Below are 72089 nucleotides of genomic sequence, written 5' to 3'. Positions count from 1 at the left end.
GACCAAAATTATCTGGTTGCGAATATAAAAAGAGGAGACTTTTGAAGGAGAAAGCACACCAACAACAGAGGGGTTCGTTGTTAAAATATATTGATCCAGGGAGTATTTGCAAGGATGACAAGCCTTCAAGTCCACCACAGAACCAAGAGATCGCTAGCACAGCTAACGTTACCACAATTTCTACAGAAGAAGAAACAGCAGGTGCTAGCAGCATCCCGAGAGCAGATGCTAACATTAGCCTGCCTTCAAATCTACCGTCAAGTCCACCATCACCAGGTCAGGAGATTGCTTACTCAGCCAGTGACATTGCTCCACAAGAAACAGCAAATATCAGCAGTATTATCGGACCTCAGACAGCTGAACAAATAAGTGTACACAGTGAGGAATATACTTTTAATGATCCCAGTAATTGGCCAACAACAGTAACCCAAGGACTTAGAGACATTTTAATTGAGAGAGGACCATATCAAGTGAAAGGAATTGATTTTCCCAGAGACAGTGCACACAGAAAGTTTTCTGTGTGTCATTATAGACGGACATTGACAAATGGAGAAAGGCTGGAAATGCCCTGGCTAGTTTATTCAGTGAGTAAGGATGTTACATTTTGCTTCTGCTGTAAACTTTTTTGTGGAAGCGAGAGAAAATCAGCTCTTGAGAGAGATGGGAATTTGTCAAGCATCCTTAGCAACCATGAAAAATCAACTGAACATATTGAAAGTTTTCATAAATGGAAAGAGTTGGCGCGAGCGGCGACGTCTCCTACTTGTATTTGTTTGTTTGTTTTGTTTTAATGTATGTTTTCAGACGCCGTAACTTTGCGGATTAATTAAGCCATAAACCAATAACGTGTTGGCCCTCACTATGAGGCCGAACCAAGTAATTTTTCTGCTGATCCTCACTTTATTGGCCAACCTTATCCAACATGTCGTAGGCCACAACATTAAGACACACACCGGCCAGACGGCTCGGATCACCTACACCCAGGACTTTCTGTTAAATATCGGACTCCCTTCAACCCGTCTTTGCTTCAAAGACACGTCACTGTTACCACCCGAATGTGTCAGAGGCAACAACGCCAAAACAAGGAAACGCGGGAGGAAAGGAGAAATCCGGGAGCAGATTAAAAGGCAACCCTATAGACAATCTCTTCCAACTGTCATGCTCGGTAATGTCCAAAGCCTACGGAACAAAGTGGATGAGTTGCGGGCCTGCACTCACTACCTCTCGGACTACCGGCATTCTTGCCTTATCTGCCTGACAGAGAGTTGGCTTACGGGGCGGACCCTGATTCTGCAGCCGACCTGGAGGGTTTCACGCTGGTGAGGATGGACCGCAACCAAAATTCTGGAAAAAGCAAGGGTGGAGGTGTGTGTGTATATATTAATAGTAAGAACTGTTACCCTGCTCATATTACAATGAAACACCAAGTTTGCACGAAGGACATTGAACTACTAGTGCTCAGCTTAAGGCCCTATCACCTGCCTAGAGAGATACACCAAATCAGACTTTTTGTTGTGTATATCGCACCCTCTGCCGATATACAAGTTGCTACTTCTACTATCCATGAACTTGTAGCTCAGTCGGGGTCAGAGGCTCCAGATTCTGCTAACTTTGTGATGGGAGACTTTAATTAATGTAGCCTAAAGGAGCACTTACCCACATACCAGCAATATGTCACTTGTCCCACCCACGACACAGCCTGCCAAGACCAGTGCTATGGAATTATCCAGGATGCCTTTTACTCTAAAGCACTGCCCGGCTTAGGGAACTCGGATCACAACATGGTCAAACTGATGCCCGCCTATGTGTCTAGGCTGCGTCATGAGAAAGTCAGAAAGGTGGAGGTTAAGAGCTGGACTGCTGCCGCATCCGAGGCACTGCGAGATTGCCTAGAGCGTACGGATTGGAACATAGTGACCGACGGAACCGAAAACGTCAACGACGCAGCGCTTGCTATCTCGGGGTACATAACATTCTGCGAGGAAGCAAACATTCCCAAAAAGACTGGGTAACTCCAGAATTAAAACAACTTCTTAACCAAAAAAAGCGACTGTTCAAATTGGGAGGAAATAGAGAAGAGAAAAGGACTGTGCAGAAAAACATTAAAGGTATGATCATGGACTGTAAAGCAGCATATAAACTTAAATTAGAGAACTTTTTTAGAAATGATGCTAGGAGAGCTTGGCAGGGGGTCCAGGCAATCACAGGATACAAGCCTAAGAGGCATCTCATGGCAGTGGAAAATGAACTTGAAATGGCAAATGACTTGAATGATTTTTATTGCAGATCTGATATTCATGATTTTACAGCTGAACAGGAACTGGTTTATAAAGAAATCAGTAGTATGAAGTGTGTGGATATAGACATTTCTATAGACGATGTTAAGTCTTACTTTAGACATGTGAATCCCCGTAAAGCTAGTGGGCCTGATGGTATTAGCAGCAGGACATTAAGGGTGTGCGCAGATCAGCTGGCACAGCCCTTTCAAAGGCTGTTCCAGCTGTCAATAGACACTGGTGTAGTTCCTTGTCTATGGAAAAAATCTTTGATCTTACCCAAAAATAATAAACCTAGGGAACTAAACGACCTGCGCCCTGTTGCCCTAACATCTACGGCAATGAAATGTTTTGAAAAAATAATTCTGAAACAGCTTTTATGTGAGGTCACACCATCCTTAGACCAAAACCAATTTGCATATCGTGTGGAAAGAGGGGTTGAAGATGCACTGCTGACTCTGACAAATAACATATATGAGCACCTTGAACAGGCAAAGAGTCTTGTCAAGATTATGTTCATAGATTTCAGCAGTGCCTTCAACACAATCCAACCCCACCTGATGGTAAAAAAATTGGTTCACCTTGGGGTTAAGTTTTGTGGATTTTTGACTTTCTGACGAACCGTAGTCAACAAGTCAAATTCAACTCATGTGTCTCATCGTTAAAAGCCATAAACACAGGGGCACCACAAGGGTGCGTTCTGTCTCCTATTCCATACACCTTATACACCAACAACTGCCAAGCAACCATCTCAAACCACACCTTTTTTAAATATGCTGATGATACAGCATTAGTGGGTTTTGTACAGTCCAATACTGCATCCCTAGAGGGCTTTGAGAGGGAGGTGCAGGGTTTTATTAATTGATGTACAGATAATTTCCTTGTGGTTAATGCGAAGAAAACAAAGGAGATGACCATAGATTTTAATAAAAAGGGAATTATAGTTCCACCCTCAAATATAAATGGTGTAGTGGTAGAGCGGGTCACTACATATACATATTTGGGTGTTGAAATAGATAATAAACTGACTTTTAATGAATGTGCACAAAATAAGTCCAAAAGGTTGCAGAAGAGGATGTTTTTTCTAAGGAAACTTAACCATTTTAGAATAGACAGCTGTATTCTTCAGATGTTTTACAAAGCTCTCTTGCAGAGTGTCTTATCATTTGGCCTTATTTGTGCCTTTGGTAACATGTATATTAAAAAACAATAATAAATAATTTAATGAGAAGTCTTATATTGACCTATTAAGATTTTTTACATCTACCTTGTAAATATTTTTTTTTGCTATTTTATTAAAAAGTGTTCACAAAAATCAACAACAATTACAATTTTAACAATATTTCAAGTGTAATCTTTCTTTTTTTAAAGTATACATTTTATCATACTTATTTCAAAGTTAAGGATTCATTAGTTTGATATAGCCTACATTGGAACAAACACTGTAATAACACCTTAGTTGATGAGTTTATTTTTGACAAAACATACTATATATTTAACATATGAGCAGAACCTGGCTAACAAAAGCTTATTGTAGTCTATTTTACAGTAAAAACTATATTCTATCAAAACTAGTCAACGAAATGTTGTCTTTCATATTTCGTCTGTAACATAAGTAAACAACTGCGCGCACTGAAAATTTAAACAGCTTTTTTGCGGTTTACAGACACTATTCCATATCGCGATTAGAACAAAGCACTTAAGAATAAAAAACGTATATCCACAATCCTCAGCTGGATCTGTTGCTCCTCGAAGTTCAGTAATGAGCTGAAATGAGAACGACTGACATCTCTCTCTTTTCATATAGATTACATAAACAGAGAATATTTGTTTTCGTTTTGAATTAGATCATTTAAAAGTACACACTTTAATGATTATAAAGATACATAGCTCATGCCTGGGTGAGTAGTATTCGCTGAGTTTTGTTTAAGTTTAGAGACGTGCACCAGAAAAAAAGTTCACGGAGATGGAGAGGCAAAAAAGCACACCGTTTATTTTACAAAAGAACAATGTTTTATTTCGATTGTAAGTGGACACATAAAAAAAGTAGACATTTAACAGTTTATTTTTTCATATTTCTTAAGTCTGTATGATCAAAAATGATGGAGTATTTTAAGTCTATTTTGCTACTATGTGAAAAAAATCGAGCAAAACGCGCCGGCACGTTTACCGACCCCAGAGGGTTAATCAATGATAAAAGTAAAAAGAAATGGCATCTCAGAGGTGGTTAAATGTAACGTGTGGAAAATGTTGTCTTTTATGCACAGACAAACTACACCCGGCACATGTGGCTACTGATAATAATAATGCTCTGAAAATTACCATAGTCCTTGGCTTGTGCCAGCGTTGCTCTGTCTCGGTGCAGCTAAGGACTGAGGATACAGCAAGGAGGCGGAACTGAGGGTAGGTCGCCGTATGAAAAAGGAGAGCCACGGTATGATTGTAAAGTGCCTTGCCAGCAGCACACGAGCACACCGTCTCATACAGCTGCACTGGGGAGGAGTCTTCGAGGACAATCTAGGAAGAAAACAGTACAAAAAGTTACTACTCACGCATAACAAACCATAATCCTAGGCAGTGCAGTATAATGTGATGTGGACTCTTCAGGGACCTGTGGCACAGCTTGCACACTGACTCTCCCTGTGCCTGACTTTTTGTTTGACGGCAAGTTAGGGATAACATCACATTGATTATCATTTAATTGATGCATCAAGATCATTTAGGAATAATTACATGGTTCAATCACTCAAAAGTGATATGGCAAGATTTGCTCCAACATGGTGTTAAAGTATAGCCACTTACAGCTATGCACGTCACAGGCAAAATGGCTTTTTAATGCAGACAAGAGGTAGCGTTTATTTTTTATTTATTTTTACAGAATAGCCTCATTTACATAACACCTTTTCACTTTTAACCCAATTATAATGGGGTCCGATCAAACATCCATTTCTCAACCCGATTGATAGAGGTAGTGTGTGTATGTACACATCTATTTGATACGCTATTCCAATAAAGCGGAAAATTAGTTACGTTAGGATCTTGTGAACGGATTGACTTTCAATCAGACTAAAAAGAGGAGTAAATGTAAACGAAAGTCACAGGGTAAAACTATCTACTATAATCATGTGAGAGGAATCAACCCTAGAGGAAAATCTGTAATTCCCATAGATGATTTAGTTGGCTGAGGTCACTTAACATCAAGCAACTGCTAGCCCTCCCTAGTTCTAGTCAGCGGTAGTCTGCTAACTCTGCCATGAAGATTTGACACAGTAAAAAAAAAAAAAGTACCTTCATAGTTGTTGATGAATTGTGAAATGTATATTTTGAACCCCTTCTCTCTCTCACTCCTCGGAGCAGATGAAAAAGGAGTTAGTAATCCGGTGCAAGTCACTGATGGTAAACTTAGGTAGATCTTGCAGGCTCTCGTATAAAACAACAACATCTTCATGAATGAGGCGAGCGGAAGTGGGACGGCTTACTGGAATCAAACGGAAGTCGGCAACATTCTATTTATGCAACTAGCAAATGCAGACTTGAGAGAATCGAACCGTTAGAAATCCCAGAAGACGCTGCAGGGGTCGACGTACAGAAGCCTGTAAGCTTTAAACTTCTCGTTTTCACTTAAGAGATTCTCGCTGCAAGCTCAAAATACATGACAGCTGGTGAAAGTAAATGTTTGTCCGTCTCTTTTCTTTAATTTTAATAAAGTGATAAAGACCTTATGAAAGCGGCAGTATTTTTATTGGCATATTATAAAGAATCTTAAAGGGATAGTTCACCCAAAAATGAAAATTCTGTCAGTAATTACTCACCCTCATGTTGTTCCAACCCCGTAAGACCTTCGTTCATCTTCGGAACACAAATTAAGATATATTTGATTAAATCTGAGAGTTGTCTAACTCCTCCATAGGCTTCTAAGGGACTGAAAGTTGCTGGCCCAGAAAATGTACTAAAGAGATCGTTAATATAGTCCAAGTGACTATAGTGGCTCAATCTGATACAGAACCAAAACTTGTCTACGATCTGCACTGCTGCACTCTAATTTTCTTTAAGTTAGTACTGAGGTAGTTTTGACACTGTGGAATGTTTTATCAGTGCTTCCCCTACCATTGTTTTAGTGGGGCGGCCCAGACTCTAGACCCGCTGTGAAAGTCACTTGAGCAACCGCTTCATTTGAGAAAAACTATCGTCGTGTCATAAACACAAAGGTCATTATGGCAACCCGTCAAACTTTTAACTTGACAGAAATACATTACAGTTGTAAAGTAGAATTTAGATACATTCTAATGTAATATTAATACTAACACTAATATAAATAAATTATTATCAAAACATTATTTTTTAAGGAATAATCACAGTTTTTCTTCCATGTTTTAATTTTATCAGTAAAGCTCATTGTGTTTTTGTTGTTTGACAAAAATTTTGTTTAATTGATATGATATGATATTGAAATGATTAAAATAAATTAAATGAATGTTTTATGTCTTCAAAAAACACAACACTGAATATGTGTGAAATTTTTTATGTATATTCTATGGGATTGCAGAGGTTTATTTTTCATATTATATCAAGTGTACTGTCAAGGTTAGTTCAGATGAAGATGATGAAAAGGGGTCAAACAACTTTCTACAAACAAGTTCTTTAATAAAACAAACTCAGGTAATCCAAAGGCAAGCATGTGACGTAACAGAGTGTCAACACAAACAATACCAGACCACAACTGAATGAAAAGGAGGAACTTAAATACATAGGGTGATTGAACTCAAATGATGAACAGGTGGTGACTTGTTAATTAGAAACCATAGTTACAAATGAAGAGCGGGAAACTGATTATTTTCAGTAAAGCCCCCTTCCAACTGTATGGGACATATGGATAATCAATTGTCTGGAGAAGAAAAGGTGAATGCTACCATGAGTCCTGTGTCGTGTGAAGCATCCTGAGGCCATCTATGTGTAGAGTTGTTTTTCATTCAAGGGTTTTCTCTCAATTGACCATTCGCAAAGACCCGCCCCTTTAGTTACTGTTGTTATGTCCGACAAGCCATGCCGCTCTGACGCTACATAATGTTATCACGCAGTAAAAAAATACATAGTGGAGCAGAGAGCACAACGCGCTGACAGACAGGACAGACCAGGTTACTCAACTGTCAAATTTTGTCATTTTTAAAAGAAATTTAACAATAAATACCGTTTTGTGGCTCTTTAATGTGTCTGACAGATCACTGTAGAGCCTCAGTTAAAGCTGCTCGTGAACCGATCATCTCTTCCTTCTAGTTCATTTATAGCATCAAATAAACATGAATGAACATCAGAAGGAATGTTGTTTTAACTGCGGAAAGATGTCAGTACACTCCATTTTTCAAGTTCAAATCCTCCAACGTTAATCTACTAACTCTCCTGACTGCTTTGTCGGACAAAAATGGCGTATTCGGCAGATTATTATTGGTCAGATTGCCTATCAATTAAACTCCCTGAGAAGAGTTAATTCTGCCCAGGAGCAATTTGATGATGATCCTTGCATTTTCCAGCATGATGGACCACCATGTCACAAGGCAAGAGTGATAATTGGGGCAATCGTGAGCAGCAAATGGCTGAGTGCTCCAGGTGTGTGTGTTCACTACTCATTACTCCTAATGTGTGTGGAATAACTTGTATGGTTTAAAGGCAGAGAACAAATTCCGAGTATGGGCTACCATACTTGGCCTTCATGTCAAGTCACATCATTATGAAGTGGCTCGGTGTTCACTTCATTGACATTTTGGATCTGTGGCCAAGCAACTCCCCGGATCTTAAAGATAAACTGAACTGAAAGAATCAACGTTGATAACGTGTTGTACTCTCATTCCTGCTTAATAATCAAGAAACTTTGCTGCCGTACCATGAGTCCAGCAGGCGTAATGATATGATGCAGCGCCTGAAAATAGGTCTAATAGGTTAGACAAACTTAGTCCTGGTCACGTTGGCAGTTACCGAACTGGGGACTATTTTCAGGCGCTGCGTCATATCATTACGCCTGCTGCACTCATGGTACGGCAGCAAAGTTCCTTGATTATTACGCAGGAATGAGAGTATAGTTCCTAGCCATGTCAGCCTAGAAAATCGCAACTTTACATTTTCCGTCGGTCTTAGTACACGATGTAACTACAGAAGAGTCAAGTTTTAAATAGGAAAAATATCAAAACTCTTTGGTAATTTTTTTGAGAGAGATGCTAATGGTCTTGTCCGATTCAATGATCTATGCTAAGCTATGCTAAAAGTGGTACCGCCAGACCTGGAGATCGGCTGAATGGATTCGAAAATGGTAAAACTCAACTGTTTAACTCTGGGGGAGTTGTAAAATGAGCTTATTTCCCCAAAAAAGTGGAGTATCCCTTTAAGCAACACAAAAAAGTGTTTGTTAGTATAAGAACGCTGGCAATTCCGATGACGTCACTGGCATGGTAGGACCTGCGAAGAATATATAGGCAGCTGCAGCTCCTATATACAGACGAAAATGAGTAATTTTAATGGCATGGGTATCTGACTACCACCACACGCCCGGCCCGACACATTAACTGTAATTATGAACCCGAGCCCAATTTAAACCCGACCATTTTTTAATATGTGGGCCGTTATAACCAGGGGCGGCGCCAGATAATTTTTTAACGCAGGTGCTGAGGGGGGTGCTAGATATATTATATATAAATAGTATTAATAAATGAGCAAACATAGGCCATTTAATATTTAATATTGTTATTTTAATTATCACAATTAAAGTATTAATTTTATTCAATTGAACAAGCACAACATTCAGCATTCAATCAAATATTCTTATAGATTTATTATTAATAATGAATTATTTCAACATAATCTCGTTATTTCGTAATATGTACATAATATGTGTGCGTGCAACAAGCAAGATGTGCATTTGTAAATCCGGTGACGCGCGTGCATTGATTTTTATTAATAAACAGTGTCGGCTGCAAAGATGAAGTTGATGATCGCCATATCCGTAGTGAACGCGCCTATAGAGAGAAATGCACATCATGGATTACATAATCAGAGAGTAGCCAATAGGCTCTATGCACGATCTCTTCCGCGTTTTGTCTTAGCCCGCCCAGTTACATCCGGTGCTGCGTCGGAAGCCGTTTTTGCATTAGGTGGAGATAATGGCAAATTACACTCGCTGTTTACAAGAACTTCCAGCGGTTAACGTGAATGATGTTAACAATATTGTGAGGCAGTTAACTGTCACACATATGAGTAAGAAAGAGAAGTTCTTTAAATTATAAATTTCGAGCTACATCGACAACTTTGAGGGTGAGTATTCTCTCATATCGCGCGAAATCCGACTAGCGAATCAGTTTCTAAAATCGTTGTCTCCGTTTCTGAGAAAATGAATTTTTTTTAAGTTTTGCCGCTATACACTTCGCTATAGAACGCGCTATGCGGAAGTAAAGACGCCGGCTGAGATCCTACCGGAAATACGTCAGCAGCGTTCGTGCATAGAGCCTATAGGCCTATTAGTAGGGTAGCGATACTTCTGGTCGCGCCGCCGCCCGCTACGATCGCCATTCATTCTCAAAATGGACTGTGAACAGCTTGTTTTCTCTGTCATTAATATATCTGACAAAAGTAAGAATAGCAGATGTTGTCCGTTTTGTTGATGGTTTTCATGGAGCTGTGACAAGATTGAAATTGGACAAAGGTTACAAATTATTCTCGACGTTTGCTTACATAAAAAAAGTTCCATTAATTTAAATGGCATGGCACTTGATGACTAATGGGCCTTTCACACAGGACGCGGTATGCGCGGCGCTTGCCGCTGGGTTCAGCGTTGCCCTTCAGATACAACGCGATTTGCTTGCGCTACTATAGCTAAACAAAATAAATAAATAAATTGAAATGATGTCTGATTGTAGGCTATGTTTGAAATCTAGTGGATTTTGTGAAAATGTCATGTTGTTAAGTGTTAGTTTGTCTCGGAGATTGCAGCTCTTTTTTGCAGATTGCAGATTGAGATCTTCCACTAGTGACTAGATTATGTCTCATTTTTCATGTTACCACCATGAATGAAACTAAGAATTGTACATCTTTACAGTGAATTTGACCTAACGTTGCTGGTAAGTCTAATAATGAAATTAAGGCAAATAATAAAAAAATGGTTAGACTAAAAACATGAATGGAGTGATATTACATGTTTTAAAAAATCATGATGTTACAAAATCACATTTTACTGTCGGGTCCCCTTATGAAAAGAAAATATATTTCCCTATATATGAATGATCAATATATTAAATGGTTTAACAGTATATTTGAAAATATACAGAATAATATATAGTGTTAATATTACAATATATTGAATAATAAAGAATTTTCATATATTTAAAAATGTGAGACAATATATTTACTAATATATCATAATGTATGTAATTTTATATTCAGTAATACACTTCATAATATATACAGGGATTAAAGTTCTCAGTCGCTACGAGAGTACACGACGGATTTCCGTCAATATCAGGGTTACCCCCTGTCCTTATGTCTTAAATTCACTTTCCGCTCACGGAAAAACTGCTCCGTGTTCACTCATTTTTAAAAGTTATTCTAATATGTTAATTTTTTTATATCATGAACGTCTACATTTATAATACTATATGTAACGGTTTGGAAAGTATTCTACACGTTTAATAAATGTTCCAGCAGCCCTTGCTTGTACAAGTAAACAGCAGGCCTGACAAAGACCCCGCACCCAGGTAACATTAAAAAGAAAACAGGGAAAGAAAGTTACAGAAAACAACTTCTACAAACAATTTTAATTTGCCAACAGTTAATAATAATAAATAAAAGTGCATGACGTGCAAATCAGATAACAATCAAGTGCAATATAAACATGTTTTGTCAGGGCATCACTCCAGAACCGGCATCAACACTCCATTTTCAACATCTGCTTACTCCTTCACACCACAGACACGTCTTTTTGCCGTCTGTGTCTGGCGTGATTTAACTTCTCCCCAGTTGTTCCATGAAAACCTACAAAGCACGGCCTGCGGTGTAAGATATCTACGACCGACTCTCGTAGACTCGTAAGTTACACAGACTTCATCCTCCGTGAAGTGCTTAACACACAAAAAAAGTGCCCTTCTTCTCTCGGTATAGCCCAAATCCAACGCTTTTTCAACATTTCGTCACAAGGAAAGCTGTGAAATTATAAATAGGGTTATTTATTCTTTAAGTTGAAACATAAAAAGGTACGCAACAGGACTGGCTGCTTTTAGTCTCCGAATTTGTCCTCCGACTGCTACTGCTAGCGCTTTCACCGGAAAAGAGTTTACCCTACTTCCGGTCTCGGCGGCCATTTTTGTGAAATAGGCCTATTTCTTTTCATTTTGAATTGTTTCGTTTAAAGACATTTCAAGCTTTCTATATTTCTGAGTATATTCTGAGTTTCGGTTAAGTTAGGATGAGATACGCTCCAGTTCACGTGCAATGCAAGTGACCGCGGCGCACCGGCCCCTCCATGATTATAATGTCTGCTATATTTGCTTCTTATTTATTAAATACAGGCAATCCGTTGATGAATACATATTAAAATTAAGATACAATTTATACAAAACGAAATTCACTTTAAAGAAAGGTTTTCTACAAAACAAAACTTAATGAAGTGGCCAAAATCATGTCTGACCCACTCCATATCTCTCGATATATTGCACATCCTATCTTACTCATGCTGTTCACTTTTTTATATTCAACATAGATGAAAAAAACGAACATAATATTTTAACAAATATGAAACTAAATGCGCTTATTTAATGGCTACAACACATATAGTAGGCCTACAGACTCTCTATTTGTACAAATTTCTGCACATTCCTATACTTCTGAATTTTGCACACATAAGTTGAAAGGCATTTGTTTGTGCATAGTAAAACATATCTGCAACATTTATCAAGTTAATGGATAATTGTGCGTGCATTCATTAATTATTATCTTAATGAATAATGCAACAAGGATGACGCATGTAAACTGCGTTGTTTCAGAATGGAATGGATCGCAATGAAGAAACGTTTAAAAAAAAAAAAAAACGTGAACTCCCTCTGCATCAACAATGTGCCCTGAGACGATGAACATCAGCTAGCTTCAGGGTGAGTAGAGAGGGACATTGGAAGTGGTTTAATTAGCAGCTAGTAAACACATTATTATCGATCTGTGATATCGTCGGAGACGAGTCATGATTTATACAGTTTATATGGTCGGAGTGGTGGCTAGCTTGTGGAGTTTGACAAAAGTGCTTCCAACGTGTTTAGCTGCTAGCTCTTTCCCTAGGTTGGATCGTTTGGTATCTAGCTTGATTTTGTGACTCAATTTCAATGAATGCTGAGTGTGTCAGTCTCAGTTTTGTTGAACGCTATAAAGCCTAACGTTACACGTAATATGTGCGTGTAAGTGAATATGTACATGTTTTGTGTATGTGACAACGTTACATCCAGCCCTTTGCTTAGTAACTTGCAAGCATGATAACAGTTAACACACTTCTCTGTCCTCTGCCTGACGTGAGCGTTTCAGTGCCCTGTCTCTGCGGTAACATAGACAGCATCGGTGGTGTTAGTACTGGTCTGCCCTGTACTATAGCCTGAAAAGTTTAACATTGACGGAATGGCCTCAGGTTTAGCCTAACCCTCACCAGTGAACCTGTTGTATTTAAAGTACAACTCTCTAAATAGTCTGTCGCTAAAAAATGCTCACTACAGACTCGAAATCTAGGGGCTGCATGCTATGGCTGCTCTGCTAGTGTTGGTTAGCAACGGAGTAGCTTACCATGCCAGTGACGTAGCCGAATGTTGAAATCCAACATGGCGACGCCCGTGTAACAACAGCAACATTTTCAATGTACCATTTTATCCTTTTTAACAAATTCTGCCACTTTAATAATTGTACCAATGAGAATAAATAAAATACATCTGTTATATCACCTTTACTCAAAATTCCAGTTCAGTTCATCTATAATGAACATGAAAATCCAGATAAATACACTGGAAGTTTCAAATTGGTCATGAAGAGTCTTTCTTTTGTCTTACTCTTTCAGTTTTATAGGGTAATACAATTGAGAGACCAGATGCTGACTGTGCTGATGCTGTGTGTCTGTGCTGGGGTGATATAGTGTCTGTGATGGAGGGATAAAGGGAAATAGGTGAGCTTGAAAACTCTGCTAAGTGTGAGTGACGTATAGCTGAGAGCGTCAGGAGTGTGTAATCTTGACAATAGTGTTCTTTGACGCACAGTGGGATACAGTGAAGTTGAATAACATGAAGAACAAGCTTCTGCATCCCTTTCACAAGATTAAGTCAAGTCAAGTCACCTTTATTTATATAGCGCTTGGGAGAACCCAGGCTCAGTCGGGGGCCAGTTCTCCTCTGGCCAACGAGCGAACATTGTATGATTATGATCCAGGCAGCATTACAGGTCAGAAGTATAAACAGAGAGACTAATATTAGCATAGACGCCTATTTTCTTATGATGTAACGAGTACATCAGGATTTATGGGAAGTGTTCCCGGAATTATAGAAGTCTATAATGTGTTATGTGTATGCTAGGTCAAAGAGATGTGTTTTTAGCCTAGCTTTGAACTGACAGAGTGTGTCTGCTTCCCGGACAATGTTAGGAAGACTGTTCCAGAGTTTTGGTGCTAATAGGAGAAGGATCTCCCGCCAGCAGTCGATTTAGATATTCTAGGTATTATCAACTGGACGGAATTTTGAGATTGCAATAGACGTGAAGGACTATAATGCTTAAGAGCTCGCTCAAGTACTGCAGAGCTAAACCATTTAGTGCTTTGTAAGTAATCAGCAATATTTTACAATTTATACGATGTTTAATAGGGAGCCAATGCAGTGTTGACAGAACCGGGCTAATATGCTCATACTTCCTGGTTCTGGTAAGAACTCGAGCTGCTGCGTTTTGGACCAGCTGTAGTTTGTTTATTAAGCGTGCAGGGCAACCACCCAGTAGAGCATTACAGTAATCTAGCCTTGATGTCATGAACGCATGAACTAATTGTTCCACATTTGTCAATGAGAGCATATGACGTAATTTAGATATATTTTTAAGATGGTAAAATGCGGTTTTACAGATACTAGACACGTGACTTTCAAATGAAAGACTGGTATCAAAGAGCACACCCAGGTTCCTAACCGACGACGAAGACTTAACAGAGCAGCCATCAAGTGTTAGACAGTATTCTAGGTTATTACGTGAGGAAGTTTTTTGTCCAATAATTAGAATCTCTGTTTTTTCAGAACTAAGTAGTAGGAAATTACTAGTCATCCAATTTTTTATATCAGCTATTCATTCCGTTAATTTTGTGAATTGGTAAGTTTCGTCTGGGCGTGAAGAAATATAGAGCTGAGTATCATCAGCATAACAGTGAAAACTAATGCCATGCTTCCTAATGATATCTCCTAAGGGTAGCATGTACAGAGTGAACTGCAACGGTCCTAATACTGAGCCTTGTGGTACGCCATACTGAACTTGTGATCGATAAGACATCTCTTCATTAATCAATCATTCATAAATAATGATTAAAACAGAAAGATACAAAGCTTACAGACGCAAACCAATGCAACGCAGCAGCAGCAGAGAGCAAACATAGCGTTTATCATCTCTTTGCTCTCTGGATGCAGTTTGCAATGGGTAAACACTATCTGGAAGTAGTCCCCGTCACGCAATTAGCAGTGAGTCAGGATCAGTGGTGAGGCATTTGCAGCTCTAACAAACTTCCAGATGTCACCAGATGAGCCCCAACAGTAGCCATATTCAAGTCCAGATTGAAGACATTACCAATGCATTCTCTCACTAAAAATGAAGCAAAGAATGCTGTTTAATGTGCTTTCATTCAGTTTTTTTTATTTCAGTTACATTATGCCATTTCATAGAAAGACAGCATTTTCAAAATGTGACCCGCTTCTCTCCTGTGCAAGTACTTGTGTGAGCCTTAAGATTTCCTTTTTGTGAAAAACTCTTGCCACACAGTTTACAGATAAAAGGCTTCTCTCCAGTGTGAAGTCTCATGTGAGTTTTGAGGCTACTTTTATGACTGAAATTCTTTCCACACTGATCACATGTGAAAGTTTTTCTTCTTCCAATAAACTGTTTCTCTCCACTGTGAATGATAATGTGGGAATTAAGGGTGCTTCTACGTGCAAAACTCTGTCCACAATGAGAGCAAGTATAAGGCTTTTCTCCAGTGTGAATTCTCATGTGGTCTTTAAGGTTTTGTTTTTTATTGAAACTCTGTTCACAGTGAGAGCAAGTATAAGGCTTTTCTCCAGTGTGAATTCTCATGTGGGAATTAAGGGTTTGTTTTTGAGCAAAACTCTTTTCACAATGAGAGCAAGTATAAGGCTTGTCTCCAGTGTGAATTCTCATGTGGGAATTAAGGCTGCTTTTAAGTGCAAAACTCTGTCCACACTGTTGGCAGGTGAAAGGACTCTCTCCAGTGTGAAGTCTCATGTGGGCTTTAAGGTTTTGTTTTTGATTGAAACTCTGACCACAATGAGAGCAAGTATAAGGCTTTTCTCCAGTGTGAATTCTCATGTGGGAATTAAGGGTTTGTTTTTGAGCAAAACTCTTTTCACAATTAGAGCAAGTATAAGGCCTTTCTCCAGTGTGAATTCTCATGTGGTCTTTAAGGGTTTGTTTTTGAGCAAAACCCTGTTCACAATGAGAGCAAGTATAAGGCTTTTCTCCAGTGTGAAGTCTCATGTGGACATTAAGATTTCGTTTTTGATTGAAACTCTGTTCACAATGAGAGCAAGTATAAGGCTTTTCTCCAGTGTGAATTCTCATGTGGTCTTTAAGGGTTTGTTTTTGAGCAAAACCCTGTTCACAATGAGAGCAAGTATAAGGCTTTTCTCCAGTGTGAATTCTCATGTGGACATTAAGATTTCGTTTTTGATTGAAACTCTGTTCACAATGAGAGCAAGTATAAGGCTTTTCTCCAGTGTGAATTCTCATGTGGGAATTAAGGGTTTGTTTTTGAGCAAAACTCTTTCCACAATGAGAGCAAGTATAAGGCTTCTCTCCAGTGTGAATTCTCACGTGGTCTTTAAGGTTTTGTTTATGAGCGAAACTCTTTTCACAATGAGAGCAAGTATAAGGCTTTTCTCCAGTGTGAAGTCTCATGATTGATTTCTCTTCAGTCTTGAAATGTTGATGTTCATCTTGCATATTATTCAGTTCTTGACTCTCCTCTTTCAGTGGCATCAGGTCTAAAGCGAAAAAAGACAAATACAAGTTAACACCAGTTTAAATGGCAACACACAGCTGACAACCTCACAGCTTAACTAATTGATGACTAACTGGGAAAGTGTCTGTATGCGTTTATGATAATTCACAAACATTGTGGCAGCAAACTCTCCCGGATGGGTGAAATAGGACTCAGTAGCCTGATTTGCGCATACACTGCAGCTGGTGGTTAATGACAGTTTTAATGTGTTGGTGCATCGGGTTATGATTACAGCTGGGCGGCTTGTCAGGCACTTCAACCACAGCATCCCTACATGCAAGGCACTGGAGGCACAACAAGAACAAATGCAATTTCCGAAACTCCAGCTCATTCAATTGTGCAAAACAAGATGAAACTGTGAAGATGAAGCATGTGAGGTGTTTGGAAGACTTCTTGTTCTGTATGACCGAACGGTAACAAAGCTGCAAGAAGCCAGGGGTCCATTCTTCGTACGTTGCTAAATACATCCGAGATCAGTTGGCACATCCAAGATGATATCATCGAGCTAATCATGATCCGGCAAAATAGCTTCTTAGAACACACTTTTTGTTTATGATTAGTATCGCTGGATTGAGTTTTCTGAGATAACTGCACGTTCATGCGTTGGTTTAAATGGGGATATGTATTGATAGTAGAAACATTAATTAGCAACATTGCTATTGGCTGCTCACCATGAACAAAGAGCGCGCACAGTTTTTCTCAGAGCAGAGCAAGACCTAATTGCCGAAGTTTATGCGGAATTTGAAAGTTTAATTAAAACGTCATACATGCCATTATAATGAGAACACTATTGTAATAAAACGTTGTGAATTATCTTGGTTTAGTTGCCATTTCAGCACGTTGTTGTGGGAATACCGATGTTCTGACCAGCACAGTCAAGTTTGCTTGTGCATTCACATCATTTTGTGCAGATAAGATTTGTAAAGTTGATGTAATATAAATATCTGAATAATCTCACAAAGGATGTGTTTCGCTGATTTAAACAACCTGCTAGAAAAGTTCTTCAGTTTCCCGGTGCTCGTTCTCTTCAGCTTCAGCGCGCGCGATCAAACAGCAATGCAAAACATTAAAATCCATGATTGAGACTTTCATATTTTAATTGTATACACTATTGTAATAAAAGTTGTAAATTATTTGGGTTTAGTTGCACTCCTCAGCAACTGTTGAGTTGATTAACTAACGTTAACAAGTTGGCTTTCCTCGGGACATTCTAAAACGCTTAACGTGAAAAATGAGATGACTGTCCTTTGGAGGGAGTACCTGTAAGTGTATAATAACTTTGCTTTAGGGTTGTGCCGCCGATGGACGATGATGGCTGACCGACATCACGATGGAGAGCCACCATCATGATGCCATGCCCCCTACCCTGTCAGACCAGCCCAGTCTCACGGCAGTTCGTGAAAGGTCAAGTAATTGAATCTATTAATTCGTGTACACCAGTGGTTGGGATTGGGAACCTATGGCTGGCTCTTGGAAACACACCTGGCTCTTTGGCAAAAAATCATGTGGCTCGCAAGGTCTCTCACCCTTTACCAACAAACGATAAAAAAATTAAGACACATCAACAGAGTCCGGCTCTCTGCAGAAAAAGCAGCCATTTACAATTCCCTTGTTGTACAGCCTACCGAAGTTAATGAAAAGTTTATGATAATGATAATATTCAAGTTGTACCGGCAAAAGTGCGTGTACGTTTCTGTGGTAACCTACAGCTCCTGCACTGGGAGTCAAGCAGCTGCAGCTTGTTTAAGGTAATGGCGAAAATCATTTTAGAACAGCAGCGAAAATGTAAAAGTAGGCTATATAAACTTTAATATAGGCCTACCCTTTTATTGAAACGGGAGCTTTGCTGCGCAAAGAGACATTTCACCCGCTGGCCACTGATACTTTCACTTTTGCCGCAGAGACCTTTTATGTCCTATAAATGTGTCGTATTTTTGATAATCCGCGCAGATTTCAGTTGACGATTCTGTTTAAAGTTATTAATAACAAAACATGAATGAAAGAGAAAGAAAAGAGCAGGATGTGCTTTATATTGAAAAGAAATATTAAAAGCGCAATAAGTCGCGAAAGAGAACTGAATTACACTGACAGGATGCTGTGCGCACGCTCCGAGCGCAACACGGACAAGCAGTCTTTGTCTTCGGTTGCGCGCCTAAACGGCCAAATAAACAGAAATATTTCAAAATGCCAAGTCGAGTATTCCCGTAAACACAGTAGATGTAAGTACTAGCCTATGTGCATTCTCTCTCTCTCTCTCTTTTCGTGATGGTCAGCGTGATTTCCGTAGCATTAGGATCCACTTGGATGATGCGACGGCAGCCACAGTACAACGGCGCCAGTGCGCTCACCACACACCAGCTATAGGTGGAGAGGTGGTATTATTCTATTTCCCACAATGCCAAAGCAACGCAGCTTACCGAAATACAAGCTTAGGCACACGCTTCTGTCCATACAAGCTCATGCAGTTGTCCACTCTAGACAGAATACTCCAGTTGCAGGGAACACTTTAGTAGGCCAAGAAGCAGCAAATATATTAAGAATAACAAGTCTGGGTTTCATCAATAGTCCATCCTTTTTAAAACGGCGATATAAAAAAGGCTAATAAGAGTATTGTAAAAAAAATAGTATTCTATTTCGCCCAATTTTATACTGTAAACATATTCAAGCACAATAAGAACCGTTTCGAGGGGGATGCCAGGTGTACGAAAAAAACAAAAAACAAAAATTAATATTAAAATCCCCAAATTTTAAATCGAATACCAACCCACCGAATTTGAATATTCGTGTCCAGCTCCAAAACTAGACCTTACAGAAGATGAACTGATGGGCTCTAGCTCTAATGAACCTACACTCAAATCCTGAGGGGCTCGGGGCGAGGATGCTTCAAGCAGATCGCCTCCAAAAACTCCTATTACACATGCCTAAGCCAGATATTGAGGCTCACACATGAATATCATCTGTCTGAATTTCACAGCTAGTCTCATTTCTAACGCTTCTCTAAAGTGAGATATATATAAATACAAGGTGGATATCAAGGTGGCGATCGCGGCAGCGGGGGTAGACCCTGACCCTGGTCCAAATCCTTCAGCGGGTCGGCCTGGTACGCTTGCAACACAGACATCATGTGTATAGCAGGACCAGCCTGACCCGCCGCCGCGAATGCCCTACCATAAAGCGAGATGTCATCTGGAGTAGATCACAAGTGTGAGGGTGGATTTTCTGCAGGGGTTCAGGCTGCAAGACTGCCGAATGACTAAAGAAACGTTGTCAGCAAGATTTATACATACACCGTATAACGAACACCACTAACCACTCGGTGAGTTGCACAGTTTTGAAAACGAACGTTAAGGGTTGTTTTAAGGACATGTTTGTGCATGGCCATAGACTCCCATTCTAAAGCGGTCATGGGCAATTCTAAAATAGTCAAAAAGTCGAGACAGGAACCATTGTCAAAATTTCTTTGTCCACCACACTTGTTCATCCAAAACAAACTACAAAATAGACTCAAAGTGTTAAATACCGGAATTATCCTTTAATTAAAAATTCTCATTAGTATTGTAAGAAAACACTAATTTTACCTGGTCAAAAACAGCTCTGTTTTCAGCACGCCGTTTATGTGCATGTGTCTTTAAATGATAATGAGCTTTGCTCACCCCGCCCCTCTGATCTGTGGGCGTTTTGACACAACACACGTGGAGTGTTGCCTTGACAACAGTTGAGGGTATATTTTGGAGAAAGAATGGCAGCGGGAGTCTCTGAAGACAGATCTGTGCAACCGTCTCAATTTGAACTGGAGTTGGACCCGGAACAAGATGACGGCCCCGAAGAAGTTCGACAATTAAGGCTCGAACAGGACGTTTCTGAATGGTTGGTTAACGTAATGTCACTTTGATCTATCTTGTACTGGCAGGATAGAGTAGTGAGATACGCTAAGTGTTTACTGATGTATACGTTAGTTCATTGACAGATTGATGTTACAGTTAATGGTCATGAAAAATGTTTTACTTTAGCTTTATACTGTCTGCAGAGCCGATCAGCCCTATACGCACACTACGCAAGGTGCGTAGGGCCCCACAAATTACTCAAGGCCCCGCCTCCCCCTCGTATCAAAGCGCGTCAATCAATGTTTACAATATCGATGAGAAAATGAAGCGGAACTATCCTTCTGGTCACAAAAAGAGAGAAAAAAGCACCATGAGAGTTAATTGCGTGCATTTGAAAAAAACAACACGCGTCAAACATCTTTCCAAACACGAGAATCATTTATAAACCTCTTGTCCAACAAAAGACAACATTTAATAACATGCACTTACTCCAAACTCACTTCATAACGACAGCTGAGCTCCTTCTGTGAGATCGATGATGTGCCTTTTTACACAGAATAAGACAGTCGTGTATTTATAAGTCATGTTTAATCAAGCGTTTCAATCTTCTGTTTATCCAGATACAGCGATAGGGATTTCCTGGAATGATGCGCCGTTATTGTACTTCTGTGGCGGGGCATATTTATCGTGTTTGCATGAGAGCGCCCTCTGGCATTCAGATGGGGCAGTATTCACTACCGATCAGCCGCACTCCACTGACAAGCTGCGCATAAGATAATCGCAAATCGCGTGCGGTTTTGTTGCAATTAATCGTTCAGCCCTATATGTACTAATGCAATATGGAAAGCTATGTACAGATGGTACTCAACCAGAATAATACTTTTATTGCGGGTGTGTATTTGCAGCCTCTCACCGCTAAGAGGCGCTACAATCACAGACTTTGCAAAGTGTCAGTTTATTCTCTCTATTGTGTAATCTACCGCTGCGGCTCATTGAGAGCGATTGAAAGCTGGTAGCAAATCAATTCAAAAGAAACATTGAACGTGAAATTGCTGAAAATGTAATTACATTTTATTAAATTTAATAAATTGAATAATGAAAAAAAATCAACAAACATTGCAATAAAAAAATATTAGGCCACATCAATGAGGCTTTGTAAGAGCATACGACATTAGTTTAACAGTATTCAGACGATAGCTCTGTGGTCAACGCAACAACATGAGCCTCTCGGAGCTTCAAGCGATCTGAGATCGAATATCAGTGTAGCCGACAGTGTTTATGTTTTTCCATTCTTGATGCTTAAATATGTAACTGTTTATTAAAGTCAAGCATCTTGTTTAATTATCAATTGTACATTACAACATAAATTTGCTACATTCCAGTTGAGCCGCTGCAAAGTCTTTAATCTGCAATTTTTTTTTTTTTTTGTGAATCATTCACGAAATTGAGATGATTGACAGTGATACCGGCCAAAGCAACGGAAGATATTTTTCAAAACAGATCGAACAAATCAGAAAAAATACTTTCAATACAGTATTGCTTTCAATTAAAAAAATAAACAATGAAACCGTAAAATAAAAATAAAATGAATTAAGTTTGAAAGCCCATTTCAAGGTATAAATAAAGTGTCGGGACAGTTTATTTATTTAAAACAGGATTGCATCGATAGAGTTTATTCCCTTTGCGATGCAAAATAAGAAACACTATTTCAATTGTCAAAGAAATTGCAGCTAAGTAAAAAAAAATAAACGGTACAAAACGAAAATAGTTCAAAGCAACAAATTAAGAACAGACATTTTTCTTTGCCTCTCTCGCACTGGATCTCTTTTTAGCACGTTTATTTTGTCTCCCTCACTGCGCGTGCCGGGTCTTTCTCGAAATTAAACATTTCAGGGTAAAAACACACCATACAGCTGATAATACTGTATATGTCGCTGCGTGTCATCCACACAAATCACGAAAGAAAAAACTGTAACAAATAGCCTTTGTTGCTTCAAAGACACAGCATGCCTTGCTGAATTCACCTTACAATAAAACGAGGTTGATCGCGAATTAAAGAGCTCTGTATCTGCTAAATTGAAATTGTGTGTGGAAAACCTTTAAATACAATCAATAAAACTACAATATGTATAATTTAATAAGATATAGGGCCTACATATGGACTTTTGGAGATTTTGAGATTAATCCTTAAAAGAATGTTGCCTTTGCCTGCTCATCAGGCTGGCTATCCGACACTCTCCATATGAAAGACGGAACATTAACACCTCTTGTCCTGCACCCCCACGATAAAGCAACTATACTGCCTTCTCCAAACCCCCCACAGGCTATCTGAGTTTGCAAAACAAAACAAAGAGTTTGCAATTCACACTTAAATCGCTATTCTAGACATTAGCAATAGGCTATTCAAGTGTTGATAATGAAGGAATTAAAGGAGAAGTTCACTTTAAAAAAAACTTTTGCTGATAATTTACTAACCCCCATGTCATCCAAGATGTCCATGTCTTTCTTTCTTCAGTCGAAAAGAAATTAAGGTTTTTGATGAAAACATTCCAGGATTTTTCCCCATATTATGGATTCTAATGGGACCCAAACGGTTCAAGGTCCAAATGACAGTTTCAGTGCAAAGGGCTTTAAACGATACCAGACGATGAATAAGGGTCTTATCTAGCGAAACGATCGGTCATTTCAAAAATAAATAAAAAAGTTTACGTTTTATAAGCACAAATGTTCGCCTTGTTCTGTTCTGTGATGCGCGTTCGTGACGTCACGTAATACGCAATTACGTTGAAAAGGTCACGCTTGAAAAATTTCTGTCCTGAAGAAAATATTCTTTTTGGCTTTTTAATATTAAAGCACCCAGGATACGCACACGAATGGGCATTTTAAACGTTAAACTGACACAAATACATTTTAAATTGTGTATATGGTCCTCCTCCCGCACATTTGTAAACACATCAAACTTGACCTTTTCAACGTAATTGCGTATTACGTGACGTCACGAACGCGCATCACAGAACAGAACAAGTCGAACATTTTGATGAAGCTAAATTCTCAATAAAACTGTTTTCATTGGTATATTTTACTGTTTCTGTTGTCAAACAACGGAATGAATATGAAATGGTGACTGAAACGCGACCCACTAAGACATAACCAGCTCTCCCTTCCAAGATGTTAATCTGCACAAAAATCCTGATAATCGAGCCGTCGTCTGATTAAATCAAATACACATAAGATAAACACAATATCTGTTTTGCGATTTCGGCTACACTTGCATGTAAAATTAGAGAAGCAACATCATATCTGTGTTTAACTGAATTAAAGCGCTGCTCCTCTCTCCAGCGCGAGACGCAGAGAGAGAGCGAGAGAGAGAGAGGCGCGCGCGCGTGCTGGGAGAGCAGTACCGGCGGTACCGGTAGATTCTCAGAAACTAAATAAGGTTTGGGCGCTTTGTTGAAGGGAAAAATCGCTAAATGGGTCTGCAATGTCGCTAAGTTGGCAACACTGTGTATCTCCATTTCTCCAACTAGGTTTTGGGCCACGGGTCAAACAGAAAATTCGCGCTGCGTTAATCAAGCGTTAAAAAAAATAGTGCCGTTTATATGATTTTGCATATATATATATATATATATATATATATATATATATTTTTTTTTTTTTTTTTTTTTTTTTTTTTACAGAACTGCTTTTGAAATTACGACTGGAATTATTATAGGCTATAAGTAAAGTCACTGTATTTGTTCCTTAGTGTAAAATGGAAATGCATGGTAATTTTATTTTATAAATATAAGCAAAAAACTATGGTGTAACAGAGTTTTTGAACTAGACAAATCTCTCTGCATCAATAATAGGCTATAAAATGCATTAATAGGCTAATATAAAAACTTCAGTGGTCCAAGTTGGTTCGGGATTTGAACTCGTGTTATCTAAATGATCGAAATGTAAGTTCTACCACTCGGCCATGACTTTACTCGTTGAGAAATGCCCAAACGTTCCAATGTGTGTTTGCTCACACGAGCGAGAAGCGCTCATCATTCGTCTCATTCCTCAATAGAATAGTACAAATAATCAGCTTCATTGCACATAAATTACTTTTGTTTGGTATTTTTGGTATTAAATTAGTTTTGTGCAGTTGCTGCTGTTTTGCACAATATCCCTTTGCGCCACCTGGCGGTCATTTCGCGAATGACTTTGAAATGCGACTGGTTTATTTTACTACCGGTTGGCGCGGCGGTAATAGGCATTCTGGTTGATTACCATCTGTATTGACATTGACTACTGATTGGCTCCACTGAATTTAAAATGTTGATTGGCTGGAGATTCTGGTCAATATGGATGCACATCCCTGAGTAAATAATAACCATCAAGTATCATTTAAAACACAGTGACATGCTATGGTGCCATTTTAGCTTTTATTCATTCACAGGATATGCATTTTTGATATCAATAATTCAATTTGTACTATTTAAAATGTGAATTCTTGATACTAAGAATGAACTTTTTGTAGTAACAATGTCTTCTGATATCAAGAATTACATTTTCACTAGAACTAGTTAAAGGAGGGATTGTAGTGGGAACACTGGGGTGTCAGGTGTGACTGTGTGGCAATGGCAAATGGTTCATGGCTCACGGGTCAGGTATGAGGGCCCCTAAACAGAACTTTGCTTAGGGCCTCAGGGAGGTCAGGATCAGCTCTGATACTGACCCTTGTTTATAAAGCAGTCTGGTGAGAAATGATTTGCGCAAACATGAAAGCATTGACGTTGATCGTGGGGAACATTCCCTTCGAAAACAAAACTCAGCCACTGCTTCTTCAGTGGTTCGGATTTAGAAACATCAAAATGATGCTGTGTTCATTATTACACCCAAGAGCAGAATACCACAATCGCTTATGCTGGGTACACACCAAAAGATAATCGGGCTGATTTTGGGCCGATTTCCCCCCTTCCGACAATCCTAGCTATGTCCCGATTATCTTGATGGTTTAACAGATTATTTTATCAGATTTTCCCTTGGTGTGAGGTGTGTTAAGAGTGTCCGAACCTGCTCGGAAGAACGTCGGAGCCGCTCCGATCGCGAATCGTAAATATTAAACATGTTTAATATTTACGATCAGAAATCCTGATGTGTGGGGGGGAACCCCGAGGACAAACGCGCGCACGCTCTGGAGATTATCACGTGAAACAAAACAATATCCAATCAGAAAGCGAGATGATGGAAGACACGGTCATTCTCTCTCACACACACACACACACACACACACACACACTTGCAGGAAGCTTAATGTTAAGATTTAGTATTCATAAGTGTAAATTTCAAGGAAACAAGCCTTTGTTTTTCATTTTAAGTGCAGAAATTTTGCAATACCTAAACACAATTGGGTTTGAAAAATAAGAAAGCTGCAAAGTGCGTTTCAATCTGTAAACATTTTCAAATTTTTGTTTAACTTTTAAGTTTGTCACTGTTTATGTATATGTCTTTTTATGTTTGTTTATCGGCTTTACTCTTTGTACCCCCCCGACTGTAATTGTAATTCTTAAAATCAAAAAATAAAAAAGATTTAAAAAAATAAAAAAGAAGAAGCTGAGTGTTAAGGGTTCAGTGAGGTTCTATAGAGGGATTAAATAACTTTTTCTAAAGAGACAATAAATCCAATAAAGAATAAATAAAGACAATAAAGAATGAATATATTTCTGTATAAAAGGTTATATACAATGGTAGGTACAATGGTTTTTTCACGTGAATTTTCTGTGAAAATCATTCCAAACATTATCGCAATTTCTTCCTGCATGTTGTCCGTCATGCTTATTCTGAAGTCTCACGATATTTTGCGAGATTCCCTGTGTTCATAGTCGAGACCCTGGTTGAAAATCTGTTTGTGTGTGGTGTGCTGTCTTTGTCACATCATGGCACACCACACACTATAGGAGCAAAACGCTTAAATCTAGGATTTTTTGTCCTCATGTTTGTGGTCTTGTCACATTTTGAAAATCTTATAAGATGTCAAAAATCTTTTGGTGTGTACCCAGCATTAGATGCCATTCTGCTCCAGCGTATCAACAATGGCGGACTATGATGACAGCTCGCTCAGGGCGGGTCTGTGTTGAAACGCTGCTGTCAATTAACAATCGTGGAAGGGGCGTCCGACCGTGTGACGTCACATGGTCGAGCGGCTTGATTTGAGACAGGGGAAAACATATAAGGAGATAAAAATAAAAAAAACACTGGATGGATTTTTATCATTATATAATGGTTGTGTACAGGCACTGCCAACACGCATTTCAGTACAATCAACTTGTAAAAGTGCATGTACCATTATATGACCCCTTTAAGAAAGCAGATTGTTCAAAAATACGTTCAGGGCCAATAGCAAAACATAACCTCTAAATACATCTGCATAAGCCCACGCTCGCTCTGTCTGAGGGGGAAAGTCAAAAGCTGGGTTGAGCCTGTGGGTCATTTCTTAGGGTTAATTTTATACAAGTGAAACTGCCTAAAAACGGCCTGTGGGCTTGTTGTTATTTGCTAACTGCAGTGATCTCATGTCAAATGAAATGACTGACTTGTTTAGGGTTTAAAATAAAATGGATGTCAATACATCAAAATAATAATTGTAACTAATCTCATGATTTGGCAATATCAATATTTTTCCACCAACAAACTTGATTGTTTTTAAGTCTATTATTGTAATAAGGGCCACCTTTCATAAATTGTTAACATTATCATTAATATTACTGTTTTTGGTTTCAATCTTTGGTTTAGTGAAAGGTGCTTGATGGGGCTGTGGTGATAGTTAAAGGGATACTTCATCCAAAATTAATGTTCTCTCATCATTTACTCACTCATACCATCCCAGGTGTATATGATTTCCTTTCTTCGGATCAACACTGAGATTTATAATCCATATAAATAATCTATCTAATCTATATAATGCAAGTGTAGGTCCTCTAAAGTTCATGCAGAAACACTATTTCCATTTCTCTGGTCATGTGATCTCAACAAACATGTCTGTCCACAAGAGAAGACCCTCTCCATGTCAAATAAAACCGCTTTAATTCACTTTAATTCAGGAAATTCATATGACAACATTCTTCAAAAATATCATTCATTTCTGTAGATCATTTTAATAAGGACCGAATGAAACTAACCTGTTTGTTCCTCAGTTTCTTCATGTTTAACGCTGAACACTTCTTCAATCTTTATGTCTTCACTCTCCTGTTTAATCAACGCCATCTTTATAATAGTGTCGTGGATCTCAGATGCTTCTCCAGGAGTGTTCCTGTGTGTTTGAACAATTTATCATGTTTAAGATGAGAATAATTACCAGAAAAAAAAATAAATCCACAGTAAATCTCTGAGTGCGTCTCAATCAGCTCTAGTTCAGTAGTTCAGCGCACTGGTGAGGGAGTCAGTCAGAGTGAGAGTTAATGGACTTAAATAAACTGACTAGACAAAAATCACTCAAAACAAGCACTACAATATATTAAAATAAATAATACAGACACTTCATATTTAAAGATTTGTACATTTAGCAGATTACCTTGTAATGAAACCATTTGAGAATTGTTCATAAAATGTATAATTATTAATACAAATATTTTTGTTTTCGTTGAATTTTTACAATGTTTTGACTCTACTCACTACTTACCAAAACCGAATTCGTGTTTACAATAAACTGATACACGACATAGTGCGCGAAATGAGACGTTACTGTTACTTTCTGTTACGCTTACTCACAAAAAAACTGAATATTCTTACATTAAGCATATTACAGGGATATGTTCAATAATACCTGGTCACATACCTCAAATAAAAATCAACGTGTATCGATTTAAACTCTTTAAATGCGTAAAACCACAAACCTTTCTTCAGTCTAATCATAACAGTTGCAGGAGCATGGCGCAGCTTTATGATGTCATATCGCCAGACCAAAATAAAAGTCCTATTCAATCTGCTGTCCAATATCCAGTCCACAGATGTCATGGGAATTTATGGTGAAATATTTTAATACATGTTGTCCAATTATGTGATGAAAAAGATTAAGAATTACTAATAACTTGTTAAAAAGATTGTATGAGTTCTTACAGGACATTTCATATGTATCAGCATTGAAATGTATATATCTTCCACAAAAATCAGTAGAAGATAACTACAATAGAATAAAAAGCAATACAAATGTTAAGGTTAATGCTAATGCTAAAAAGTATTGACAAAAAATCCATAATCCTGCATGCCACCTGGTCATTGTGGTTCCCTGTGTTTGTCTTTTCTGGTGTTCTATAATAAACATCTTTATCTTTGTCTGTGACAGATGTCCATCCTGTTAGTCATTTACAATGATTTCATAAAGTCAGCAATAAATAAAGTGTCAATGAAAATGTATTGAAGTGTCAATACTTAAAAAAAAAAAAGAAAAAGTTTTTCTTTAAAAACAGTAAGTAGAATTACATAATACAAATACATATTTGTTCAAACAAAAGTTTTTTTGCCTTAATAAAGGTTTCATTTTGATTGATACAACTTGTTATTGTATAATAATAAAATGTTAGATTAAGAAACAGTTTATTATACTTTGTTTTGTGTTTTATTTTTTAATAATGTGAATGATCATGAATAATGCCGTGATTTACACCTGAGAAGACAATGACCCACATAATGAGCTGCATAATGAGCCTTTCATTCAGGTGTGTCACTGAGAGTATCACAAGTAAAGATAAATATCCATGGTAAACATTTCTAGTAACTATGCAGTTAATTCTCATACTGTATTTTCAGAATGTTTTGGAATATATCCTGTTTTTATTTATATATAATAAAAAAAAACTATAATACATAATTTAATGAGAAGGTTTATATTGACCTATTAAGATGTTGTTTACATCTACCTTGTAAATATGTTTTGCTATTTTATTAAACAGTTTTCACATATAAATCAACAACAATTACAATTTTAACAATATTTCAAGAGTAATCTTTCTTTTTATAAAGTATACATCGATTTTATCATACGTATTTCAAAGTTAAAGATTCATTAGTTTGAATATTGGAACAAACACTATAATGACATCTTAGTTGATAATTCAATATTCAATATTTTAACAAAACATCACATATTATATATTTAACATGTGAGCAGAAATTGGCAAACAAAAGCTTATTTGATGTGAACAGTGGTCTTTTTACAGTAAAAACTTTATAAACTATCCAAAACTAATCAACAAAATCTTGTCTAAACATTCATATTTCGTCTATGATATATTTGCATATAAATGTTAAAGGAACACTCCACCGTTTTTTGAAATAGGGCTTATTCACCTTCTTTCCTACATTTAGATAGGTGGGCAAATGCATTTTTGTCTCAGTGCATGCATTGTTTTAGTTTGACAGGGTCGGTGCTAGCTTAGCTTAGCATAATTAATGGAATCCTTTGTTGCCAGCTAGCATGTCCTGAGTAAAAGTGATATAAAAAAAAAACAAAAAAAACACCTAATTACTTCTTGTGGCCTGCGTATTCACAACAAGTACAAATAGCGATGCAGATTAACACTAGGTGATTTCCTAGGCAGATATTGACTTGGGACTATATTAGGGGGAAGCACAGGCAAAGCACTGCTACTTGGGCGCAGAGATATCACACCCAAGTAGCAGTGCTTCGCCTGTGCTTCCCCCTAATATAGTCCTTAATATATAAGTCAATATCTGCCTAGGAAATCGCCTAGTGTTAATCTGCATCGCTATTTGTACTTGTTGTGAATACGCAGGCCACAAGAAGTAATTAGGTGGGTTTTTTATATTTTTTTTATATGACTTTTACTCAGGACATGCTAGCTGGCAACAAAGGATTCCATTCATTAAGCTAAGCTAAGCTAGCGCCGACCCTGTCAAACTAAAACAATGCATGCACTGAGACAAAAATGCATTTGCCCACCTATCTAAATGTAGGAAAGAAGGTGAATAAGCCCTATTTCAAAAAACGGTGGAGTGTTCCTTTAATTTGCAGTTTAATATGGTGCTTGTTATACAAAGACATTTTATTTCAACATATTTCAGTTGATTTTTACTCATTTCAGTATAGCAATATAGTTTGGTAAAATCTAAACTAGTAGATGTGTTCATGTAAAAATAACATGTTTACTATTGTAAGTGCAAGTGTGAATGAACGGCACAGATGCGCGCTGTTGTTTACTACAGCTGTCTACTACATTGTCTACTTACTACAGCTGTAGTAAACATCTGTGCCGTTCATTCATTCACACACAGACACGTGATTCATATTTAAACAGTCCTTTTGCAGTTTATGACACTATTGCATATCGCGATTAGAACAAAGCACTTAAGAATAAAACACTACTAGGCTACAGTCCTCTGAATAGCTGGATCCGTTGTTCCTCGATGTGAAACTAAATTGTTCCTAAGAATTATTCCACACAGCGAAGCAAGACGAGACAAAGTCCATGAGTCTGATTAAACAGATGTGTTTTATCCAGCTGATGTGGGCATTGACACGTTTGCATGGATCGCTCATTTGCGTTTGAATAGCGCGCGCTCTCCGTGGGCAAGGTCACATTAGCACTTAATGAGATGAAATGAGAACAACTGACATCTCTCTCTTTTCATACAGATTACATAAACTGAGAATATTTGTTTTATATATAATATACTTCATTTAAAAGCTGCCTCCGAACACTTCTCTCATTATGATAAAATGTGTGAGAGGTTCTCGAGTTGGTGACTCATGTAATGGCCAGATTACTGCTAGATGCCCTCCTTGAGGATCTCCGTGACGTTAACTCATCCATGGGGAAAACCTTATTCTTCGTGCATCTTTGTGCCCTCGACGTATTAAGACTATCGTGGGTGCAGGGGTGTGTGGTTATACGATGATGGACACTTGATTCTCTTCTTTTTGCTCATCGTCATTTAAGGAGGGTTCAAAAGCAGAGTGTAGCGAGTTGCGCTCCCCCTCGTAAAAACTGGGGACCTGCTTGTTGCACTCAGCAGCCTCATAATAGACCTAAGACAAAATCTTGAGGGTTGTTTTGTCAAGTCAAGTCAAGTCATTTTCATTTATATAGCGCTTTTAACAATGTAGATTGTTTCAAAGCAGCTTTACAGAGATAAGCGTATAATTTAAGGTAACAGAGATTGTTTGGGATTTATAGCGGTTCTTTAATAGAGTTATTTTCCAGCTAAAGTTATTTTTGATTGATTCGCTTCCGTCGCAACGATCATTTGTTATTACATTTTGTCCCAGGTCTGTGGGGGTGTGCCCCGATGGGACGAGGCATGTAAATCAAACAGCTTCTACCTGACACCCTCATGAAATAACTGTACTTCCTCGCCACCTCTGGTGATTTGGGGGGCAGCGGTTTCCAGCGAAATGTTAGATGTTCTGTTGCTTCCTGCTGTCATCCAGGACACGGAACATCTAACATCCCCTCAAATGAAGTGTTAAAATTGATACCACTATCAGAGAGTCTGGCAGCGTGGAAACTTCTGCCAGGCTTTTCTGCGTGGGTATTAAGTACAGTACAAATAGGATACAGAATCCAATTTATTAATCGTCTTCCACGTTTCAACGGCGTGGTATCCACTTCCGTGAGACTGGAACTGGCGCATGTACTGTCACAAGAGCTACAATCTCTGCTGAGCAAAGAGGCCATAGAACATGTTCCTCTTCCAGAGAGAGAGTCAGGCTATTACAGCAGATACCTCCTGGTTCCCAAGAAGGATGGAGGGTTGCGTCCAATCTTCGATCTTCGAGGCTTAAACCGTACAGTCAAAGCGCTCAAGTTCAAGATGTTAACTGTAAAGACGATTGTGTCGCAAATTCAACATCACGTTTGGTTCGTCATGATCAATCGGAAAAACGTACCTGTATACTTTCATACAGAAATATTGCCACAACACAGGAGGTTCCCAAGGTTTGCTTTTGGGGGCGAAGCTTACCAATATCGGGTCCCTCCAATTGACCTAGCCATGTTACATAGACGATTGGGCGATACTGGCCCAGTCTTAAGAGCTTGCACTTCGACATTGAGATCAATCTATGCTCATCTTCTCTCTATGGGGCTGAGATGCAACGCCAAGAAGAGCGTACTCTCTTCCACCCTGAGTGTAACATGCTTGGGGTTAAATGGGACTCTGTCACCATCGTGGGCACAACTGTCTCCCGCTCATGTCAAGACCAATTTTAAATACCCTAAGCAACATCTGGCTAGGTCAGGACATTACATAGGTCTCATGGCAGCTGCGTCCACAGTGATTCCTCTGGGCCTTTTGCACGAGGCCACTTCAGTTGGGGCTCAAAACGGGGGATTTCATCTATACAATCCTCAAGGGCAAATAAAGGCAAGAGCACTCGCTGAGTGCTTCGTGTCCTTTCTAAAAATCCATGTTTATGGTAAGTCACGCACTGAACGCTTCGTTCACTTTCTAAAATTCATGTTTATGGTCAAGGTTACGTGCTGCGGCTTCGTTCCCTTTCTACGTGGTTCAGACCCCGGTTCCTTGCCTTGGGTCCCACTTCATGTGCGTCTTGCCGTCACAGAATGCTAACGGCAGATGCCTCCCTGATGGGCTGGGGAGCGGTCATAAGTGGTTGACCAGCTCAAGGGGAATGGGAGGGTCATCAGCTCAATTGGCACATCAACTGCCTCGAGCTGATGGCCGTATTTCTGGCCCTGAAATACTTTCTCCCTCAGTTGAGAGACTGTCATGTCCTAGTGCGGCACAGCGGCAGTCTCTTACATAAATCACCAGGGAGGTCTGCGCCCACGCAATCTGAACAGAACAGCGAGGCAGATCTTTCTCTGGGCCCAGGAAAATTTCCTGTCACTCAGTGCAGTGTACATCTCAGGGCACCTGAATGTGGGAGCGGATTTACTGTCCAGTCAGAAACTACCGATAAGTGAATGGAAACTCCACCCAGAAGTAGTCAAACAGATTTGGACCAGATTTTACAAAGCGGAGGTGGACCTCTTCGCCTCTTATCAGAAAGCGCAATGTCCCCTCTACTTCTCTCTGTGTCACCCAGCCCCTGGGTCTGGACACGATGGCGCACACATGGCCCAGAATGTGCCTGTATGCGTTTCCTCCAGTTTCTCTGCTCCCAGGAGTTCTAGCCAGAGTTCGCCAACAAGGGTCTTGCATCTTACTAATAGCGCCGCATTGGACGAACAGAGTTTGGTTCTCCTAGATAATATCTCTCCTTAACGGCTCGCCAAGGACGATTCCAGAGAGGAGGGACCTTCTGTCTCAGACGGAGGGCACGATATTCCATCCCAGGCCCAACCTCTGGAACCTTCATGTTTGGCCCCTGATGCGTACCAACTGAGGGACACTGGGCTTTCGCCTGCCGTTATTGCCTCCGCTACCGCTTTGGCAAGGGGTGCCCCTTACAACATGTTTGTGATGCGGCAGGTTGGTCCTCTCCGCACACATTCATAGGATTTTATAGTTTGGATGCCACTCCGGGCTCTCACGTCCTTGAGTCGACATCACAAGCTAATGTCTAGGGCTTTCTTGCGTCCTTCTTGCGTGAGCACACCTTCACAACCGTAAGGAGTCCAGACACCTTCAAGCACGGCGGCGTGGGCATTCTCGTTCCCAATGCGCTAAGCAGCGCAGCATCGATTGTAGCTTTTGAAAGGGAACGTTCCGGGTTACTTGACTGTAACCCTGTTCCCTGAAAAAGCGGAACGAGATGCTGCACTGCATTGGCGTGCTGATGATGTCCCAGGACTGCTCTTCAAACAAAATATCTGACGATGCACCTGCAGCTCATCTATTTATAGCCTCGCGTCGCGGCTATATTACCTCCGGGTCAATTCTATTGACGTGTTTACACACTATATTCACGGCTGGTCACGTTTAAATCTCGTTCTGCTTTTTCAAGGAACAGGGTTACAGTCAAGTAACCCGGAACGATCTCCACATATCTGTTAATGTTAATTTCCCCATCACCCCATGGTCACCCCATGCTCCCATCACATTTGTTTCCCTGCTGTATGCAAGCTCAATGAGTGACAGGGACATTTTTTAATTGTCTGGTATAACCAAATGCCTCACACCAGAAATTGCCATTATGGTGGATGAAGGCTTTCTAGTGGACAACCTTGTTGCTGGAAAGGTTTACCGACCTGCCTTCCTCGTAAAGAACACCCAGATGGCCAAAGAGGATGTCCAGCGCACTCAGTCCATTGCCTGCCTCAGAGTCCACATTGAGAGGTGCATCAGGAGGGTCAAGGAGAACAAACTGTTTGAAAAGGTCATACTTCTGTCTATGTCTGGGTCTTTTGACCAGCTGTTTTCAGTTGCTTGCCTCTTTTACTTGAATCTTTTAATTTTCATCAATGTTTGCTTTTACAAGCACACATACTCTTATGTCTTACTGCCCACCAGGATTAACCAGGATGCTGCAGCAAGCACAGGAGAAGACAAGAAGCCAAAAATAATCTTGTATTACAACAAGACCAAAGATGGAGTTGACCACCATGACCAGGTATTTTGTTACTTTGTATTTTTTTGCATTATTTACAAATTTTCCTATGACAAATTGATTGTTATTTAAATTAGTAAGTCACTTTAGATAAAAATGCTAAATGAAAAAAATGAACAAAATTACTTTTGCCAGTTCAGACAGTTTAAATATGTTGTCTTTTTCTGAGAGTCTTATTCAAGATGGTTACTGCTTACACATGTAAACGGAAATCCAACCGTTGGCCCATGGTTTTCTTCTCAAATATGCTGGGTGTGTCTGCCCTAAATGTTTTTGTCCAGTGGACGTAAATGAATGTGTCTGACAGATCACTGTAGAGCCTCAGTTAAAGCTGCTCGTGAACCGATCATTTCTTCCTTCTAGTTAATTTATAGCATCAAATAAACATGAATGAACATCAGAAGGAATGTTGTTTTAACTGCGGAAAGATGTCAGTACCCTCCATTTTTTAAGATCAAATCCTGCAACATTAATCTACTAACTCTCCTGACTGCTTAATCGGACAAAAATGGCGGATTCTGCAGATTATTATTGGTCAGATCGCCTGTCAGTCAAACTCCCTGTGAAGAGTCAATTCTGCCCAGGAGCAATTTGATGATGATCCTTGCATTTTCCAGCATGATGGGCCACCATGTCACAAGGCAATTGTGATAACTGGGGCACTCGTGGAGAGCAAATGGCTGAGTGCTCCGGGTGTGTGTTCACTACTCATTACTCCTAATGTGTGTGGAATAACTTGTATGGTTTAAAGGCAGAGAACAAATTTCGAGTATGGGCTAGCCTACCATACTTGGCCTTCATGTCAAGTCACATCACAATGAAGTGGCTCGGTGTTCATTACATTGACATTTTGGATCTGTGGCCAGGCAACTCCCCGATCTTGATCTTAATGAACATGAACATCCAGATAAATACATTGGAAGTTTCAAATTGGTCATGAAGAGTCTTTCTTTTGTCTTACTCGTACAGTTTTACAGGGTAATCCAATTGAGAGACCAGATGCTGACTGTGTGTCTGTGCTGGGGTGATTAAGGCCCAATCCCAATTCTATTTTATACCCCTTCGCCTACCCCTAACCTTTGCCCCTTGAAACAGAGTGTCAAGGCGTAGGGGTGAAAATATTCCCCTAAGAAATGGGACACCACTACTACACCGTTACATGTCATTATACATCGTCGCTAGCGCCTACGTCACAGGAGATGCGCCAATGTTTATCACAAACTTCCAAGATGCCGTCGTCAGCTGTAGTCTTGCGTGAGTTACAGCTATTTTTTGTATTTTTCTTCTGAAGTTTGCAGAAAACAACTGAGATGACGATATCTTCGACGCCTAAAGCTGCGTTCACACCAAACGCGAATAGAGCGTCTGGCGCGAGTGATTTCAAAGTTAAGACGCGCTTACGCGCGTCTGGAGGTCTTGCGGCGCGAATGAGACGTTTCGAAAAAAATCGGTAAAGTTCGTTAACAATATGATGCGTGTAAAAAGCAAAAGTTTGAAGCGAAGTGGATGCGCGAATGAGGCGAAATGTCTCATTCGCGCGTCCACTTCGCTTCAAACTTTTGCTTTTTACACGCGTCATATTGTTAACGAACTTTAACGATTTTTTTGCAACCGTTTCTTTGAAGAACATGACCGTAAATATGAACACAAGCTTGAATGTGACAAAGAAAATGATTATTGGCAGTCATGTTGCCTCTGTAGCCGGTGTATGCAGGTACATTTCTCATACCCCTTCGTTTGAAGTGTGGTCCCGAAAAATCTTCGTTTCAAGGGCTATCTGGCCCTTCCCCTTCCCCCTCCAACCAAAAGAGAATTGAGAAAGCCCTACCCCTTCACGTGCACACGCAAAACAGAGGGGAAGGGGAAAGTGAAGGGGTAAGGGGTAGAATTGGGATTGGCCCATAGTGTCCGTGATGTAGGGATAAAGGGGAATAGGTGAGCTTGAGAACTCTGCTAAGTGTGAGTGACGTATAGCTGGGAGCGTCAGGAGAGTGTAATCGTGACAATAGTGTTCTTTGACGCACAGTGGGATACAGTGAAGTTGAATCACATGGAGATTATTTTTTATGCGCAGCTTGTCATTGATGTACGGCTCTGTAAACGCTGCTCCATCTGAAAGCACTGTGAGTTTGAGTCACTTACAACATGCATTTCAAAAAACAACACGCGTCAAACATCTTTCCAAACATGAGAAGCATTTATGAACCTCTTGTCCAACAACAGACAACATTTAATAACATGCATTTACTCCAAACTCACTTCATAACGACAGTTGAGCATCCTTCTGTGAGATGATGTGCCTTCTTACACAGAATAAGGCAGTCGTGTATTTATAAGTCATGTTTAATCAAAGCGTTTCAATCTTCTGTTTATTCAGCTACAGAGATAGGGATTTTCTGGAATGATGCGCCGTTATTGTACTTCTGCGGCGGGGCATATTTATTGTGTTTGCATGAGAGCGCCCTCTGGCGTTCAAATGGGGCAGTATTTACTACCAATCAGCCGCACTCCACTGACAAGCTGCGCATAAAATAATCGCAGCCTTTGCCAAATCACGGTTTTATTGTGATTAATCGTGCAGCCCTAGTAAATACTATCTGAAAGTAGTCCCCATCAAGCAATTAGCAGTGAGTCAGGATCAGTGGTGAGGCACTTGCAGCTCTAACAAACTTCCAGATGACACCAGATGAGCCCCAACAGTGGCCATATTCAAGTCCAGACTAAAGACATTACCAATTCATTCTCTTACTAAAAATTAAGCAAATAATGCTGTTTAATGTGCTTTCATTCAGTTTTTTTTTTTTCAGTTACATTATGCCATTTCATAGAAAGACAGCATTTTCAACATGCAAACCGCTTCTCTCCTGTGCAAGTACTTGTGTGAGCCTTAAGATTTCCTTTTTGTGAAAAACTCTTGCCATACAGTTTACAGATGAAAGGCTTCTCTCCAGTGTGAAGTCTCATGTGAGTGTTGAAGCTACTTTTACAACTGAAATTCTTTCCACAGTGATGACATATAAAACTGTTCTATCCTGAATGAATCCTCATGTGGCAATCAAGGATTACTTTACGTGTGAAACTCTTTCCACACGGATCACGTTAACGTTTTTTTTCTTCCAAAAAACGGTTTCTCTCCAATGTGAATGATAATGTAAAACCTAAGATTTACAACAGTTGTATAACTTTTTTCCAGTGTGAATTCTCAAGTGGGAAATAAGGTTTTTTTTTTGAGTGAAACTTTTTCCACACTGTTGGCAGGGGAAAGGCTTCTCTCCAGTGTGAATTATCATGTGTGAATTAAGGTTTTTTTTTTGAGAGAAACGGTGTTCACAATGACAGCAAGTATAAGGCTTTTCTCCAGTGTGAATTCTCATGTGGGCTTTAAGGTTTTTTTTTCGATTGAAACTCTTTCCACACTCTTGGCAGGTGAAAGGCTTCTCTCCAGTGTGAATTCTCATGTGGGCTTTAAGGCTTTGTTTTTGAGTGAAACTCTTTCCACACTGTTGGCAGGTGAAAGGAATCTCTCCAGTGTGAACTCTAATGTGGGCTTTAAGGCTTTGTTTTTGATTGAAACTCTTTCCACAATGTTGACAGGTGAAAGGACTCTCTCCAGTGTGAATTCTCATGTGGACATTAAGGTTTTGTCTTTGATTGAAACTCTTTCCACACTGTTGGCAGGTGAAAGGACTCTCTCCAGTGTGAATTCTGATGTGGACATTAAGGTTTTGTTTTCGATTGAAACTCTTTCCACACTGTTGGCAGGTGAAAGGCTTCTCTCCAGTGTGAATTCTCACATGGGAAATTAGGATGTGTTTATGAGCAAAACTCTGTTCACAATGAGAGCAAGTATAAGGCTTTTCTCCAGTGTGAATTCTTATATGGACTTCAAGGCTTTTCATTTGAGTGAAACTCTTTTCACACTGTTGGCATGTGAAAGGCTTTTCTCCAGTGTGAACTACCATGTGGGATTTAAGGCTTCGTTTTTGACTGAAACTTTTTCCACACTCAAGGCAAGTGAAATAACTATTAGGTTTGGTCTTCTGAGCTCTTTTTCGTGAGTGAGTCTTTTCCATCTTTGTTAATTTCTCTCCAGTCTTGAAATGTTGATGCTCATCTTCCATATTATTCAGTTCTTGACTCTCCTCTTTCAGCGGCATCAGGTCTAAAGCGAAAAAAAGACAAATAACAAGTTAACACCAGTTTAAATGGCAACACAACCTCAAAGCCTCACATCTAATTGATGACTAACTGGGAAAGTGTCTGCATGCGTTTATGATAATTCACAAACATTGTGGCAGCAAACTCTCCCGGATGGGTGAAATAGGACTCAGTAGCCTGATTTGTGCATACACTGCAGTTTGTGCATCGGGTTATCATTACAGCTGGGCGGCTTGTCAGGCACTTCAACCACAGCACCCCTACATGGCAAGGCACTGGAGGCAAAACAAGAACAAATGCAATTTCCGAAACTCCAGCTCATTCAATTGTGCAAAACAAGATGAAACTCAGCATGTGAGGTGTTTGGAAGACTTCTTGTTCTGTATGACCGAACGGTAACAAAGCGGCAAGAAGCCAGGGGTCCATTCTTCGTACGTCGCTAAATACATCCGAGATCAGTTGGCACATTCAAGGATGATATCATCGAGCTAATCATGATCTGGCTAAATAGCTTCTTTGAACACACCTGTTGTTTATGATTAGTATCGCTGGATTGAGTTATCTGAGATAACTGCACAATCATGCGTTGGTTTAAAAGGGGATATGTATTGATCGTAGAAAAATTAATCAGCAACATTGCTATTGGCTGCACACCATGACCAAAGAGCGCGCACAGTTTTTCTCAGAGCAGAGCAAGAGCTAATAGTCTAAGTTTATGCAGAATTTGAACGTTTAAAACGTCAGGGAACACCTCAAAGTGTGCAAAACCCAGGAGAGAGGGCTAGCAAAAAGTAGCAGACAAATTAAATTCTGTAACGAGTGAGACAAAACAGACAATTATTTGTTATATTTAACAAATAATCTTTAAAACTCACTCTGGGATCTATGGTCCCATCCTCCCAACAAGAACAAGAAGGGTCTTGGTTAACATGACTATGATCAGATAAGTTGGTTTTATTGCTGTTAAAAATGTGGTCACGTAGAAAAAGCAAAGGCCATAGGAAAGACCCACAGCCCTTAAAACAGACTTTCCTGCATTCATTTATTGACAAACTTATCTGTAAATGAACATGCACCCCAGGACACTGTGTGAATGATTTACTGTCTTGTGTAGTGTCTTTTGATACTGTTATGTCTTTGATACTATGTATTTTATGATAGAACCAACGGTCAATGTAACCTCACCTGTGTCGTGTCTCCTATCTAATTAATACTCATTTAATGAATCACATATGTTTTGATATATCTATCTGAGTAAAAATGAACACAAACAGCAAGGCCTGTTTAACCACACCTGAGAAAGAGCCATAAATCCTCCCAACAGAGGAATTTCCCGCTTGGAAATCCCCCCCTTCTTATTGGTCGACCCAACCCTGAGAGGTGGGACCTTTCTCAGACTTTAAATGGCCTCTACACAAGCTCTTGGCACACAATCGGCACTCCAGCCATGGCAACAGAGTCAAACCAACCACGCAAGTTCATCACTGTGGCGAGCACGACGAGGTCGAGGGCCGTGGGAGGACGGCGCGAGGCCGGTGGCGCGATTGATAATGAGCGACACGTGCGCGACGCACCGGTCTCGCATCTCTCACGGAGGAGCGGAAGCATAAAGGAGGAGCGACGACAGTGAAGAGCGAGAGAGGACAGGCCTGGATTTTATTTGATGTGTTGTTTCTGTTTTGTGTTGCCAGCAGTCGTCCGTGAGGGGCTGCTGGCTTTTACTTTCATTTTTGTATCTTGTTTATTTATTTATTAAAATGTTGAATGTTTGCCGGTTCCCGCCTCCTTCTTCCCATAACATCTGAACCCCGTTACATTGGTGCCGAAACCCGGGAAGAAGGAGTGACACGCTGTCGGAGAGCCCTCGCTGCTGGGGGGGATCGCGGTGCTGAGGAGGTCGGGCAGCACGAGGGAGCGATGGCCGCCGATTGCTGCCCGAGGCGATGGTGCTGGAGCGATGGAAGATCTGGTGGGACGGAGAGCTCGACACCGTGCTCCTGGATCGAGGAGGGGTGGCTGCCGTCCAAGAGGGAGCGGAGGAGTCGCTCCCGTTCGCCGTGGGCCGGAGCCTGTTGCCGTCGGCCATGATGGGGGCGGAGCAGGGAACGGGAAACTCGCTGCCGGCTGCCCTCGACAGGAGGAGTCACCGCCGGCCGCCAGGAGGCGGAAGAGTGTCGAGCCGTTCCCCAACGAATGTCCAGTACCATCGCATGGCACCGCGAGTGACTCTCAGCCGGTTGAGGACCGAGCGGCAGTGTGTCTGGGAACCGGATCAAGATATATATATATATTTTTTTTTCTCTCCCCTCTCTCGTCTCTGTCGCTCCTCGTGCTTCCGTTTCCTTTCTCTCGTACCTCGTCTATCCATACCCCCAGCCCAGGTACAGCAGCCGCCGTTATCAGTCCCCACCGGGGAGGGGGGGGGGGAGTAGGCGCAGTCGCGTGGGTGCCCCCCGGCCTGCGAGGGGCGATGGGGGTATGTGGCGAGCACGACGAGGTCGAGGGCCGTGGGAGGACGGCGCGAGGCCGGTGGCGCGATTGATAATGAGCGACACGTGCGCGACGCACCGGTCTCGCATCTCTCACGGAGGAGCGGAAGCATAAAGGAGGAGCGACGACAGTGAAGAGCGAGAGAGGACAGGCCTGGATTTTATTTGATGTGTTGTTTCTGTTTTGTGTTGCCAGCAGTCGTCCGTGAGGGGCTGCTGGCTTTTACTTTCATTTTTGTATCTTGTTTATTTATTTATTAAAATGTTGAATGTTTGCCGGTTCCCGCCTCCTTCTTCCCGCAAATTAACATTCAAACTTTCGGTTCACAAAATCCCCTTAATTAGGGCCTTGATGGAGATGTGTATGCAGTCTATGGCACCAACCACATTAGGGAAGCCTGCGGGACATATACTGTAAGTCATACTTATTGGCATGGTGGTCATGATTGCACAATCTTCATTAAAAATTATAAATGTAGCCTACCTGCGTTGGCAAAAAAAAAAAAAAAAAATCTGCTTTACAACCTTGAGACTTACATGGCTTGGAAATACCACAAAACCCCTAAAACCTGCTCGAGCGCCAGGTAACCTTTGCACATGTCACGACAGACAGCACTTTTCACCAAGTTCTCCGCATCTCCAATACTCCACTTGCAAAGAATCTCAGGGCAATGCACACAGTTTGTGCTGTTATTAAAGCCAGACTATGAAACCGATATCTCTCAAAAAGTACACTACCGTGCTGCACTAAAGGACTTCCTGTATCACCACCACTTATAAAGCCACAATCTAATCCTGTTTACATGAAATAAGGCTGCTCCCGAGCAGGTTTAAGCTTACGCACCTGTTGCTATGACAGCAAGTCCAGGATGAGCGTCGAAGAACCAAACAATCCAAGATCATTCCAAATCGTCAACAATCAAATCCAGCTAACCGAGTTAGCGACGTACGAAGAACAGACCCCAGAACCCTTGAGATCCAAGATGAATTCTAGCAGAAAATGGCAGAGATTGCGCCAGTGTTGGAAACCTTAAAATGTGCAACTACCAACATGTCAATTAGGGATGGGGCCGATCCGATCCAGTATCGGTATCGGGACCGATACCAGCGTAATTCACGTATCGGATTTTCCCGATCCAACCTGCGGAGATATCCGATATATCCATGAGTCATGTCTGTGCTTTAACGTTGTCTGCTGAAATGACTCCAAAAGTGATTCCCGCCGGCGAGTCTGCTAGCTGGCTGCAAACTGTGGAATGGATTTACTGAACGGAGGCGCGGCTCAATGAGACACAGAGTTATGAGACACGCCCCCGCTCAGGAAATCCATTCCGCAGTTTGTGGCTAGCCAACAACGTCTGCTGTGTGGAAATACTTCACACTGGAAACACCGCAGAGCAAGACAGCAAAATGCAATGTTTGCAAAGCCATAATTCAGAGCTCTTTGAAGCTCCCTCGCGTCATACAACACAACGAACGCAATCAAACATTTAAGAAAGCACCACGTTACTGTGCGTTCACACCAAACGCGAATAGCGCGTCAAATTCACGTCTACCGCGTCTAGTTGGACGCTTGCATGTTTTGAATCCATTCGCGCGTCCAGAGAAAAATCGACGCGCATAAAAAGCAAAAGTTTGAAGCGAAATTGACGCGCATCTGAGGCAAAATTCGCTTGTCTGTTTGCAAGATGCTGATGTTGATCGAGCATTCATCGAGAGAGTTACCGCATCGGAGCGAGGATCACCTTTCAGATAGTGTGTGTGTGTGTGTGTAAGATGTTTACACTTGCACTTTTCTTATATTTCAAGTTCAACACTCAAGTATTTGAAATTTTGGGAATGTAATAAATATTGACATGACAATCAATTTGAAACCCTTACAGTTGCATATTTGTTTTCAGAATGGGAGTTTTCCTGTTAACAGGATTTCCTGTTTTTCTGACTTCCTTTTCTGACCTTATACTTACCTCAAGTTGCCTTTTGGGATATACATGCATACAAACGTACATATCATACTTGCCTGTTGAGAGAAGTTTATTTCAGCATCATATAAAATAAACAATAATGATAATAATAATATTAAAGCAAACACAGCTCTGGTATCGGAATAGTATCGGTATCGGCCGATATCCAAGTTCAGGTATCGGGATCGGATCGGAAGTGAAAAATTGTGGATCGGTGCATCCCTAATGTCAATAGAAAAGGACGTGTCAATTTCCAACATTTACCCCAGTGGTTCTCAAAGTGTGGGGCACAGGGGGGCGTGGGAGATCAGCAAAAAAATATAAATATAGCGCTTTGCCTTATTTCCACTGATTCCTCATGTTTGCTAACTTTTTGCACATCGTTATTTATGTCTCTGTCATTTATGTCACTTGTTATTTATGTTTTAGGGTGTTTAATTGATGTCTGATGTTGCTGGGAGGATTCGCAGAATAAGAATTTCATTGTACTGTGTGACGACGGTTTAAAAGTTTGAAGTTGAAGTTAATAAAGCGACTTCAAATGGCAATTACACTGAATCGTTGTTCTTCAGACCTTTGACTTGTCACCGTTGGAACAAGCCTAACATAGAAGTTGCTCGCCATAGAAAAGCACCTCTTCAGCAGACCGAAACTCAAGCTGCTATCGTGAACGCGCAAGCAACTCGGATGCTTTGCGTGTTCCGGTGAGAAGACGAACAAGAAGCTGAGCTTGTGACTTGAGTCGCTGTCAAAAGCAGTTGGCGGTTTTATATATTGTTCATCCAAAGCAACACTGACATATTTAAATGTTTTTGTTTATTTAAATTAAAAGTTTAGTTCTGTATTATTCTCTCTTACATGTATGAAATAATGACATTACAAAGTCAGAACACCCACCACACACCAGCTTATTGGTGGAGAGGAGACAGTGATGAAGCCAATCAGTATATAGGGATGATTAGGAGGCCATGATGGATAAAGGACAATGGGCAAATTTGTGCAGGATGCCAGGGTTAAACCCCTACTCTTTTTCCGAAGGACATCCTGGGATTTGAAATGACCACAGAGAGTCAGGACCTCGGTTTAACGTCTCATCCAAGGACGGTGCTCTTTGACAGTATAGTGTCCCCATCACTATACTGGGAAGTTAGGACCCACACAGACCACAGAGTGGGCCTACGGTGAGCGTAACCTGAGATGTTCCCTTTCAAAAGGGAACTCACACTGCGTCAATGACGCTGTGGAGAACGATATACCAACCCACCATGCTGACAGGAGTGCCTACCAATTATGGCTGAGACATAAACGTCAGAAATGGCAGTTTAACTGAAATGCCAAAAGACTCCCCCTTCGGGTCATCTACAGGGCATCCTGGAGAGTAGAACTCAGCATAGCGCTTTTTAAACCCTTGCAAATGAGGGGAGTAACTCTACTCAATCCTGGATCTACGCAGTATTTTAAAGCATTGTGGAGGCTAGCCACTCTAAAAAGGGGACCCTGATAAGGGGAGTGCCTCCAGCTCTAGGGCTGATCTAACAGTGAGAGTGCATTGACCTTCCGACCATTTTTAGGGAGCTACGTATTCATACAGAGCGAACCTCAGGTAGTGTCTGGAACACTATGCTAAACCTGATATATATGACCAGGCTCTGGGCTAGAATCAGGGATAATGATGCAACGAGATAATTAATGTTAAACATTCAACTCGTTGGGGAGCCGCCTTCAAGGAGGCCAGTGAAGGCCTGACTACTTGAAAGCAATCCGTGTTGGCAAAGCTAGCCTCAGATGTTCTTAGGTGCTCTCACAGACATTTTTGTGGCCCTGGTTAAACTTAGTTTATCGCCAACAGGCACTGTACTCAGCAGAAGTGCTATTGACCCTTTAAATAAGGGGAATACAATTTTATGCTACCAGACAATCGAGGAGGCCTACTGAAGGCCTACAGCTTCGACTGTCAACAGTGTCAACACGGGCAGTGATTAGGCTCTAAGGGAGTATACTCAAACCGAGTACTTGATGTGTCTCTACCTGAACCGCAGAAAATGTTTCTGAATTTTCAATGCATTTTTGTTTACATTATTTAGGCATTATTTTATTTCTTAGTAGAGAAATAAAATAATGCCTAAATAATGCAAACAAATAATTGGACCACACTTATAAATGATAAAAATGCATTTGTCATGGATAAATAAAATGGAATAGCCTCCGCGCGGACAATAATGAAATAATTTTAATTAAATCATATTGTTTGGGAAAATAATACAAGAAAAAAGTGTTAATTATTATTAATAATGCATCAATCTTTTTTGTTTTTGAAAAAGAAACATAAAATTAGTAGTACTGTTTCAAATAACATAATTCTTGTTTGAGTTGCGCTGAAGCTGAATGTACACCAGGAAACTGAAGCGCTTTATTAACAGGTTAATAAACTGAGGTTTATTTGCAGCTGTATCATACAAATAAATAGTTAAAAAATCATACATTGTGATTTCTGGATTTTTTTTTTTTTAGATTATGTCTCTCACAGTGGACATGCACCTACGATGACAATTTCAGACCCCTCCATGATTTCTAAGTCGGAGAACTTGCAAAATAGCAGGGTGTTCAAATACTTATTTTCCTCAATGTATGTATAAGCCCACGCTGGCTCTGTATCGAATGCGCGCACGCACTGTCATCATGTAATGCACTTGTTGATCTTGGATTGTTTAAAAACAAATAGCGGAACGCAAAAATCCCAAACTGGCATTTCCTGGAAGAGGATCCGGCTCAAATTAATCACCGGAATCGAGAAAGTCAAAAGCTGGGTTGAGCATGTGGGTAATTTCTTAGGGGTTCATTTTCATACAAGTGAAACTGCACTGTAAAAAATTGCTGTAAATTTACAGCAGAAAATGATGGCACTGAACGTTTTCTAAAATTAGTTTCTTACCGTACGCATGTGCTTGCGTGTTTGCAGGTGGTTGCATATTTGTGTTCTTTCATTGTGCAAAAGTTACCCTTATATAGAGGGAAATGTGAAATAAGTGCGTTCGTTGGATTATTTTATTAAGTAACTTTAGGTTTTTGAATTTGCCGCCTTTTGGCAGTATGTTTTTTTTTACTGAGATGGATTCAAAAGACAACAACTACATCAGGAAGTGGCTGGGCTTACCCTGGAGCCTCTCCAGCGTTGGCCTGTTTGGGAGGAATGCACTTCAACTGCCACTGAGATCAATCCTGTTGGGCTACAGACAGGAGAAGGCATGGCTTGTTCTAGAGCTGAGGGACTCATCGGACCCATTTGTGCAGAACACCAAAGCTCCAGTCCGAACAGGTCGCAAGTGGAGGGCAGATCTAGCAGTCGACCAGGCTATCAGCAGACTGAAACACCAAGAGATTGTTGGCAGAACACATTCAGGGAGAACTGGCCTGGGGTGGGGGACTGCTCCGAAGATGTGGTCCAAAGCCACAAGGAAGGAGAGGAAAGAGCTAGTGAGCTGTGGTCAGGACAGAGGAGGAGACTTATCAGATCAAAGCCCTTAGCCAATGCCAGCAAGAACACTGGACAACCTGGGAAGGAGTAATAAGCAGGACTGTAGATTGGGCCGACATGTGGAAGATCCCCCAAGCCAGGGCTGAGTTTCCTCATAAGGTCCACCTACGACACCCTCTCAAGCCAAAAAAGCACTGACCCAGGGTGGGTACAGGAGGCGCCATGATCAAGTCCTGCGGAAGCTGGTGGAGATCCTGGAGGTACTGGTGGAGGTACTGATCCTGGTGGAGATCCTGGAGGAATCATTACCCTGGTAATTCCAGGGCGGAATTAGCCAGGGAGCGCCTACCACTGACATCAAGGCGACCGATTCACTTTGTCAGAGAGGGAGGAGGGGCCTCTAACATCACGCAGCCACAGAGATCAGCCCTGGCAGGCAGTTGTGAGTGGAACCTGAGAGTGGACCTTGATCGGCAGCTCAGGTTTCTAACAGAGATCACCACAACCAACCTTCGACCGGACATTATTCTCTGGTCTCCCACAGCCCGGGCAGTAATTTTGGCAGAGCTCACTGTCCCGTGGGAGGGAGGAATGGAGGCAGCCTTTGAGAGGAAAAAAGACCGGTACCTCAACCTCACAGCCGAATGCAGAGAGGCTGGGTGGTCAGCTGTCAGCTACCCGGTGGAGGTCGGCTGTAGGGGGTTCGTGGGAGCATCCACCCAGTGCTTCCTGAAGAGCATGGGAGTCACCGGTCCCAAACTCAGAAAGGCTTTGATAGACCTGGCCGAGGAGGCTGAGCAGGGAAGCTTTTGGCTTTGGTTAAGAAGGAAGGACCAGGTGTGGGGAAAGCAAGGGTCCTAGGGTCAGCTGCAGGGGGAGGCAGGGAAATGTCCCTGCCGTTGCTCCACCACGAGATGTTCAGGGATTAATGGAGCGAAACATAAATGAAGGGTGGCTCCCGGCTGATGACCCTGCAGCTACCCGCAATGGCACCGTCAGAGGTGCGGCAAGCAGAAATGCTCAGCAGGCAGTCACTTGCGCCTTGTGCTACCACCTACAACATTTTTTTTCCAACAAAATGCATCAACTAAATTATTGTCCATACTTCAAGCCCTTGAAATCTTTTTATTGAATTTGTCATGTATACATTTATTGTTGTACTTTCAGCATATTTTGAAGCTAATGAGAAATATAATTAAATTATTTTGATCTCTTCACTACTTTTTACTACTTTTTCTCTATGCTGTGATATTTTATATCCTTTCAGAAACAGAGATGTCTTCCCTTGCATCCCACTCAGAGACTTCCAGGCCAAGCCTGACCTCTACACAAATGCCCAGCATTTCCAAAATATGGGCTGAAACTTTTCAAGTCCCTTGGGACAACATGCCTCCTGAGATCTGTACAACAATCTCTACAGGAAAAAGACCTAAACCTGCAGAAAGGCGCCACATGGTTAGAGTTCTGGTTGACGAGATGAGCAAGTTTAAACTTTGCCCAAAGTTGTCTTATATCTGTCAAAAGATTTTAAGGGAGTACCCTAACACTTTTGGAGACAAATTTCCAAATGGCTCGTTAATAGGAGGGGGATATACATCACTTCTAATCCAAGTGAAGACACGAGTTGAAAAATGTAACCGTGAGAGCAGCTTTGTCTGTCATAGATCAAGGCCAAACTCTGGATGCAAAAGAAGACCAACGGACACCTATGGCTGTGTGAGATTTGAACCGACAATCGAGTCTAAACGTCAACGACTACAGGACATTTACTGCCATGAGGGAACTGGCGGTGTAGAGAGAGCAGAAATAAAAACTCTTATGAAGACTACATTCTGTCTTTTGCGTCAGCAATTAAATTCCATACCAGCACCTTCAGTTGAAGACATTAGGAGGCAGTGGCCATACCTCTTCCACCAGAAGTCTATCAGTGCCCACTTCAAGTTGCTCACTGACATTGATGTTCTGAATGCTTTCGAGATGTCCATGAAAGAATGTGGAAAGGCTATCATTGAGTACTTCAAGAACAAATCAAAGATTGAAAAGTTGAAGGATGTCCTGTCCCAGCCTGAAAACACAGAGATGGCACACCTGCATATCAAGCTTCTAATGTCCCATTTTCAGGAACATGAAGATGGACTGGTGTTGCATGCAGATGTGAGTTTTTAAGTTTTATTTTATAAGTGATATTATGTATTCTGACTTGTGTATTGTGTGTCCTCTACAGGTTGCTGCATCTGCAGCTGATGTTGAGAAGAAACTTAATCTACCTGCAAGTCTTCGTCTCATTTTGCTGGGTTAGTGTCTTATTAGGATGTTAGGAAGAAACATTGACAAATGAAAAAAAAAAAAAATGAAGAAAAAAAAGCCCATTTTTGTTTCAAAAGTTCACCCAAAAATGAAAATTCTGTCATCATTTACTCACCCTCATGTTGTTCCAAAGTGCTGAATGCTCCACAGCTGTTATATTTTTTTCTTACTATGGAATTCAATGGTGACCCACAACTTTTGGGTTACAAACACTCTTCCAAATATATTCCTTTGTCTTCAGCAGTAAATTATGACAGAATTAAATTTTTGGGTGAACTATCCCTTACAATAAAGTCTTCTCACAAGGCAAATCTTGAAAATAGTTGTGCCAATGTTTTGGTTATTGTTATATTTTTGGATTATTTTATTTTATGTTTTGCTGTTTTTGTTTTAGGTACAGCAGAGCAGACACATGCTGTACGATGGATGTTAAGCCTAGAGGGCCATGTTATTTGTGAGTGTATCCAGTTATCATTTTTGACAGCACTTGCAACACTGTTTGCTGTGTACTACATCTTCAACCTGCAGTATCAAGAAGCGGCTTGCTGCACATTGGAGTTTCTGGAGGTGTGACACTTTAATTTTCCTTTCCTTTTTTTTTTACCTTTCAGAATCATCTTTAAAAGAATTTTGACTCATGATTCTTGCATACTATGGTAATTTGTTATATAACTGTCTTTAGACGCTACGCTGGAATAAACCCAGAAAGAGGCTCAAAGACCTGCAGAGGCAAGGTGGTCTCCAAGAAGACGGGCAAGGTGATGAATACAAAGTCTGCAACAGTTAATTCAAAGGTTGCCTCTCTACTGAAAAATCTTGCCGATATCGAATGGGATTTCATCTAGGTAAGTTAATTTGCACTTATACACCTATTTATTTTCCTGCTTCCCGTTAAAGTTATTATACCACCTTTTTCGTAGAACATGTAAAGAATTAACAATACGCTACTAAAAGCTTATGTCATTTTAATTTCAGATGAGCTTTACAATGTATTACTAAGGTGGGTGTGTGTCTTTCCAAACCCGTAAGACTTGTTCATCTTCAGAACTCAAATGTGCATTCTTAAGTTTACCTTTGTTAAAATAGGTTTTAGAAAGAACAATACCCAGAGTTATGCGCAGTAAAGCCCTTTTTTGTGACAGGCATCATTGTATCATGCTGCTGGTAATAAAAAAGCCTGCCATCTCTTTTTTAAGATCAAAATGTCTCCCCATTTACTCTCTCCTTAAAGTTAATCTAAATTCTTCATAATTCTTCCTTTTTTTAATGAAACTGCAGGATTACGGTACAAAGCTGGAAGCCCTGCTGCCAGTATTTTACATTTAAATTACAGAAATGTTGTAATTTAGATTACGGTAATGAATATGTATGGTACACAGCTGGAAACCATGCTGCCAGTATTTTACCGTTAATTTACAGGTAATTTTTTTACAGTGTGCCTAAAGAATGAGAAGAAAAAAAATGTAGAAACATTTGGATTGTGGGCTTGTTGTAATTTGCTAACTGCAACGATCTCATGTCAAATGAAACGACTGACTTGTTTAGGACTTAAAATAATATGGATGTCAATAAATCAAAATAATAATTGTAACTACTCATGATTTGGAATTATAGGCTAAATCTGTTTTCACCAACAATATTGTAATAAGGGCCACCTTTCATAAAATGTTAACATTATCATTATATTACTGTTTTTGGTTTCAATCTTTGGTTTAGTGAAAGGTACTTGATGGGGCTGTGGTGATAGTTAAAGGGATACTTCATCCAAAATTAATGTTCTCTCATCATTTACTCACTTATACCATCCCAGATGTATATGATTTTATTTCTTCGGAATAACACATATTTATAATCCATATAAATAATCTATCTAGTCCATATAATGCAAGAGTACAGGTCCTCTAAAGTTCATGCGGAAACACTTTATTTCCATTTGTCTGGTCATGTGATCTCAACAAACATGTCTGTCCACATGAGAAGATCTGCTCCATGTCAAATAAAACTGCTTTAATTAGGACACTCGTATATGAGTGTCCTAATTAAAGCGGTTTTATTTGACATACTGTATGACATTCTTCTATCAATCATTTCTGTAGATCATTTTAATAAGGATCAAATGAAACTAACCTGTTTGTTCCTCAGTATCTTCATGTTTCACGCTGAACACTTCTTCAATCTTTATGTCTTCACTCTCCTGTTTAATAAACGCCATCTTTATAATAGTGTCGTGGATCTCAGATGTTTCTCCAGGAGTTTTCCTGTGTGTTTGAACAATTTATCATGTTTAAGATGAGAATAATTAACAGAAAGAAAAATAAATCCACAGTAAATCTCTGAGTGCGTCTCAATCAGCTCTAGTTCAGTAGTTCAGCGCACTGGTGAGGGAGTCAGTCAGAGTGAGAGTAAATGGACTTAAATAAACTGACTAGACAAAAATCACTCAAAACAAGCAATATAATATAATAAAATAACAAATTATACAGACACTTCATATAATGTTTTGTAGATTTAATAGATTAAATTGTCATAAAAACATTTGCGATTTGTTCATTAAAGTTGTCATTATTTATCATAATATTTGTGTTTTCGTTGTATTTTTACACTGTTTTGAGCGGCAGGATTCGTCAGCGCGCGGTGATTCAAGCGCTTTGAATCAGTGAGTCATTTGGCAAAGCATTAGATTCAATTGACTCCATTTCTCCATCACCACTTTCCAAAACCCGAATTCGTGTTTACGATAAACTGATACACGATATAGTGCGCGAAATGAGACTGAACTTTTCTGTTACTCACATGTGAATATGCTTTACTCACACAAAAAAAAAACGTAATATTGTTACATTAAGCATATTACAAAGATATGTTCAATAATACATGGTCACATACCTCTTATAAAAACTATCAAATCGACGTGTATCGATTTAAACTCTTTAAATGCGTAAAACCACAAACCTTTCTTCAGTCTAATCATAACAGTTGCAGGAGCACGGCGCAGCTTTATGATGTCATATCGTCAGACCAAAATAAAAGTCCTGTTCAATCTGCTATCCAATATCCAGAGTATAGACATATATATATAATAGATGTCATGGGAATTCATGGCAATACATTGTCCAATTATATGATGAAAAAGATTGAGAATTACTTTGTTAAAAAGACTGAATTAGTTATTAAAACACAATTCATATGTGTCAGCATTGAAATGCATATATCTTTCACAAGAATCAGTAGAAGATAAAAAAAAAAAAAAAAAAAAAGTGTTAATGTTAATGCTAAAAGGGTATTGACAAAAAAAAAAAAATATTCTGCATGTCACCTGGTCGTGGTGGTTCCGTGTTTTTGTCTTTTCTGACATTATTATAGATAACATTATTATCTTTTTCTGTGACAGATGTCCGTCCTGTTAAGCATTTACAATGATTTCATAAAGTCAGCAATAAATAAAGTGTCAATGAAAATGTATGGAAGTGTCCATACTATGAAAAAAAAAAGATTTTCTTTAAAGGGATAGTTCACCCAAAAATTAAAAAATTCTGTCATCATTTACTCACCCTCAAGTTGTTCCAAACCTGTATGAGTTTCTTTGTTCTGCTGAACACAGAGGAAGATATTTGGAAGAATGTTTGTAATCAACAGATCTCAGTCCCCATTGACTTCCATAGTAGGAAAAAAATATACTATGGTAGTCAATGGGGACCGAGATCTGTTTGGTTACAAACATTCTTCCAAATATCTTCCTTTGTGTTCAGCAGAACAAAGAAACTCATACAGGTTTGGAACAACTTGAGGGTGAGTAAACAATGATAGAATTTTCATTTTTGGGTGAACTATCCCTTTAAAGCTACACTGTGTAATTTTTTAAGGTGATTTTTAGCAAAAAAACACTGTTCTTTCTAAATTATGTGCTCATTCATGTGTAATTACTTCCACTAACTAATCAAGTATTCTCGTAAGCATAGAATCTGCCATTTAGAATACATATGAGCGAGTTGCTCGAATAGCGGCAGCCATGTTGCGCCTCCATCTTGAAAATACATTAGCCAAAGAGGAACATACCTGGAAATTCAAGCTTCGCCTTTCACGATTTTACACTCAGTGGCCAATGACGAATGCGAGGGGGAGATAACTCGCGACTGCTGGCAGATTTGAAAGCCTGTTGAAGATGGAGAATCAGGCATATTCTCGAGGACAAGTAACAGAGTCATCAAGGAAGCGAAAGAGATAATTAAAAAGACATCGCGACAGGCAAATCAACAAGACCAAAGTAAATATTGGAGTGACTTTTCCAAGATGGAAAGAGCTCATGAGGAACAAGGATTTTAAAAGGGACGCCGAAGTTGCCTGCTTTCTTCTCGACAGGTAATTCTGTCTATTTGTGTCTAATAGTCTAATAGTCTAAATAGGCTATTCAGCCTATTTGTGTAAATTCGAAGTTTTATAGTTGCTTGGCCAACTATAGCATGGTTGTGCATAACGCTAGAACGACGTCTAGGATACTTTTCCTCGCGTCAATGATGAAAAAGGATTGTTTAATTTAGAACATAATTTAAGCGTCAAAAATATGTGCGCTGTTCAGTTACACAGTTAAACTTATTCAACCTAATGCTGTTAAATTAAATATGCGAAGCGAAACAAACGTTTTTCTTAAAAATCCACAACACACACAACAAATTGTTTGTTTGTTCAATTAATCTTCAATTATCTTGTATACTGTATATTTTACATACAGTGCCTGTGAGCAGAAGGTTTTTGTATTTAAACTATGCAGCGTATTGACATGGCGTCCATTAAAAATAAACCAGGCACCTATTCTTTAGCGAAGCAGTGCGGAGAGCCACTTCTGGGACGCTTCTGAAATGTGCCGCATCACGGCTGGTATAAACACAAGCCTTGACTAGAATGCCCACAATCAGCTCCGGTGGCCGTGTTGGAGCCGTAATGCGTTGCAGACGTGTGCAGTGTAAATAAGGTGTAAGATGTGCAGAACTACATCTGCCCTCACGGCCAGAGCGTATGCCGTGAATGGTCAAGCTGGATCCGCCCTTCATACTATGGCAGTCCTTCAAGTCTACCAGGCCAAGATCCCACACCATGGATTAAACTGGTCCTGACCCGGTGTCCTTCAACGAGTTGTGCAGCATGACCAACCTGATGTCTATGACCCAAGTCTATGACCCAAGTGATTGGTCGTGCCATGACCAGATTGGTGGTCCTCGAGTATGGAAACTTCCTTAACTTAAAAAAGATGTCACCAGATGAGCCCCAACAGTGGCCATATTCTAGTCCAGATTGAAGACATTACCAATTCATTCTCTCACTAAAAATGAAGCAAAGAATGCAGTGTAATGTTCTTATTCCATTCAGTTTTTGTAATTTTATGTATAATCATTCAGTAACATTGTGCCATTTCACAGCAAGACAGCATTCCAATAATACGGGGAAGGTTTCTTTGCGTATTACTTGACTTTCCTTTTTGCAACACAACAAGATTAAATACAATATATTTTCTCACATGTATTGACTCATTATTTCATCTGACTCCATAAATGAAAAAGATTTTAATGATGTCTGTGCATCATTAAACGTGAACGAATATTTGATTATTCTTTTAAACACTGATTATATTTCACCCGCTTAGATCAGGAAACTATATCGCTCTGAGGTACCTTTTTCTCGCAAGGCCTCAGGGCACAATTTCGCAAGTCCCAGTCATCAAAACAGAGGTAATTGGCTAAATATCTGGGATTTGCTGTATTCACACGTACACAATCAAAGATACTTAAATAGCCCCCTTGAATGCCTCCTCAGGAACTCAATTCAATCGTTTTACTTTAGTAGAGGTCTTGACCACCATTAAAAGACGTTAGTCGATCAACTTTACTTTTCCTAAAATGGCTTTGGCTTGGCCAAGCTCGTGGCATTCCACGTACACTTATCTAAAGTAACATTAAATTAGAACAGAGGTAATTAGACGCACCCAAATCTAGGTTGATCAAACAGCATTGCTGATTCTAGATGGAAAATAACTCGTCTCATCCTTCCAAGCACACTTGAATTTGATACCAGATATTAGTCGTCACTAATCTCTGACGCAAACTTGTGGAAATATACGAATCTGATAATCTACTTGGGAAAACAATCTCAGAGTCAGTCAGAATAAAATCAAACGTTTACAATTTATTGAACCAAGTAATGAAGCAATAATTTAAAATCCAATTCATAAGAATAAAATCATCAATTAAGCATATCATAACAGCAATTCAGAAATAGAGGAATTTGTAGAAATTATTACCTAGCAACAAAAATTACACACAGCGGTCGTGTGGGAAGTCAACCTACAGACTCCACAAACTTTTCTGCTCCTTTTCCTTATAAACCCAGATAATTCAATATTCTTACCAAATAGTGGCGTCTGTCATTATAATAAGATTTTGGTTCCCTATTGAGGGGTTCACAACTGTGAGATCAGAATTTGTACTTGAATGGGTTCTTGTTTTACGTAGTCTAAATGGAGGATCTAGGGGAGGGAACACCTTTTAGGGACACATCACTTTTCTCATATCTTTTCATTATGGTTGGGAGAATGAGACCATGTTACCAGGCGCACTGAGACACTTTAAATGATATCAAACATGCATAGTTACTTCTTGTACATACTTAACATTGCATAGGGTTTCAGTGTATTTCAGGTGAGGAGGAGTGTAAAACTCTGTCCACAATGAGAGCAATTTTAAGGCTTTTCTCCAGTGTGAATTCTCATGTGGGCTTTAAGATTTTTTTTTTGAGTAAAAATCTTTCCACATGGTTGACAAGTGAAACGGCTGTCTCCAGTGTGAATTCTGATGTGGACGTTAAGGTTTTGTTTTTGATTGAAACTCTTTCCACACTGTTGGCATGTGAAAGGCTTCTCTCCAGTGTGAATTCTCATGTGGGACTTAAGGGTATGTTTATGTGCAAAACTCTGTCCACAATGAGAGCAATTATGAGGCTTTTCTCCAGTGTGAATTCTCATGTGGGCTTTACGGTTTTGTCTTTGAGTGAAACTCTTTCCACACTGTTGACAGGTGAAAGGACTCTCTCCAGTGTGAATTCTCATGTGGACATTAAGGTTTCGTTTTTGAGTGAAACTCTTCCCACAATGTTGGCAGATGAAGTGGCTGTCTCCAGTGTGAATTCTGATGTGGACTTTAAGATTTTGTTTTTGAGTGAAACTCTTTCCACACTGTTGGCAGGCAAAACGTCTCTCTCCAGTGTGAATTCTCATGTGGACTTTAAGGCTTTGTATTTGAGTGAAACTCTTTTCACACTGTTGGCAGGTGAAAGGCTTCTCTCCAGTGTGAACCATCATGTGGGATTTAAGGTTTCGTTTTTGACTGAAACCTTTTCCACATTGACGGCAAGTGAAATAACTGTTAGGTTTGGTCTTCTGAGTCTTTTCCATCTTTGTTGATTTCTCTTCAGTCTTGAAATCATAATGTTCATCTTCCATATTATTCAATTCTTGACTCTCCTCTTTCAGTGGCATCAGGTCTAAAGCAAAAAAAAGACAAATACAAGTTAACACCAGTTTAATGGCAACACACAGCTGACAACCTCACAGCTTAACTAACTGATGACTAACTGGGAAAGTGTCTGTATGCGTTTACGATAATTCACAAACATTGTGGCAGCAAACTCTCCCGGATGGGTGAAATAGGACTCAGTAGCCTGATTTGCGCATACACTGCAGCTGGTGGTTAATGACAGTTTTAATGTGTTTGTTCATCGTGTTATCATTACAGCTGGGCGGCTTGTCAGGCACTTCAACCACAGCACCCCTACATGGCAAGGCACTGGAGGCAAAACAAGAACAAATTAAATTTCCGAAACTCTGAAGTTTTGCACAAAACATTCAATTGTGCAAAACAAGATGAAACTCAGCATGTGAGGTGTTTGGGAGACTTCTTGTTCTGTCTGACCGAATGGTAACAAAGCTGCAAGAAGCCAGGGTCCGTTCTACGTACGACGTACAAAGAACGGACCCCAGAACCCTCAAGATCCGAGATGAATACTGGCAGAAAATGGCAGAGATTGCGCCAGTGTTGGAAACCTTAAAATGTGCAACCACCATCATGTCAATACAAAAGGACGTGCCAATTTCCAACATTTAGCCCATCACATTTAACCTCCTAAACATATACCTGATCAGAGCAGAGGATGACAGCCAAAGAGTTTCTTTCACAAAAGGAGAAAATAAATCGCAGCAAAATCAATACTTATAGAAATAAGTGCTACTGTGGAAATATCCTGTGGAAATGGATCCTACCGTAGGAGATGAGACAGCGGTGTCCGCTGCCAAAACTGGAGTCGGACAACACAGCTATGGCAATGCCATGATAAGCTAGAAGCAGAGGTGGACACCTATATAAGAGACAATACATGCTCTTAGGATACTAAAGCCTTGTTTATACTTTTGCCTGGCTCCGCAGCGCGAGTCTCCCCAAACGGACGAGGCGTTTATACTCGACGCGCTCGCTGTTGTACTATTCTGTGAAACAACAGGGGGCGACTCAAGTAAATGTCCTCTTAACCATCAGGAATGAGCGGTGAGAAGAAGAAAGCTATACACACGTGACAATGTTTTTTTAGTACACCACCACCAATACCACACTACAAAAAGAATCGCGTAAAACCCAGTAAACCCTGAGATTATTACTCATGACATTAAAACAAAATACAGGTGCTGGTCATATAATTAGAATTAATTATATTAAATTAAAACGTTAAAAAAGTGAAACTTGTATATTATATAGACTCATTACATGCAAAGTGAGATATCTCAAGCCTTTATTTGTTATAATTTTGATGATTATGGCTTACAGCTTGTGAAAACCACAAAATCAAAATCTCAGAAAATTAGAATATTACATGAAATCAGTCAACAGTAATTGCGATATTTTTTGCCCTGTTGTGATGTACACTATTGCCAAAAGTTTTGGGACGTATGGCTTTACATGTACATGAACTTTAACGACATCCCATTCTTAATCCGTAGGGTTTAATATGGAGCTGGCCCACCTTTTGCAGCTATAACAGCTTCAATTCTTCTGGGAAGGCTTTACACAAGGTTTAGGAGTGTGTTTATGGGGATTTTTGGCCATTCGTCTAGAAGCGAATTTGGAGGTGAGGCACTGATTTTAGATGAGAAGGTCTGGCTCGCACTCTAATTCATCCCAAAGGTGTTCTGTCGGCTTGAGCTCAGGAATCTGTGCGGGCCATTTCCTCCACATCAAACTCGCTCATCCATGTCTTTATGGACCTGCTTTGTGCACTGGTGCGCAGTCATGTTGGAACAGGAACATCCCCAAACTTTCCCCACAAAGTTGGGAGCATGAAATTGTCCAAAATGTCTTGGTATGCTGAAGCATTAAGAGTTCCTTTCACAGGAACTAAGGGGTCAAGCCCAACCCCTGAAAAACAACCCCACACCATAATTCCCCCTCCACCAAACTTGGCACGAATACCGTTCTCCTGGCAACCGCCAAACCCAGACTCGTCCATTGGATTGCCAGACAGAGAAGCGTGATTTGTCACTCCAGAGAACACCTCTCCACTGCTCTAGAGTCTAGTGGCGGCGTGCTTTACACCACTGCATCCTTTGCATTGCACTTGGTGATGTAAGGCTTGAATGCAGCTGCTCGGCCATGGAAACTCATTCCATGGAGTTCTTTAGCTAATCTATAAGGCCACACAAAGTTTGGAGGTCTGTAGCTATTGACTGCAGAAAGTTGCCGACTTCTGCACACTGTACACCTCAGCATGCGCTGTGATATTACGTGGCCTACCACTTCGTGGCTGAGTTGCAGTTGTTCCCAATAGACTTGGTCGGCATTGCTGGGAACACCCACATTATAAACGGAGCCGTTCGTCTATTCCGAAAGCTATCACATAGCGACAAAATATATGAGGTTATTGATGTACAAAACAAATTTCATTATGGAAAGTGCTGGGCTCAGGGTTCGTACGGGTGCTTGAAATCCTTGAAAATGCTTGAATTTTGATGTTGTGTTTTCAAGGTTTAAAAGTGCTTACATTTTGGATTAAATGCTTGAAAATGCTTGAAATTGTAAATGTATTTCTTTCACAACAAATACCTATTTGACTGAATAGTTTGCTTATTAAATGGAGAAATAAAATGTAGCCCTTCAGATACAAAGCGATTTGCGCTACGCGGGCCTGAGCAAAAGTAGGTAAACGGGTGTTTACAGGGCAATAAAATATTTGATAAGAATCTTATCAGCCCTCTCTAAAACTTCTCCAAAGCATCCCCTGACATGGTCTCACAATAGGCTTCCTAAAATGCATAATTTTAGAGATATCATCCTCAGATTTGAAATGAAGCATGACCACAATTGTGGCTACACTTTAGTTGTGGTTATAAGTTGCAATCCTAAATATTTTTATACATTTAATAAATATATTCTTAATATTTGTTGTTTTTGTTTTTATGTTTGAGCTTATATATCTCAATATTAATAAGAGTCTGATTCATTTTGAGTCTTGAACTGTAAACTCTCAAGAGTTGGCTTTCTAAATAAATGTTGGTTATGTGTCTATTCAGAATGACTTATGAGCAGCAACCTTTTTATTTTGGGTATGTCATGTATGCATCACTTGCCAAAATTGGGTCTGACTGGTAAGGGGATATGTATGTATGTGTGTGTATATATATATATATATATATATATATATATATATATATATATATATGTTTATTTTTTATATGTTCTGGAAAAAAATTGATAATTGCAGGACTAATATTTAGGGGTAAGTAGGTAGGAAGTTGACGATAAATGGGAAGCTTTTCATTAATTAATTATTTAAGGTAGTGTTTGCCAACTCTATCTATCTATCTATCTATCTATCTATCTATCTATCTATCTATCTATCTATCTATCTATCTATCTATCTATCTATCTATCGTGCAAGAGCCCAGTAGGTGGCGCTAATGCAAGTGTAAAATTAGCTAATGCTAAAGAAATGTAGAAGAAGCGGCAAAGGTAAAGATGTAGCACGTGCAAAATGGGTTCTCCGGTCAAAAAACTTAAGGTTGAGGAAAGTAAAGACGTTATTTGTGGATATGTGCACAATGCCAGTCCTGTGAAAAAAGCATCTCGGACTGGTAACAACTTTAATGCAGTTTTTCAAACCAGCCACGATGACTTTCACAATATCGTTGTTTTCGCGGCAGAGAAACGGACATCTTTTTTCCAGGCAAAGCGAAAAGCCCAGTGAAATTACAAAAAAATCAAACACTGCGTCAGTGAGTATCTATTCGGTTATTATGTAAATATTTACACTTTTATGTATTGTTACTGTTTATTAATATGTGTATTAATTTGGTTGTTTTCCCAGGTAGAGATGGCGGAGAATTTGACATCCAGTGCGGTGGCTCTACCGACATTTCTGTGGTGCCCAACCTTGGCTTTCCCATTAAAAACCCACCGGTGAAATATAAGACGATTTTTGAGGTGAAGTTAATGGCCCCGAAGCACACCCTAAGAATTTACTGATTTGTTTTGCTATTAATTTAGTAGTAATTTGGTTAAGTAGGGTATATTGAGCGTTTGTATACGTGGTGTGATTGGTTTAAGCAGTATTGTATTGATTTATGGAAAAGTAGGCTATATAAACAGCTTCTTCTAGGTGGTTAAGCTTATAGTTTGAAAGCATTTAGTAAGTTTAAGATGTTCATATAAATGTCAGGGTTTATCAGAGGAATATAGATGTAATGTAATGTGAGATTTGAATGCATTTTTTTTTTTTTTTGTATGGTGAGTGCCATTCGCGTGCGTGCACCCACATACTTAAAGTGTGCGCCAGGCTAGACCTATTAAAGATTCACTAACAAGAAACACTAGCCTATCAACATCTGTAAATTCTTTGTGCATGAGGGAGTTTGATGGGTATGATGTTGCGTTACTTTTATAGACGTTTGTTTTGTCTGGCCGCTAGTACTTTGTGATTGAGCTAGTGTGTTTTATTTTTAACCATCTCATACTGTATTACGTGATGACGTTTCAGACGATTTAACAGGTAAGTGCCGTTACCCTTCGGTGCAAAAACGATGGCTAAACATTGCTTGCAATGTATGGTTTGCTGAGCAGCATCATCTGGTTTGAAACCAAAAAAATCCCACACTTCGGAAAAATATCCTCTTTTTGGTACTAATGGTGCTTTTTAACTGCATGGTACGGTTCGGTACGGTTCGATACGGCTTGGCCCGGCTCACTTTGTGCCGCTTTTCCATTGCATGGTACGGGTCGCTTTAAATGGTACGGGTCGCTTTACATGGTACCACCTCTGATAAGTTCCAAGCGTACCGTACCGATACTAAAATGTGACGTGAAAACACTACAGATCATTGATTGGTCAGAGAGAATCGTCACTACCAGCGTCATTGTATTCGCAACACGAGACACCAAACCCACTAGGTGTAAATAGTCAGCAACAGCCACCACAGTATTTTTTTTTGCAAAATTTTTATGAAACGACTTGCTTGAAAAAATAAATAAATAAACTTGAAAAAATAAATGGCTGAATCGTGGTGACTGGTCAGTAGACTAGGTGCAGACTTTCCTCTCGTTGGAAGCCGAGGAGCGGATACAGTGAGAACTGGATATTGCGACTAGGAATTAAAAGGTTTTTCAGCTACTTTAAAGAGCAGTCTATAATCCCACCCACTTTGAAGTGGTACTAAACTGCACTGGAAAAGCAAAGCGTGTTGAGCCGTGCCATACCATGCAGTGGAAGAGCGCCATATAACAACGTCAGGGTTCTTATCATCAGACCTACTAGAGCTTTGCTCTGCCTCACTCATTCTTCTTCATTGCTTAGTTTGGTGGCTTACCGACTGCTGGCGGTAGATCCTTTTCCTGTTTAGCACCTAAACTCTGGAACAGTCTTCCTAACATTGTCCGGGAAGCAGATGGCATAAGTCGTGAGCAAAGCATGGCGTAAGCTCCGGCAGAAACTTAATTATTTAAAATATAATTGCAGACATAACATACTCCAACGGCTTAAGGTATTGGTACTGTCAGCGCCTTAACGGGGATGTTGCGAGAGTGAATTACGGCAGCAAAACTCAGAAAATTCCAAGTACGACGGATCAGGGAATTCGCGGCCTAGCGATTCTGCTGGGAAGGGATCTGCCAGCCAATCTAGTCAAACCCCCGTCTCCCGTCAAGTGAGTTACAAAAAATGAGATCGGAAATAGCTAATAATACATCAGCTATGCGCACGGAACTTGACAAAGTGAATGCTAACATCAGAGACATGGAGGGAGGGCTGTCAACATGGTCTGACGAAGTTGTAACACTGCAAACAACGGTGACCAAACTGGAAAGCAGTTAAAAATTTGGAAGATAAATGATATGGAGGGAAGGATGAGGAGAAACAATGTGCAGATTGTGGGAGTAGCCGAAACGCCGGGCTCAAGTAGCACGACTGCGGTGTCTAAATTGCTTCGAGAAGTGCTTAAAATGGAAAGAGAATTGCGAGTTGATCGCTCTCACCGCAGCCTAGCACCTAGACGACCAGGAGGGAACCCGTGAGCCATCATTGTTCGCATGCATTATTATCAAGATCGGGAGGAGATTCTGAAGAAAGCGCGACGGCTGGCACCGCTAAAGTTCAACGGACAACAGATAGCCATCTTTCCCAACTTCACAGCAAGAGTTGCAAAAGCCAGAGCAGCATTCACAGAAGTGAAAAAACGGATCTACAACCGATCAGATGTCCGTTATGGATTAATTTACCCTGCTAAACTACGGATTACGTTTAACGGTGATCAAAGAGAATTCATTGATCCAGACAAAGCCATGGACTTTGTGACAAACACCATCGCTACAAGTACGCAGAGATCTGCGAGTGAGTAATAGGCCTGTTTCATGGACTAGAGATGCAACCGAGTGGATAAGTGACCTACTGACTAAAGATGTTTAAATGAATGTATAACTTTCTCTCGGACTAGACAAGTGACAAACGAGTGAATAACTGACTCATGGTCAGGAGTATTACAAATGAGAGAACTGATTTACGGAAACTGTCAATATCCATGGTTAGCTATAATATTTGTGGTACAGCTGAAATCACTTAATCCCTGAAATAAAGCTAAGGACGACTAGTTAAAATAGGGATAGTCTCTGCTTAAACTAACATAGGTGAAATATGTTTCTGCTGGAGCTTAAGGGTACTCAAATCTAACCCTTCTGTCAGACTAGGCTGGTAACTAGGACAGGTACAGGGGCCTAGTAAACATTTGGTTTTGGTTTAGACTTCTTTGACTGTTAAAGGAAGTTCTACCCTCTTTGTTAAATCCCATGTTCCCCCTGGGAAGTGTTCATGCTATGTTGCTTTGTTATCTCTGTTGGGTTCTGAATCTAATATATAGAATTACACACACACACACACACACACACACAGCTACCCTCCTTAGTCATTCATTTCAAGCCTCCAAGCTTCCCTTTTCTACCCTAAACAAGACAATGGGTTCTCTCTTAAGATAACAAGTTATAATGTAAATGGTCTACATAGTCCCATTAAAAGATACGGTAACGCTTTAGATTACAGCCCGGAAAGTACTGCGTAATTAAAATGAAAGTACAGTGTAACTTTCGGTAATTACAGTGTACCTATAAAGTACTTACGTGTAAGTATAGGGGAACAATATGTAAAGTCTTGGGAATAAAGGGGTAACAACCAGGAAAATACTGCGTTATTAAAACGAAATTACAGTGTAACTTTCGGTAATTACAGTGTACCTATAAAGTACTTACGTGTAAGTATAGGGGAACAATATGTAAAGTTTTGGGAATAAAGGGGTAACAACCAGGAAAATAACAAATTATTTAGGCAAATTATTTAGACTAAGTATTTTAGAATCTTACTTTTGGGAGCAATTTAGCGAGTACATACACTGCACCTTTTTGTAATAATAGTGTACAAAAATACATAAAGGCTTTTTTTAAATCACGGGGTACATATCAGTGCATTTATAAAGTAGGCTAATTTGTTATTATTGCAAAGGTGCACTGATTAAGTTTCAAGGCAAGTAAAACTATTGCAACTTTTTTTTTTTTTTAAATGCTGGGAAAATATACTCTTGTTCCATGTAGTTACAGGGTAAGTATGACATTGCGGGCTGTAAATTAAAGTGGTGTTTCTTACCCTCTTGTTCCGTGTAGTTACAGGGTAAGTATGACATTGCGGGCTGTAAATTAAAGTGGTGTTTCTTACCCTCTTGTTCCGTGTAGTTAAAGTGGGGCTTCTTACCCTCTTGTTTCATGTAGTTACAGGGTAAGTACAATAAAAACACATGTACACACACAATCTGATATCACTCGGAAAACTTTATTTGAAAAACAACTTATTTCAAAACGGATTTACAGCACTTTGTTTCTCTTGCTTGGTTTCCTCCTCCTCTTGTTCCTCTTCTTCTGAAGTGAAACGATAAGCGTTTGTAAGAAAAATACCAAATATTTTACATTTTTAAACTGTTGACTATCGCTTCCGACCAACTGTCACCTGCGCGTTCATGAGAGGGTTGAGAGAAAGTATAAATACAAGTTGTCCGCGTCCGAGCTGCGCAGCTGTCGTGTACGCGTCCAAACTGGAGTATAACAGAGGCTTAAAGCCTCTTCGGTATTCGTTTTTCGGTAAGCGCACCGAAAAACCAATGTTGAATTATTATTTTTTTTAATGTTTTTATTATTGCTCACAACAAAATACAAACAATAACAGATAATAATAATGAAAAACAAACCATGCAGAAGAACAGAGACACCAGTTCTCGTGCACGTTTCACATCAAACTCCCGCGAGAATGCAATGAACGCTGAAAGCTTCACCAAACGCGAAGCCATTCAAGCCGCCCCTATGAAGCCGACTCTCATGCACTCGCTGGTGAAAGTTGGTCGGTAGCGAAAAGATGAGTAAATTATGAGAACATTTCTGGGTGTACTGTATTTTCTTGTAATACATAATACAGAATAGAAAAAGACTCCTTAAGATTAGGCTAATAATCAGTGGAACGATAGAAAAAGAAGAGGAGGACCAAGAGGAGGAGGAAGCCATGCAAGAGAAACAAAAAAGGACAAAACATGCTACTTTCTGTCAGGACTTTAGAATTTGAAATGAAAAGTTGATTTAAAAAAATGATAATAAATTAAATAAATAAGAAGTGTAATATGTTGTAAATCTGTTTTGAAATAAGTTGTTTTTCAAATAAAGGTTTTCCAAGTGATGTCAGATTGTGTGTGTACATGTGTTTTTTATTGTACTTACCCTGTAACTACATGAAACAAGAGGGTAAGAAACACCACTTTAATTTACAGCCCGCAATGTCATACTTACCCTGTAACTACACGAAACAAGAAGGTAAGAAGCACCACTTTAATTTACAGCCCGCAATGTCATACTTACCCTGTTACTACATGGAATACTTACAGTCTAAATAATTTGCCTAAATAATTTGTTATTTTCCTGGTTGTTACCCATTTATTCCCAAAACTTTACATATTATTCCCCTATACTTACACGTACGCACTTTATAGGTACACTGTAATTACCGAAAGTTACACTGTAATTTCGTTTTAATAACGCAGTATTTTCCTGGTTGTTACACCTTTATTCCCAAGACTTTACATATTGTTCCCCTATACTTACACGTAAGTACTTTATAGGTACACTGTAATTACCGAAAGTTACACTGTACTTTCATTTTAATTACGCAGTACTTTCCGGGCTGTAATCTAAAGCGTTACCAAAGATACAACAGAGTCAGATAGCATTTCTTCAGGAAACACATTTGTCAGATGCAGAACATGAGAAATTGAAAAGGTCCTGGGCAGACAAAGCTTTTTATTCATCCCATAAATCAGGAAAGAGGAGGGGAGTTTGCATGTTAGTCCATAGAAATCTGAACTTTACATCTACTGAAGATCATAAAGATACAGAAGAGAGATTTACCCTGGTAAATGGAGTTATTGATAGAGTAAACGTTTCATTAATGAATGTCTAAGCTCCAAATGAAGATGATCCAAATTTGATAAAAACCGTCTTTGGGGTTATTTTGCAGCACAGTAAAGGGATCCTCTTGTTGGGGGGAGACTTCAATTGTGTTTTGTCACAGTATATGGATAGGCAGCCGACTCCAAAATCCCCTCTCCCTAAAATGAGTAAGATGTTATCTGGACAAATTAAAGGAGGTGGGTCTAGTTTTTACCTTTTTCTCTATTAGGCATTCATCAAGAGGGGTAAGCTGGTTAATGGAAATTAAATCAACCATTTATTCTCCAACTTTCAGAGATAAATTGAAATGAGTAGAGCATATCCACCCAAGAAGAGGAAACTGACTGATTTCTTCAAAAGGTGGGCTGATATTCCAGACATTTTAGCATGACTAGCTCTGTAACATGTTGGCAGTAGAGATGGGAAGGTGTGAAAATGACCAAAATTATCACAGTTTTCGGGTATTATCGCGGTGTTTTTAAAAGTGTGTTCAATATGTTCAGAAAGCAGCGACAGGCCTACACAAGCTGAAATAGTTTCAAAATGTGTAACAGTGTTTAATATATTACAAAAATATAGGCAATATGCTTGTAAAATCTATAGTTTTCTTTTTTTTTACAGAAAGTCATCAAGCCAGAAAAGTTTTATGAAGCTTTGAAAACCAACATGGAGGCAAGAATGGTGACAGAGGAAGAAGAGTCCTTGTTTCGAAAGGTGAACATTCTTAACAAAACAACTTGGCCCTCTCCTTTACCTCAAATGTATGGGGAACTAAGGGAGGTTTGCAATCTTTTTAGTATTGGCTTTACTGGCATGAAGGCAAGCTTTAGGGATTTCAAAAGTGACCCCAGTCAACCCATGACTACACCACTTCTAACACTCAGACATGCTGTTGAAACAGTTGCTGTCAGCAGTGCAGAATGTGAGAGAGGAAATGAACGCAATTGTTACACCTTTACGTTCCCTGCTGAGAACTGAAAATGTGTCCTCTCGAATGTTTGTTAACATTGTCGGCCCTCCGTTAGCATCCTGGGACCCCACTAAATGTGTTAGAAAGTGGGTAGCAAGGAGGAGATCTGCAGAGCACCAGAGACTAATACTGAGAGGTGTTTGCATACCAGCCATTATGGGAAGTAATGAAGTTATAGATGAGTTATGAGTTATAGATGTGTGTACTCTGTACTGTGTACTGTTTTTAAGAATGTGTATGAAATGTAAAATCAACATTAAATTACAAAGGTAAAACACAAATAAATTCAAATGTTGATTGTAAAACTAACCAGTGTTATCATCATTTTTTTTATCTTAATAATTGGCAGTTTGTAATGAGGCAACCACTGGAGCCAGAAATCAAAACTACATACTTGGTTGCCAAGCTGGCAGCTTTGAAGAGTTTATGTTGAGTCCTGGTTAGACTATGTGTGTGTGTGTGTGTGTGTGTGTGTGTGTGTGTGTGTGTGTGTGTGTGTGTGTGTGTGTGTGTGTGTGTGTGTGTGTGTGTGTTGTAGTAGTAAATAGAGAGAATGGGAGAAGGAAGTTTGTGTGAGGTGGACCTGGTCACCACAGACCCCAATCTTCTCAGCTGTTGCTACTGTCATATGCTGCACTGTCTCTTCATGTGGCACATTATGTTTGGCCAACATTGTATGGGTCACTATATCATAACAAGGTAATACAATGTGTAATCAAGTGATGACTGATTAACAGTGATGTAAATGCTAAATGTCCTAATACCTGTTGATACTACAACAATGCACCGTATATGCTCTTAACCTTGCAGTTTTTCACGTATCATGTAAGACTCAATTTCTCCATTTCTTTGCACAAAACTCTCCAGAAAGTGCCATTTAATGGTTTATATTTCAAAAAAAATTCTATATATATCTACATATTCTCTCTCTCTCTCTATATATATATATATATAAATAAATAAATGAACTAAATCAATAACTTTTGTTAAAACAAAAATGAAACATCACTGAACTTACTTAGGCTGGACTGTGATGCTATTTTCTTCTGGAAACAATTATTTTTCTGTTATCTCTGTAAAGCTGCTTTGAATCTGTACTGTAAAAAGCGCTTTATAAATAAATGTGACTTGACTTGACTAGAACTCGGCATAGCGCTTTTTAAACACTTGCAAATGAGGGGAGTAACTCTACGTAATCCTGGATCAACACAGTGCTTTAAAAAGGCACTCTAGAAAGGGGACCCTAATAAGGGGAGCGCCTCCAGCTCTAGGGCTGATCTAACAGGGAGGCCTCGTGAGAGTCCTTCCTACCAGTTTTAGGGAGCTACGTATTCATATAGAGCGAACCTCAGGTAGTGTCTGGAACACTATGCTAAATCTGCTATATATGACCAGGCTCTGGGCTAGAATCAGGGAGGCTCCACCGTGATAATTACTGCTAAATATTAATATTCAACTTGTTGAGGAGCCGCCTTCAAGAAGGCCAGTGAAGGCCTGACTACTTTGGCAGTGTACTCAGCAGAAATGCTACTGACCCTTTAAACAAGGGGAGTACAATCTTATGCTTCCGGACAATCGAGGAGGCCTACTGAAGGCCTACAGCTCTGACTGTCAAGAGCGTCAGCTGCCCGGGCAGTGATTAGGCTCTAAGGGAGTATACTCAAACTGACCTGAATGGGAGGGAGTACTTGATGTGTCTCTTACCTGAACCACAGAAAAAGTTTATTTTATTTCTCTACAAAGAAATAAAATAATTCCTAAATAATGCAAACAAATAATTGGACCACACTTATAAATGATAAAAATGCATTTGTCATGGATAAATAAAATGGAATAGCCTCCGCAAGGACAATAATGAAATTATTTTAATTAAACCATATTGTTTGGGAAAATAATACAAGAAAAAATGCTAAATATTATTAATAATGCATCAATGTCTATTGTTTTTGAAAAAGAAACATAAAATTAGTATTACTGTTTCAAATAACATAATTCCTGCTTGAGTCGTCTCAAATTAATCACCGGAATCGGGAAAGTCAAAAGCTGGGTTGAGCCTGTGGGTCATTACTCGGGGTTAATTTTTATACAAGTGAAACTGCCTAAAGAATGAGAAATAATGAAGAAACATTTGGATTGTGGGCTTGTTGTCATTTGCTAACTGCAACGATCTCATGTCAAATGAAATGACTGACTTGTTTAGGGTTTAAAATAATATGGATGTCAATACATCAAAATAATAATAATGGCCACCTTTCATAAAATGTTAACATTATCATTAATATTACTGTTTTTGGTTTCAATCTTTGGTTTAGTGAAAGGTGCTTGATGGGGCTGTGGTGATAGTTAAAGGGATACTTCATCCAAAATTAATGTTCTCTCATCATTTACTCACTCATACCATCCCAGATGTATATGATTTCCTTTCTTCTGAATAACACACAGATTTATAATTCATATAAATAATCTATCTAGTCCATATAATGCAATTCTACAGGTCCTCTAAAGTTCATGTGGAAACACTTTATTTCCATTTGTCTGGTCATGTGATCTCAACAATGTCTGTCCACAAGAGAAGACCCGCTCCATGTCAAATAAAACCACTTTAATTAGGACACTCGTATGACATTCTTCAGAAACATCATTAATTTCTGTAGATCATTTTAATAAGGACCGAATTAAACTAACCTGTTTGTTCCTCAGTATCTTCATGTTTCACGCTGAACACTTCTTCAATCTTTATGTCTTCACTCTCCTGTTTAATAAACGCCATCTTTATAATAGTGTCGTGGATCTCAGAGGTTTCTCCAGGAGTTTTCCTGTGTGTTTGGACAATTTGTCAAGTTTAAGATGAGAATAATTAACAGAAAGAAAAATAAATCCACAGTATATCTCTTTTGGAGATGCCAGATTGAGTGCGTCTCAATCAGCTCTAGTTCAGTAGTTCAGCGCACTGGTGAGGGAGTCAGTCAGAGTGAGAGTTAATGGACTTAAATCAACTGACTAGACAAAAAGAACTCAAGCACTACAATATAATAAAATAACAAATTATACAGACACTTCATATTTAAAGATTTGTACATTTAACAGATTACGTCGTCATAAAAAAATTTGCGATTTGTTCATTAAAGTTGTCATTATCAATCATAATATTTGTGTTTTCGTTGTATTTTTACACTGTTGTGAGCGGCAGGATTCGTCAGCGCGCGGTGATTCAAGCGCTTCGAATCAGTGAGTCATTTGGCAAAGCATTAGATTCAATTGACTCGTATAGTTTCGAAAAGCTCCGTTTCTCCATCACCACTTTCCAAAACCCGAATTCGTGTTTATGATAAACTGATACACGATATAGTGCGCCAAATGAGACGCACCTTTTTCTGTTTCTCACATTCGTATACGACTTACTCACACAAAAAAAACGCAATATTGTTACATTAAGCATACTACAAATATATGTTCAATAATACATGGTCACATATACCTCTTGTAAAAACGATCAAATCGACGTATATCGATTTAATCTCTTTAAATGCGTAAAACCACAAACCTTTCTTTAATCTAATCATAACAGTTGCAGGAGCACGGCGCAGCTTTATGATGTCATATCGCCAGACCAAAATAAAAGTCTTGTTCAATCTGCTATCCAATATTCAGAGTCCATAGAAATATATATAATAGATGTCATGGGAATTCATGGTGATACATGTTGTCCAAAAAAATTAAATGTTAAGGTTAATGTTAATGCTAAAAAAGTATTGACAAAAAATTGATTATCCTGCATGTCACCTGGTCGTGGTGGTTCAGTGTGTTTGTCTTTTCTGTTGTTCTATAATACTTTTTTTTTTTATTACAACATTATTATCTTTGTCAGATGATAAAATGACAGATGTCCATCCTGTTAAGCATTTACGATGATTTCATAAAGTCAGCAATAAATAAAGTGTCAATGAAAATGTATTGAAGTGTCGATACTATGAAAAAAAAAAAAATTCTTTCAAAACAGTAAGTAGAATTCATACATATTTGAGTGGTCTTAATAAAGGTTTAATTTGATTGATAAACCTTGTTTATTGTATAATAATGAAATGTTTATTATGCTTAGTTTTGTCTTTTATATACACAGAATCTCACATATTAGTTGTGCTAAATACTCTTTTGCTTATTTTTTTTATTATGTCATCATCAACTGTTAAAGTTCAATTCCAATACTCAAGAACGCATATATATATTATGGTGACAACTTTTGTAACTATATTTGTAATGTATATTTTATTTATAAAGTGCAGTGTCATTTTATATTTGATTACACTTTTTGTACCTGAATACCTGAAAATCATAAAACACTTATTTCAATCGTATCTTTGTTCAATTGTATTTATTTGTTGCAATTGCTTATTTTTTATTTGTTCTTTTTTAATTACTGAGTGTTTAGTTTTTCTTTAATAATTAGTTAGGTTAGATGTTTTTCTATGGTATTTTTAATCCACTGGCAAATGTTCCTTGTGTAACTGTTCTTTAGTCTGTTGATTTTTGTTCATGACATTCAGCTACAGCTAAATGTTTTCCAATAAGAAAAAATGTGACTGATATCTAAAGGTTTTTTTAGTTTTTTTTTACCTTATTGAATCTAAATTGGGAATCGATAAGCAGAATCGACATTTGAATTGTACAATGCCCAACCCTAGACATCCAATTAGCGCATGTTCACAGAGGAAAACAACTGAAAACCAGCGCTGGTTGTTCTCTCAATGCCGTCTGTTTGTTTTACTGACTGATAAATGGCTTCAGCTGATTCAGTGAGAGAGCAGTCCAAACGAATGC

At 39.5% G+C, this 72089-nt stretch overlaps 2 protein-coding genes across 5 annotated transcripts; both read right to left on the bottom strand.

Moving 5' to 3' along the window:
• Positions 1-15131: 15131 nt before the first annotated feature.
• LOC311298320 (uncharacterized protein) lies at positions 15132-28293 on the bottom strand. Of its 2 annotated transcripts, none has more exons than XM_084421132.1 (3): positions 28223-28293; positions 27509-27639; positions 15132-16522 (listed from the first exon to the last, which is right to left on the bottom strand). In XM_084421132.1, the coding sequence occupies exons 2-3, from the start codon at positions 27591-27593 to the stop codon at positions 15201-15203; spliced, it is 1407 nt and encodes a 468-aa protein (XP_084277258.1). In that variant the 5' UTR covers positions 27594-27639; positions 28223-28293; the 3' UTR covers positions 15132-15200. The 2 variants fall into 2 exon arrangements, with proteins under 2 accessions (XP_084277258.1, XP_084277257.1); XM_084421131.1 differs by having other exon boundaries at positions 28165-28250.
• An 8748-nt stretch (positions 28294-37041) lies between these two features.
• Positions 37042-70844, bottom strand: LOC311298326 (uncharacterized protein). 3 transcript variants are annotated; one of them, XM_084421142.1, is made up of 3 exons: positions 52140-52273; positions 51381-51511; positions 37042-39022 (listed from the first exon to the last, which is right to left on the bottom strand). In XM_084421142.1, the coding sequence occupies exons 2-3, from the start codon at positions 51463-51465 to the stop codon at positions 38019-38021; spliced, it is 1089 nt and encodes a 362-aa protein (XP_084277268.1). In that variant the 5' UTR covers positions 51466-51511; positions 52140-52273; the 3' UTR covers positions 37042-38018. The 3 variants fall into 3 exon arrangements, with proteins under 3 accessions (XP_084277268.1, XP_084277267.1, XP_084277269.1); XM_084421141.1 differs by having other exon boundaries at positions 52206-52273; XM_084421143.1 differs by lacking the exon at positions 52140-52273 and adding an exon at positions 70750-70844 and having other exon boundaries at positions 37048-39022.
• Positions 70845-72089: the final 1245 nt, after the last annotated feature.

This window comes from Rutilus rutilus, assembly GCF_951802725.1.
Source record: "Rutilus rutilus genome assembly, chromosome: 10".
Classification (NCBI taxonomy): domain Eukaryota; kingdom Metazoa; phylum Chordata; class Actinopteri; order Cypriniformes; family Leuciscidae; genus Rutilus; species Rutilus rutilus.
Note: the sequence above shows the minus strand (reverse complement) of the source record. Positions and strands in the feature narration are given on the sequence as shown.

Excerpts from the sequence above, each read along its gene's own strand:
- LOC311298326 (XM_084421143.1), bottom strand. The coding sequence starts at position 51,465 with ATGGCGTTTATTAAACAGGAGAGTGAAGACATAAAGATTGAAGAAGTG. Across the intron at positions 39,023-51,380 it reads AGATACTGAGGAACAAACAG|ACCTGATGCCGCTGAAAGAG; the intron begins GTTAGTTTCATT and ends TTTTCGCTTTAG.
- LOC311298320 (XM_084421131.1), bottom strand. The coding sequence starts at position 28,241 with ATGATTAGACTGAAGAAAGGTTTGTGGTTTTACGCATTTAAAGAGTTT. Across the intron at positions 27,640-28,164 it reads CACGTTGATTTTTATTTGAG|GAACACTCCTGGAGAAGCAT; the intron begins GTATGTGACCAG and ends TCAAACACACAG. Across the intron at positions 16,523-27,508 it reads AGAAACTGAGGAACAAACAG|ACCTGATGCCACTGAAAGAG; the intron begins GTTAGTTTCATT and ends TTTTCGCTTTAG.